The sequence below is a fragment of the Bidens hawaiensis genome, unplaced genomic scaffold (assembly GCF_021521415.1).
Source record: "Bidens hawaiensis isolate Kalapana, Puna unplaced genomic scaffold, B.hawaiensis_p1.1 tig00015763_1, whole genome shotgun sequence".
NCBI classification, from domain to species: Eukaryota; Viridiplantae; Streptophyta; class Magnoliopsida; order Asterales; family Asteraceae; genus Bidens; species Bidens hawaiensis.
In genome coordinates this window covers 89,313-161,401 of record NW_027492405.1, presented here as the reverse complement: position 1 = coordinate 161,401, position 72,089 = coordinate 89,313, and the positions used below count along the sequence as shown (strand labels likewise).

General features: G+C 34.8%; 2 protein-coding genes and 1 pseudogene across 2 annotated transcripts; 2 read left to right on the top strand and 1 right to left on the bottom strand.

Moving 5' to 3' along the window:
- The first annotated feature begins 30,669 nt into the window (after positions 1–30,669).
- On the top strand, positions 30,670–47,792 carry LOC143549688 (dammarenediol II synthase-like; annotated as a pseudogene).
- A 1,676-nt stretch (positions 47,793–49,468) lies between these two features.
- LOC143549699 (uncharacterized) lies at positions 49,469–51,367 on the bottom strand. Its single transcript, XM_077040548.1, has 4 exons — positions 51,290–51,367; positions 51,027–51,214; positions 50,780–50,942; positions 49,469–50,094 (listed from the first exon to the last, which is right to left on the bottom strand). Exons 1-4 carry the CDS (start codon positions 51,365–51,367, stop codon positions 49,876–49,878), a joined length of 648 nt encoding a protein of 215 aa, XP_076896663.1. The 3' UTR covers positions 49,469–49,875.
- Positions 51,368–53,450: 2,083 nt separating this feature from the next.
- Positions 53,451–58,592, top strand: LOC143549709 (cullin-4-like). The gene is made up of 17 exons (XM_077040553.1): positions 53,451–53,836; positions 54,973–55,088; positions 55,168–55,514; positions 55,609–55,789; positions 55,883–56,005; positions 56,094–56,381; positions 56,472–56,597; positions 56,692–56,793; positions 56,889–56,942; positions 57,040–57,146; positions 57,236–57,296; positions 57,378–57,509; positions 57,600–57,737; positions 57,847–57,927; positions 58,008–58,088; positions 58,184–58,264; positions 58,339–58,592. The coding sequence occupies exons 1-17, from the start codon at positions 53,518–53,520 to the stop codon at positions 58,450–58,452; spliced, it is 2,451 nt and encodes an 816-aa protein (XP_076896668.1). The 5' UTR covers positions 53,451–53,517; the 3' UTR covers positions 58,453–58,592.
- The last annotated feature ends 13,497 nt before the right edge of the window (positions 58,593–72,089 follow it).

Sequence of the window (72,089 nt, the reverse complement as noted above, 5' to 3'; positions counted from 1 at the left end):
AAGAGTATAAACAACTTGTAAAATAGAGATGACCTTAGCATAAATAAAAAGATCAAGGTCCCCATTAATTATTAACTTCTTATGTTGTATTGGCATCTCACATGTTCCTATATAGTATATATAGAATGAGCCATCATCATTTAAAACCAAGAGAAAACTTCTTTACATTTATGGTCGAAAACCTTAACATAAGCATCAAGGTCTCCATCCAGTCATTAACTATTATTTAGAAAAAAACACCTATGGGTAGCTATGCAAGATAATAATTATTATGAATTTGAATATCAAATTATCACACGTTCATTAGTCTTATTTATTATGAGTTAGGAGAACCTTGGGATGTTAACAGGTAAGGTGATTATTAGGCAGTAAGTGATAGTAAGTTGTTATTTAATTATAATCTGATAACAAGGTCTTCGTGGGATCTGCCACCTTACCAAATCGAGCATCAGATCGAGAATCAGTATATGCTTCTGCCATCGTCTTCTTCGTTTCATCATCACCATATTCGTACAATTTCTGCACAACCATCCCCTCATTTTAACCAACAATAATAACCACAAACCAAATGTGCCATAATGAAAGGTCAAGCATAAGTTGGATTGACCCGAAAGACTACTCTTAAATAAAAAATTTTAGTGTATTAAACAGGTTAAAAACCTATATGAAATCAATCAAAATTTTAATTTTTAATCGTTTCCTTAAAACCTATTTAAAAAAAAAATCTTTTATAGATAAAACACAACCAAAATCGACTCACTCATACCTTCATTAAGCCCATAAGCTCTGCCATGGGGTCACCTTCGATGTCAAGATTCGGCTTAGTCTGGTAATTATATAAATAAAAACGCTCGCATTAAAAAACCATTACTTGTGAAAAAAGAAAAGTAATTACTGACTGGAAATTGCCGTGTTACCTTATCCTCCTTGAAATAAAGATGAAGTAACCCTTTGAAGCCTTAACCAATGTGATGATAACCTTCGTGGGTTTAACCAACACTTTACATTTCTCAGGCAATATCTCCTTCTTTAGTTTTGGTACCGCACAACGATAATTTTTACCTTCAACGCCATGAAATTACCCATCAACAGACACGGGATTAAACTCGTCCTGAACCTTTTCCTTATCAACTCCCTTTAAGAAAAACATAAATCTGAAGCAGAAATGGAATCAAGCATATTAAATATTATAACAAACAAATTGGTAAATTTAACGATTTACAAACTCGCCTTGACTTTGTCATTATCTTGATCCCAGCTGAAAGATCCAAGTGTAGTATATTGTAATGCAGGTTCAGTAGCCACCTTTAGATTTGTTGAAACTGAAGCAGCATTATTAATTGCTTGCTGCAGGAACAGTTTATAAATGAAACTGGATGAGGTTTCAACGTAAGGGTGGCCGGGTGCATTGGCGAAGCTTCCTCCCCGGCCCCCCCCGGTTTTTTCCCGTAGTGGTGTAAATTTACCTGCTTTCGCCCAAAATTTTTTATGTATAGTGTAAATTTAGGCGTTTTCGGCCGAAAATTTGAGTTCGCTCCCCATCGTTTGTGAATATTTGTATACATTTTGAGTCCGCCCCCCGGTGTCTTAGTCCAAGTTTCGCCACTGTCCGGAGGGGGGCAACAAAACTGAATAACCAAAATAACCGAATAAATCAAACCAATTGATTGAGAAACCGATGGTTTGTTATGTTTTTTTTTTTTTGATAACCGGTTATTATGGTTTTGTTTTGATTATATGTGTATAAATAACCAAATTTGTTGAATTGCACCACTCTTAAGGCCAACCTATATTATTTTTTAATTTATACAGCATATATTAATTAGGTGAACTTTTTTTTTAACATATACTAGTTGTACCTCACCCTCCTCTACAAATGAACATGTTTGGTGATTATTTGACATATATAGCATACAACTGATAATCGTTAACTTAAATAAACTTTGAGTAGATTATGTACTCCAAAGCCTACCTTGACGGTTAACCGAACCATCTTTTCCAATAGTTGAATTAGCTGAATCGTTTATAAACAAGATGTGCTATAATGCGGTATATCCCTAAAATACGTTAAACTAAGTTAGATCCCGTGTTACACACAGGTGGAAATATATAAAACTTCACACACATATATACACACACACACACAAACACCTGTGTGTGTTATATATATATTTTAATTAATTGTAAACGACATACAATGAAACATTATTAATATAAGGTATCATAGTTTTGTTTTAATTAAAAAAATCCAACATACAAAGAAAAACAGAGATAAATAACAATTTAAAACATATTTTTAACTTATACCATGAAATAAAAAAAGACATATTAATTAAAACTTCATCATGTGCTGAAATCATATGTTGTAAGCTATGAATCGTAAATATGTAGATGTTGTAATATAAGTTGTGTGCTATAAAAATTATTTTTATTAAAATTATAAAACATATAAGTACACAACATAAAGAATGCTAGAAATTTGAATATAACAATAAGATATAACAATTATAATTTTGATTAAACCGTTTAATAAAGTAACGATAAAATTCAAACTTCGTGACTTAAACCACCGTTTCAATCCAAACATTCATACATCCGGTCCAAAGTTCATAAATAATTTCCCAAAATCTAAAGAAAATAAAATAACAAAGTCTTATATGGGAGATATGAGGGATGATCCTGGCTTGCCAGGGTTCGAGTCCTGATCTCACCCGGTTTTATCGGCTCCTCGTAGTCGTGCCGTTTGACGGGCGTAGGGGTCGGGTTTTATCCGGGGAATCCCTCAATAGATGGACCTCTAGGGGCTCCGTCCGTCCGGACTTGTGGCCGGCTCGGGCTACCTTTAGCCAATGAGGGCCGCGCACGGAGTACCCGACGTTACTTAGTTGATCGTTCCAAAAAAAAAAACAAAGTCTCAAAATTTTAGAAAATAACATTGAAGACAATTAATTGCCTTTGTTACTCAATAAATGGTGATTATAACCATTTATTTTGAAAAATTCTCCAACTTAGAAGTTAATGTGTAAAATTAAATTTTTTATTAGATGGATAATTTATTTAAAAAAAATTGTATAGTTGACATCCTATCTGAATAACCTAGTTAAATGACATGTAAAAAAAGATATGTTGTTTTAATAGTATAGTAACATTCCTCACACTGTGTGCTTTTTCTTTTTTTTCTTTTTCTTTTTGAATGGCAAACTTACTCGACTTCTATAAACCATCTATACTTGCACCTTGCAGATTTTAACCCTCAACACGACACCATGTCCCTTAGGGACCACACTACATGTTTCTAAATCTCTTATTTGTTATTTACATTCGTCAACAAGGTCAACCGGCAATCACATTATGGTTATGAATTACAAAAACTACAAAAACGTAAAAATCAAACAAGAATAATAAAGACGTATAGTTATTGCAAGAGCAAGTTCACCTTTTTGAGGCTTTGAATCTCGGAAGTAATGAGCGAAACAATGCGTGGCCTCTTCGCAATGTTTTGAAGGTGTCTAAGTTCCTCCAAATCAAGACACAAATAATCCGCCATGTTAATAAAAACAACACTAGTGGGAAAACGATGGAAGTGTATATGAGGGGGACGTTAGTTTTAGAAATAATGACCATCCATGTGCTTTTAGAAACGTAAATATTTAATTTTCAGTGTACCAAGTTTTAGCTTAACGTTAAATATGCACACATACGGTGATTGAATCATGTGTTTTGCTCTTTTAATTAAATATAAAATTCTATATGAAAAATGATATAAAATTTCACAAGTCACAACTCACGGCTGATTAGTAGCTCAATTTTATTTCTTAATTAAAATGCTCGTCTCATTTTACTTGTTAAATGAGTTATATGGTTTACTAGGTTTAACTCGCACAATGTGACGGGCTGGAAGAAAAGATCATACATAAAACACCATTGACTATAATAATATACATATTAAGATATATTATGGATGCAAAACATTTAAATGAATATACAGCTTTAAATAATAATAAAAATTATAAATCTCAAAATATTTCTATGCATGATGTTTGTGGCTAAATATCGGATATCGGTCAAGGACCGATATCTGAGATATCGGTTTTCACAGTGATATATCGGTAATTTATATATATGTATATAATGTTATTTTTATATTTTTTATGTAAAAATTTTTAAGTTTAAGAAGAAAATGTAAACTAGTGAAGATAAAGGGAATTAACTGTTAAAATATATACATTGATTTTTACACTTTTTTGTCAAAAATTTATAGATTTTAGGCATTAAATTAAACTAGTGAAAAGGAGAGGGTTAAATGATAAAATACCAAAACTTTATTTAACCTAAAAACTCAAAAACGCATGTTGTCTTCTTCCTTACTTCCAATGCCGCCGCTATCTTCTTTCTTTTTGGTTTCCGGCATAAATTTCCCCGGAATTTACAGTCGGAGTACTCAATTAGATCGATAGGTGGTTTCCAAGTACGTTTGAGGCAACCAAGTAATTGGATTTTGAAAGTTTTTTCAAGTTCTGTATATAAAAATTGCCAAATCGAGAAAATCGGTATAATAACCGATACTACTGAAGCAAAATATCAGCGATATATCGGTCATTATCGCCGATAATACCGGGACCGATATTATGACCGATATTTTGGACCGATATTTTTTAGGGCTCCGATATCGACGATATATCACCGATATTAACTGCATAGGTTTGTGGTAGTATTTATGACTTTGCATTCTTTATGAAAGATGAAAGTTTTAAACCACTTTTTACTGACCATATATCTACGCGTAACTATTCATGACTCCTTTTTGTAAACTTTGAAATGGTACCGACTCTTGATAGCGAATAGCTATAGATCCTGCTTACAGTAAATGCAAAATATATTCTTCACAACATTTGTAATATAAACTTTTAATTGCATGTTCGGCAAGTCATTCGTATATATACATTTTCACTAAATAATTACAATATATTTTAATACAAAAGATAATGAAAACTATTTTAATCATTGCTCACTAAATTGTAGAAATTACATATATAGTTTTAGAGTTTTATTATTATAAATATAAAATTACATAAGATAATTATTTTGTTCTTTCCCAATATATTTTTAAAAATAAATTAACATACTTAATTTTAGGTATGATGTTGGCAATTTTTTGTGTTTTGTTAATTGTTAATAATATTTTAAATTTAGCTTTTGTTAAAAATATATTTACATCTATCCATCTTATTTTAAAGGGATATTCGTTTTTATTACTCACAAGTTTCACTCATTGGTAGATAACTCCCCCAACAAACAATTTGTCTCTCACCATTCCCAACTTTTAACTTGTTACTTTTCTTCTGTCACTCTCGAACTTTACGGACCTTAACTTCGTTAGTTTTTCTGTTGCCATGGCATGTTTTTACTGACGTGGCATGCGATGTGGCATTTTTTTAAAAGAGTTGTGGGTCCATGCCTCCACTTCTTCATCTTTTTCATAATACCGTAACATCTAATCCCAACACCACCCAACCAGCCACCTCCATTACCACCACCACCACCTACCTCTATCACCACGACCAATAGTTTCCCCGGTAGCAACCAGGACTTCCATGGTGGCTCGTAGGTTTCCATGGCTACGACCTCGATTTCCACTAGGCTTGTCAATGAGATCAACTCTGAAACCTCTTGCTTTGCAGCTTCTACGACCACGATTCCCATGGTGACTCGTCGATTTCCTCCTACCATAGCCGCTTTCACGCCTAACCTGCTTCAGTTTTTTTTAGGGGGGGGGGGGGGGGGGTTAATCAGCGAGGTATTTATGCATCAACGAGGTCGACGATATCGTCAATCAGCTGTTAGAATTCCGGCAAGCCAGGATGACGCGCCAGGTTTAGCTCTCTATAGTCGAGGTCAATTTGCTTTGTTCCACCTCTCGCGAAATCTTCCTTCAACAGCCTAATCTGTTATAGCTCAAAACTTCTATCATTATTTGCGGTAGTAATAACCTCTAATTCAACCTTTTTTTGTGTGTAATGATAACCTCTAATTCGAAGAAGGATATGTAGGGGATGAAAATTGGGTGGGTGGTGGTGGTGGCCGGTGGAGGAGGTGGGTGGCAATGGTGGTTAGGGTTTTGTGAGTGAAAAATGGATGAAGATGAAGTTGATGGTTTATTGGTAGGGCCTATTTTATTTATCTAGTTGTTTCTTTTCTTTTCTTGTAAATGCCACGTCATGTCAGAAATGCCACATCAGTAAAAACATGCCACGCATTGGCGGACCTACATACATTGGTGTGGGTTCACGGGAACCCACTGACTTTCGAATTTTGTATTAAACGCCTATAAAATATATGAAAGTAAACCCATATATAAACTCTAAGTGAATCCATAGTCAAATTGCAACTTTGGACTAGTGGTAAACAACCTCTTTTCCTATTGGTATTTGTGGGAGGTTTCTTGGGTTTGATTCCCTTTTTACCCGTTTCTTCATAATTTTTTTACCCAGCTTGAGAGACGGATTCAGGTATTTACCCTACCAAGACCTCCCACCACACTTTGACAAAGCAATTCTATGTTTTAACTGGTGTTTTAAAACTTTTATTATATTACTTTCTTTAACAACACAGAAAATTTAAATAGTTACTCTTGGTTTGTCTTTTTATAAATAGTTTGTTTATGGTAGCCTTTCTGTTTGTTTAGGTTAATCTATGTTTATATTAATACGTATAATATGTATTTGTTTAGTCTTTTTTCTATTATATTTAATAACCATGTTTTTAAGTTATAATTAAAGGTTTAATATTATTGATAGTCACATGTTTTTATCCGGCACATATTTTATCAAGCCAATTTTGACCAACTCATATTTTGTCACCGTACTCATATATTTCATATATTTGATGTTTTGATTCGAATATTTTTATTTAGTTGTTGAAATCATAATTGAAAAGAATGAATCAATGATTATGTTGAAACTTGTTAATTGATTTAGACAATTAGTGGTATGTAAATTTGATTTGTAGACATTATCATGTGATAAACCTTAATCAGCCCGAACAATTTGATCCGTATCTTTGTTATTTGAACCTTAACCGACCCAAAACGTCGAAACCAGCCTAACAGTTAAACTGACAGTGAACCCACTGAAAAAAATTTCTAGATCCGCCACTAATGCCACGTCAACAAAAAAAACTAACAAAGTTAAGGTCCATTAAATTCGAGAGTGACAGAAGAAAACAAGTTAAAAGTTGGGAGTGATGAGAAACAAATCCTTAGTTAAGAGTGTTATCGACTAATAAGTGAAATTTGAGAGTATTAAAATCCAATATACATATTTTAAATTATAGTGAATAAATTTTTTATTATTATAATCCTTGGATTTAATTGTTAAATGGGCGGAGACTAATTACTAGTTTTGTTGGGATTAGTCATGACTTATGGACATATAATATTAATATGGACTTAAGGATGAGCCTAGAACAAATAAGTCATGGGATATAAGAGCATTCCCAACCCGTCTCGCATTCTCATCTCTAAAATTATAATAAAAAATAATACATTTATCTATTCTGTTTAATTAAATAATATTTTTAATCTTTATCATTACAGTTTTCTCTTCCCTCTACTCACTGCCAATCCAACAAATATTAAAAAATAGATAGGGGCAAATAAAGTTTCCCCTAATTTGCAAAAAATCACAACATTCTCTCTCTCCACCCTATAATTTGCAAATTCCTTTCACATGATTTTAAGGGAGGGTAGGGAATGCTCTAAACACCCTTAAACCCTAAACCCCACATTCCTATTCTTTCACCTACACCCTTAAAAACACACACTCTATCCTTCCTTCCAACCCCCCCCCCCCCCACCCCCACCATTTTCGGATCATCTAAAAAGGGAAATTTGAAGCTCGTTTAAAGTTGTGGCATCACAGCAACGAGAAATAATCAAGGCTCAAGCTCAAAAACGGTTTACTTCAAGGTATATTGGTAATAAAAAAGTCGTTCATATGATGTTAGATTGAGCTAAAAATTGACAATCTTGTATGTCGGTTATCAAGAGTCATTAAAGTTGTAAACTTTAACTTAAATAAGCCTTAGAATTGAACTCCTAAAAATTCCTATGTCGGTTAGATAAGCTACGTACTTAGCTAGCCAACTAACTAAAGGTGTGAAACACTTAAACCGACCAAAGTGGGAATTGGTTCGAGTTTGGGGTTGATATTAAAAGTTAGGAAATTAGCAAATATGGATATTTGGAAAAATGATTTTAAAACTCATCTAGATATAGTTTTTAAAAGATTGGGTTTTGCGATTCAAAAAGGGGTAGCGGCGCAGCTTGTTGTCCGGTTGCCTTCTGTTTCGATGTAATCCAATAAACAATCATATATTTAAAATTGAATTAAATAAAGTTATAAGATCAAAAAAAAATCTAGATAGAACAGTGGTGGCTAACTGGGTATCAGCATGGCCAGTGGATGACTAAGAGTCCGGCTGCTAGTGGGCCCCAAGCATGCAAGTCCATGGGAGCTGAGCATAGGTATCCGCAAGCAGCAAAAAAATTGCGGATGGGGAAGTGCACTTCAGCACTTACATGGCATCATGCCAACGGGCCAGTTTACCAAGCAGCGAGGGCGCTAGGCCAAGTTTCAATTTCCAAATATTAAGTCAAGCCCACACTAAAAAAACAAAAAGTGGGCTTTAACACCAAGCGTTTAAGTGATATACAACCAGATGTAATAGCTGGGTTAAGGGCTTAAGGCCCATACGTTGTAAAATTTACATGGACCTAGTTGGCCCATGCGGATGGGGCCTGGGTATATGCGAATGCACTTGAACCCAATTGCAATAGCGAATGGGTTTAGCCCATTTTGCGATTGTGAGAAGGCTTAGCCCGTTTTGCGAATGCGGACGACCCACCATGGGTTTGTGTATAGTTTACGCAGATATGGTACTTGGGATTCATGCCCTTAGGTCATGTTCGTTTCAAGGATTTGAAAGGAATTATAAGGAATGGGATTTTAAATCCCATGAATTGATATGTTCGTTTCATTAAATGAAAGAATGAGAATGGAAACTAAATCCCATCAAATCCCACATTTCATGGGATTTGAAAATCCCACCTATTTTAAAGGATTGTTATGGAAAATAAAAACCCCTCAAAAAAAAATTCAAAAAAATTAATAAAAAAATCATAACTCAAAATATGAATCAAAAACGAAAAATGTAAAAAAACTAAAACATTTCCTTCATTGTCCTCATTCTTCAAAAAAAAAAACCGAGAATAAAGAAGATTCCAATTCCAATACATATTATTAACCAACCAAACACATGAAAGAGATTCTCAAACATTCAATTCCATTCCAATTCCAAATCCTTTAAAAAAAGTCCGTGAAACGAACGGCCCCTTAGAGTATTATCATTCCACCCCCTATCTTCAAACAAAAAATTATACTAAAACTCATTTTATTTTCTCCCTCCATTTCAATTAAATAATATTTTTTATACCTTTTATTATTATCTTTTCTCTTTCCTTCACTCACAACCACTTTCAAAATATATTAAAAAATTATAGGGGATGAATAGTAACTTTTCAAATATACAGAAAAATCACTACTTTTTATAAAATATAAAAACTCTTCACTCACAATACCCTGAATCACTATCTAAATTATAAAAATGCACCTCACATAATATAAGGGGTTGGATGAGAATGCTCTTAGAGCATTCTCAATCCATTCTCCATCTTCATCTCTTTAATTACATTAAAAACATCATTTTTTCTCTATCATTTTTAATTAAATAATACTTTTTTTATACTTTTATCATTAATTTTTCTCTCTTATTCACTCACAACCACTTTTAAAAACATTAAAATATTATAGAGATGAACAGTGTGTTTCTTCAAATTTAACCATGAACAGTATTATTTTCTCTCTCCTTCTCTCACAACAACTTTTAACCATCTCTAAAAAATGAAGAACCCTCTCATATAATTTGGAGAATCCATTGGGGAATGCTCTTATGTTTAAAGCTTTAGAAGTCTAGCTGGTTAGCATCGAAATTGGGCATGAGTTATATTAACCTAAGATATTATCAAGCCCAAGTAAGAATCGATCATAAGACTTACAGTTTAATAGTTATAGTTAACTCAGTTGGTCCTAGTTAACTCGTGTGGTTAACCTAGTTAACACAGTTAACTCTATTAACTAAAATAAGACTAGTTAAATTTTGTGAAATATTTAATTAATAATTAGATGCTTAACAATTGCTTGTGTTCAGTAGAAGAAGGGAATCATAATCAACTGCGTACGTAACAAAATCCATGTGAGTTTCTATCCCCCCCCAACACACACACACACACACGCACTCTTTCCTTTTAATGTTCTGGGTTGTGTGCATACGTATAAAGTAAAGTATTTATATACAGTATTTTATTATACATATATATTGTAAGAATGCTCATATGTGTTTGCTTGTGTAATTGTACGTATGAATGTTAGAATGATAAGAACTAGGGTGACATGCCCTTATAATATATGTGAAAGAATTAGGTGATAGACCCTTATAATATCCGTGAAAGAATTAGGTCAGCAGACCCTTACAATATATGCGGACGAATTAGGGTGGCATGCCCTTATAATATCAGTGCACGAATCGGGGAGCAAGCCCTCGAAATACTTGTGTGAGAATTAGGGTGGCAGACCCTTAAAATATATGTGAATATTAAGGAGCAAGCTCTTCTAATACTTGTAAAGAATGTAAGTGCAGATGATGTGCAGAACCATATCTTCGGATGTGAATGTGTATATATGTGTATGAATAACCTTTGAATTGTTAAATTAGAGCTCACTTAGCGTAGCTGATTTTTTAGTATGCATGCGGACGAATAAGTTGAGACGGCTATCTTGAGAAGCGCACATTGCAAAGAAAGAATAGACTAACATTTGAAGAAAGAATTTGTCATGTTTTGTTGATGTTTGAAGGTTAAGACAAGAAGTTATGTAATGATTATTTTGACTTAAATGTTGTTTCGTGAAGTTTTAATTCACTCTAATTATTAAACTGTGTTTATGAGTAAATCCAGCATTCGGTAAGGTGCTCGGTTTCAGGGCCTTACAAAGGAATCTCTTGTTAATACAATATAACAAGACGCATTGCAAGCGTACATGAAAATCGATACTCAAAGCTTTTGATTGAAGTGAAAACATGGAATAAATTGCTGTGGTGGAAAAAATCACTGTCGTTGAAGTCGTACCGATTATAGACGAAATAGAAGTGGAAGCTCTACTAGGGTTAGGATGTGAAGAATATTCAACACATGTTTTCAAAGGCGAATAGGGTTTCAATTATGCGTTCAGAGTTGAAAGTCTAGGATTTAGGGAAGATATACAGTGCAGGGTTATTAGGTAAACGAGTAATTTTAACCCGTGATATTTTTAACTTGAATGGGTAAATGGGTTTTAAAGTTTTATATAAGGAAGTTATATATGTAGAATTATATGTGGACATGCTAGTATCATGCGATGTGTTCATATAGGTTTGCTTTAATAGGTTAAGTAGATATTTCTTGATCCTATAGTTATACCATTGAAATTTTGATGGCGCCATGTCACACCCTTACTTAGGGCCGGGCCTGGAAGTGTGACTAATAGTTGGCACTTGTTTTGTAAATACATCAGAGTTGCGGGTTTGATTTAGCGGAAGACTTCTTTAAGATAAAATATTAATTTATCTTGAAAACATATTCGGGAATTAAATACCCGAGTATTAGATTACAATTATTGTTTCATTTGATTATAATATTTTAATAAAACATTTGAGTCATTTTCAATTCTTCATATAGCGAGCATCTAACTCCATGAGTGACTCTAATCCTTACTACTTGTGCTAAACTTGATTTCCTAAAATGTGTGGGGAAAATACGTCAGCTATATGCTAGTAAAACATTGACTTTTAAAACGTTTAATAAATCTTTAAATGACAATATAGTTTTCTATAACAAACTCAGTAGGAACGTCTTTTATTCCCGGGATTGTATCACTGCCATACAAACACAATTCAAGGGTTCTCCGAGCCACGTAGCCTGTTGAAGAACTAGCTATGACTAACGTTTAGCTTCCTTGCTTGGTCAGTTTATGTTTGGATCCAGACATATGTGTAATCGTCTGAGGTTCTTTTATTTTCTATCTTATATGTTAGATATCACGTAATCTCATATGTTTTGGCTGATTCTTTAAGACAAATAGACCGTTCATCTTAGAGAGTAAAAATCTGTCTAACTGTTTGTAAAGGTTTGACGTATTTACCTGAGATTGCTCGTTCAACATGATGTGGTGATCTCGTTTGAAAACATTTGTGAATGAATGATGTTTAACCTATAATAAAATAGGTTTATATAAATATTCGGATCGTCTTTTGATCCGGCTACAGACTTAGTCTAGTTTTTAATAGCTTTATACCTTGCTAGATCATTTGTTTGAATAAAATATTTATACCTACAGTCTTTCTGTTTATTTACCAATTGTGTGCTACGTTTCTTCTTCGTGAAGGATCATATATGTTAGGTTTCTTTAATTTTCAAGAAAAAAAGTCAATTTGCCTATTTATGTTTCTTAATTATGAAGAAACATTATTTTGACTATACCATTGTCTTTAAAACTTTATGTTTCTTAGTTATATAGAAACATTATTTTGACTATAACCTTTGTATATGAAAAACTAGGTTGCACTTAATTTGATCAAGGTCTAGGCTATACCCCCGACTAGGGTCTAGGCCATAATAATAAAATATTTAAGCGAAACCCCTACTTCAACGGGTACTTGGAGTTGGACTAGCACTTCTACTCTATGTCGCGTACCGGGGCGTAAACCGTCAGAACTTTGGGTCTCGGGCTTGATGGAACACTTTACGATGTAAAGTGTGTCTGTGTGTGGAATGTGTGTTTGGTGTGATGAGAGGAGAGCTATGCACCCCTCTTTTATAGACTAAAATTGGGAATCATCGTGTATCACGATGGGTCCTTGGGATGGTCGTCGCGATACGCGACGCCTCCCTAATGCTCATCTTCTGTCATGTGGCGACACATGGCCTACTTCATTATGTCACGTGTTGGAACGTGGTTTGACACATGTCACTGGTTGCTCAATGGGTCATTGCGTATCGATGGCCCAATGAACTTGACCGTCGCATAGTGCGACACCGCCCAAATCTTAGAGTTTTGCAAGACTTCATCGCGTATTGCGATGGGCTTATCCTTTGCCTATGGTGTATCGCGATGGGTTCCGAAACTTAGATTTTTACTTTTGGTCCTTCAATTTTTACAAGTTATCAAAATTGGTCTGAAAATTTCAGGTTGTTACACCTTACACGGTGAAAACTATTTCTCGCACATTCAAATATAGAAACTTGTGACAGTGGTTAAGATAATTGTCTGGTGTATGCCACTACAAATCTAGTAAGTTCTGTTTTGGTTGTTCCAAATTGATTAAAAATTGGTTTATTCAATTGAAAGGTAAAATAATTTGATCGACAAGCAATTAAATAACTAAAAATAGCATTTATTTGGCCACGCACTATGTTGTAAGGACCACATAAGAAAGTACAATCACCAATCCCACTCGTGATTTGATTTTGCATGGTAACGTTTAATTGCGTACGTGCTATGTTGTAAAACATATTGTGAAAATGCACTATTGGACTAATTGCTCGCATGATTTGGTTTTATTGCTAGCATGATTTGGTTTTGTATGGTATCTCTTTTGTTTTTAAACAGGGAATTTTCTTTAATCATTGTCGTTTGTAAGACTTGAATGCAAGACCCTCATTTCTAGTATTAATAGCAGGTTGTGTTTTTCTCCATCACATCTGTTCTTAATGAATTTTAATCTTCTTACATAATAAACACATGAAGGGTTGAGTTGGTGTCAAATGGATTTATCGTACAAAGCATGCGAAGTGAATAGAGGAAAAGAGAGAGACATTTTCATAATTACACGAATAGCAAAATTACACTACAAAATTAAAACCAACTAGCATGATAAGGTTCGATTTCAATAAATCAAATTTAAAAGCATGACCCGTAGGATTTTGAAGTTATTTAACGCCATTAGAATGTGATGAGTTAAACATATATGTAATACATGAGTGGAATATTATAGAAAACGTCACTTAAACATGTATGTTTATATATTTGAAGAATTTATATGAACAAATGATTTTACATGTATGTTATGTAATTGTAATTAAAGTTTTGGCCGCCGACCAGCGTGGTGAGGTGTAGAGAGTACCACCGCCACGTTTTGACCACGAGGCAAGCACATCAAGCGCTAGACGCAGCCGTGAGGACCACGGTGTTGATGACAAGCCGGGCGCCAAACGCAGACATGACGACGATGCCGACGCTGTTGACGCTGCCGTTTAGAAAAATTTTTACATTTTGTTTTAATTTTTATGAACTCGTTATAGTGGTTGTGTATGTGCATAGAAATATCGTTTTATTTATAATGTTTTGTTGAAATTTTAAAATTGAGCCGATTGCTGATAAAAAAATGTATACCCGATTGTTTAAACTAAAAACAATAAAAAAATACTTTTAAAAAACCTAATTAGTAATACGAAAACAAAGAAAACATAGATAAAGACAAAAAATAAAAAATAAAAACTTTTGAGGAGACACCGGCAAAAACAAATGCTAACAAAGTACAATTTAAGTAATGGAAAGAACCTAAAAATAATAAAGTTAAAAGGGCCGGTGCTCGGAGAAAACCCCGAAAACAAATGTCAGTAAAGTATAATTAAATGGAAAGAACCTAAAAGTAATAAAGTCAACTTCATCTTTTACTTTCTTCTTCATTTTCTACCTTTCAACGCATTAGTTGCAGAGCTTTGTTGTAGAATGTAGATATTGAACGGGCGGAAAAACTCCAAAAGTTGGGGGGGGGGGGGGGGTGTTGTAGTTGAAATACATTGCTTATATATATTCAAAGATGTTGAAATTTTAAGGTGGATGACCGCCCCTCATCGCCACATAGCCACACAGTGGGTCCGCCTCTTGTTGCATATCCAACTATAAGATTAGTTATTAATTAATGAGAGGTGTAATAAATACCATTTACTCTATCGGCCGGGGTTCATTGTTAAGATGTGGTATAAAGAAGACTACTCATAATGTGGTAGCGCGTCTATCACCTCATCCATTCTTACCTAGCCATGCATAAGATATAGGGGCACTAAGGTGGATTGAGCCTCTTTGGGCATTAACTAGATGACAAGAACGAGGGGTGTGTGATCATAGTCTTTTTTTCGACTAATCACATTCACATGCTCACATTTTAATGTTTAAAAGAAAAATTAGATAATAATTGTGTTGTTACTTGGTTAAACCATTATACTTTTATGGCTAATTTCAAATAACTATTGGAATGAAAAAAACGAAATAAAGGAGCTACAACAAGCGTATACAACGTCAAAGCAAATAACGGCTCGCCATCTTTAGTTATACATATCCTCCAAAAAACAATAAACAAATTGGAAAAAAAAAACCCACGAAGTTAAGAGCGGGCTTAGGGGACAATGATTCACTTACCTGATTAATAGGAAATCACAGAAAGGTATGCAGGTTACAACTCGTGGATCCGTCGAACCATGAAAGAAAGAAAGAAAGAAAGAGAAAGACAAAAAAGCTCAACGATGACGAAGCTTACAAATGATAAGCTAAAAGGCTGGGGCAGACTTATGCTACCCCTCAACTTTCCGTTAGTAGTGCAAAATATTTTTTATTTAGTCGGTTTTCGTATTTCGCTACCCTTGAAAAATATAGCGTTACCCCTGATTGTTTAAAGCCCAACCAAATTAAAAGCTAAAACTAATTAAAGCCAAATTAAAGTTTAAAGCCCACCAAATTAAAACCTAAACCAAATAAAACCATTGTTCATTGTTCCCTTATGCTTAACACTTGGACCAAGCCGGGTATCAATATTCAACAAAACAAAGTTTCATTCAGCCTCTGTCCACCCCATGCTGCCCCGAACCCTTGTGGCCCTCCTCTGGTCACCAGATCTCCACGCTGCAGCCGAGTAGCCGATGGTCAGTGTTCCGTCAGTCCCTCGTCCATGGTTCGACTTCTACTTGTTCAGTTTATGTATTCTTCTACTCTTATCTAAAATTATAATTGTTAATATGTTTATATAAATTGTTAATTCGGATTTGTTTATGGGTAATTGAATATTTGAATGATTGATTATAGTTTACTGGATATTTGGATAATGTAAATTGCAACTAATAAGGGATTTATGCTTAAATTTTGTTTCTTCTAAAATTAAGCAATTTGGAAGATGAAATTACAAAATCTTATTAGCAATCTTTTTAAACGAAAATTCCAATAAAATGATGTATCGGTCCCACAACAAGTTAAAAAAATTATTATATTAAATACGCTAAAAAACTTTTGTTATTATATGAAATACGGAAAAAAAAATTTTGTTATCGTATGAAATACGGTAACAAAATTCGTTTACATTGTATGAAATAAGGTAAAAAAAAATGTACGTTACCCTTAAGATTTCCATCTAGATCCGCCACTACTAAAAGATAATTAAGTGACTAAGTGGATAACAAATGTGTAAATGTAAAGCGGACACACAGACACATGTGGAGACGATTACCATAATGTGCATAGGTAAAGTTTAATCAAATCTAATTTATTCAAATTCTAATGCTTTAAATACAAATCAAATTGAATTTTGAATTAGACATATAATACGATTAAGAATTTGAAACGAATAAGTCAGCTTTTAATCAAATAGTAATGGCATTTGCTATATTCTTTAAAAAAAGTTAGAGTGTTATAGTTTATATTAGTGTCAAGACTCAAGAGGTATTACTTTATGTGATACTAGGTATTGGCCCCCGTGTTAATGGGTTATTTAGGTTTTTGGTTTTAATCATTTTGCTATTTTATTTTTGTCGTGATTTGTTTTATTTCGTTTTAACTTTTAATTTATTACAATTAGTTTGTAATGTTCATTATATTCGAATGTTTGAGTTATTTCAATTGTGATGCGTACATTTTTTTTTTAGATTTTTAACAAACAAACATAAAAGAACACAAATAGCTCATTTCAGTAAGTTTAAGCACGTTTCAACACTTAATCAACTTGTTTATCAGCAGTTTAGTACGTTTCAGTGTGTTAAACAAGAAGTTTCAGTAGCTTTGGCATGCAAAACAACTCGTTTATTAGTAGGTCAGTACGTTTCAGAGTGTTAAACAGCTCGTTTCATCATGTTTTACACCGGTTTTAGCAAGTTTCAGCACTAAAACAAGAGATTTCAGCATACTTACAGTAGTTTAACACTTAAACAACACGTTTAAGTATGTTTAATAACAGATTTCAGTTCGTTTTAGCAAATTCAGCACGTTTTGGCTTATTAAAATAGTAAAAATCAGCAACGGCAGCTTGTAAAAATAGTGAACAGTAGATAGACAATACGTTTTGGCCCATTTGTCAACAAATAAAATCAAACAGCCACTCTCTAAACAAACTCCAAAATATCGCCACTCGAGGGAACGATGTTAATATGATATTCACATCAAACTTCCTAATTCCCCGATCAGGAAACACACCCTCCTTCAACATATCTTCTAAAATGCTATTCGCCTCTTCCAATCTCTTAACTTTACACAACCCGTCTATAACCGTGTCATATATATAGCTCGAACGCCTCATCTATACACCTGCCTCTACATAACCCTCTGATAATCACATTATACGTAACCAAACTCGGCTCACGCCCGTTCTCCGTCATCTTACCAAAAACCGTTTTTGCCTCGACCAACTTCTCGTCTTTAAACAACCCACTAATCACATTCGTATAAACATACGCGTCCGGAATGATTTTCAACTCAAGCATTTTATCATACACCTTGCATACCAACTCCGTTTTCCGACACTTCACCAAACCCATTACCAACGAATTAACGCAACCCAAATCCGGAAACCGCTCCTTAACATTAATTCGTAACACAACACACATAGCTTCATCTAACAACCCTACTCTTATACCCATCAGCCACCATTTCATACATTAAATACCCAAATTTCAAACCGAAACTCTCATTCTCATAAAACCCATCAATCGAATTGATAATAATCGAAACGGACATCCAGGTATCGATCATTTGGCCCAATAAACCCATGGCAAGACTCAGTTGATACAAATTACACAACGCCATGGACAGAATCAAGAATGAATTAGGGTTTTGAGCAATACCCAGTTCGCGAATTGACCAATTGAAGAAGTGCAGAAGACGAATTGGGTGTAAAGCTTGTGGGTTTTGTTGGATGACGGATTGGATAACGTCAGGGTTGAGGTTATTGAGAAGAGTATGGGATCAATTAAGGAGGTGGTAGAAGAGACTTGAAAAACATATGGATGTAATGGCATGAGAGGTTCTAACCCGTTTTTCTAATCTGGGTACTAAGACCCGTGGATAGTATCCATAACCTGTGAATTTTTAAAGGGTGAATAAATGAGAAGCCAATATTCATGAATGGAGCAATCTGGTGGCACAAGTATGTTATAAATTTATTTTAAAATAATTCTTCACAAAAAGTGGGAGTTTCATTGACTAGTTAAATAAAATATTCAAAGTCTAAAATTTTTGTGTAAACCTTTTGGCTGTACATTTTACATAGATGTTCAAACTTTATATAATTATATTTAGCAAAGGTTATCGTCTTATCGACATTGAGTGCACTGATCGGTTGCCGGGAGAAATGTCAACTGGGATACTATCAGACTATGAAATTAGTCATGGGACCGCAGCTTTTGCTCGTCATATCGTCTAGCCAAAGGAGGATCTATGCGCAGTACGACTATGACATCAATTGTGTTACTGAGTTGCTTTATTACTAGTGAAACATATTGCAAACATCCAAATCTCTAATGCTCACAGCTAGTTTTATTTTTATGTAGTCTTGTATTTTTTTTAATTAATGCAATGCCTTTTCTATATATCTTTCTAACACTAGTTTTTATAATTTTAAAAATATTTATTTAAATAAAATTAGTTTTTACATTTTAAAAATGGTTTAAGGATTCAGACCAAAGTGTTTATAGTCTAACGATATCAACATGTCTTATTGAGACGACGACACTCTTCAAATAGTAAGGGTTCAAATCTCATAACGCATAAAGCTGTAACGTACAATCTGTGGCTAAATTTAACTCAAGGGAAGAAAATGATGACTCCTCAAAGGTCGTCATGAATGTAGCAGTTAGGTATGTATCATAGTACCATTTTAGCATTTATTTGGTTTTGTAGTATGTTGTGTAGTAACTTGTAACCGTACCATCGTTATCCGGGCTCCACCCTCACTCCTCCACATGGAGAACAAACAACGCATACGTGCCATCTCCACTTTGGTGGGATGGTAAAGGCTTAGGCCTTTGGGTGAGAGGTCCAGGGCTCGATCCCTGACAATGGCGGTTTATTGTAAATAGTAGGAGGCAAGCTTAAACATTCAAAAAAAAAAAAAAAAAAAACGCATACGTGTCGTCCATCCGCCCGTAAGATTAGTTGTCAATGGGTATATGAAAGGGTCCCAAAATAAATGCCAACTACAATCATCAGCTTTTATGGAAATTAAAATTGTTGTTTAAATTTGCTAAAGACATGTGTCAAGCTTAACGAAACTTGTAATATCAATTTTTAATTTATGCGTAATTTTGTGTTATTAATGTTATTATTTATTATTTAATAGTTTGTTGTATTATAATAACACATTTTTATGTTTTAAGCATCTCCAATTAGAGGTGGGCAAATAAACCGGTTAACCGAACTAAACCGAAACCGAACCGGTGTGAAACCAATTATGTAGAAACCGGTTTGGAACCGATTGAAACCGTAGGTTCGGAACTGGTTTGCATTTTTCTCACCAAAACCGGTTAACCGAACCGAAACCGGGCAAAAACCGGCCAAAACCCGTACCGAAACCGACCAAAACCCGAACCGAAACCGATCATAACATGGTTAGAAACCGGTTTCAACCCAAACCGAAACTGATCATAAACCGGTTTTGACTTTTTGTTGACCAAATCGAACCGGTTTTAACCCAAACCGGTTTTGAGTTTTAAACCGGTTTGTGCACCTCTATCTCCAATGATGATTACGTGGCATTAAGGCAGCTTGCTATGGGCGTTCAGGGGGGGGGGGGGTGTTCACTTTCTTATACACACATACATTATGTGTGTGTGTGTATAATAGGGTGGTAAAGGGGCTTTAAACCACAGATAAACGTTATGAAAAAGGGTTCCGAAAGCCCCGTTTTCTATGTGACGATGACGTGAAGGGGCTTTAAACTCCCTTCATAGGGAACAGCCTGATTGAATTTACACACATGTTACAAACTACTTCCCCCATTTGAGTGGTTGTATTGGAGGTGAGCAAATCGGGTTTTTTAAATACCCGGTGTCGGATATGGAATCGGGTTCGGGTATTACCGGGTAATGGAAAATTAGGTATTGATAATACCCGGGTCAGGTTCGGGTCCGGGTATTGTCTCCAAAAACCATAACCTTTGCATGGGTTCGGGTCAGTATAGAACCGGATATTCTAATACCGGGTATTTTAATACCCTATATTCGGGTATGGAAAATTTTTTTGGGTGTAGATTGGATTTTTTAAGGGGTTACACATTTTAGGGGTATTTTTCGAGCATTTTTCAGGTATTTTTTGGGTAATTTCGGGTCGCATATAACCGGGTATTCTAATAACTGGTATTTAATACCCTATTTTCGGGTATTTTTTTGGGTTTTTTCAGGTATAGATTGGATTTTTTAAGGGCTGCATGTTTTAGGGGTATTTTCGGGTAATTTCAGGTCGGTAGAACCGGGTATTCTAATACAAGGTATTTTAAAACCCTATTTTCGGGTATTGAAAAAACCCAATATTTGGGTTTTTTCGGGTATAGATTAGATTTTTTAAAGGGTTGCATGTTTTAGGGGTATTTTCGGGCATTTTTTTCAGGTATTTTTCGGGTAATTTCAGGTGGGTATAGAATCGGGTATTCTAATAACTGGTATTTAATACCCTATTTTCGGGTATTTTTTGGGTTTTTCGGGTATAGGTTGGATTTTTTTAAGGGGTTGCATGTTTTAGGGGTATTTTTCGGGCATTTTTCAGTTATTTTCAGGTAATTTCGGGTATAGATCGGCTATTGGAAAAACCCGGTTCCAAGTATGGAACCGGTTCTGGTTTTCGGGTATTACCGGTTACAAACCGGAACCGGTTCCGGTTTTCGGGTATTACCAGTTACAAATCGGGTCCGGTTCCGGGTACGGATTTTGGTATTGAAATGCATACCCTATCTGTACCCTACGGGTAGGGTCAGATATGGGTTCAGGTATAAAAAACCCGGTTCCAGGCTTCTAGGTTTTTTTTCGAGTTCGATTTCGGGTTCGGGTTTTTTGTGCACCTCTAGTTTGTATTTCCCCATTAGTTTGTAAGCCAACAACAAACATGTGATAGTGAGCCTATTCAAAGGATTCGTGGCTTTTAGAAAGTAATTTTTTTTGACTTTTTTAAAAAGCTAAAATAAGAAAGATTTTTGTGAATGTAAACACTTTTTTAACTTATTGTTTTTTGAAAAACCAATAAGACAATAAGTTCTTTTAAAACTCAATCCCAAACATGCTTTAATTCTATATTAATTAAAGCAAAATGTAGGTTATGAGGTGACGGTTTAACACAAGAACCAGTAATAATCCCTGGAGCAGAAATAAAGGGTTTTGTAGGTTGGTTTATAATCTGATTTGACAAGTTGAGCTGTTGTTTGAAATAAGAACGAATGTGTTGCACTAGTGATGCTCTTGGTTTTAGTTCCTGTTTAGTTGTAGCTTTAAGCCAGAGAAACGGATAAACATAGATTTTTTTTAAATAATCAAAACTATATAAAGACAGATTACCAAAAAAATGAGTTTACATCATCTTTGGTTTGGTATTTCAGTTTTTATAACATGTATTTTAAATATTTGACACTAAAAGAAATCTAATGATACAGTTGAAGCATATTCCAGCGGATCGGGTATTCGGGTCTCGTCTCACTGGCTTGGGTTGACTATAGCTTCATTTAGCTTGGACTAGAGTTGTAACACAGAAAGTGTGAATCGAATTTGTTATCTATTATAATAAATATTATTTGATTTATCATTCATCTTTGAGCTTATTTTCTTCGGTTTTAATATTATGAGAGATATTAACGTTTTTATTATCATTACTTGATTAGCTACATTGTTCTTTTCGGCATCTTTTTAGTAATTCAGACCTTTCTGAATTCATACCAAAAGAAATGAAACATCCCAGAGGACCCACACAGCCAAGACAAGTCACGTATGATACGTATATGTAACATCACTCGATTTCAACTTAACTCTAAAAGATACAGGACTTAAATATTTGTAGACTTTTTGAAATGTGTAGGGCCCGATTATGTGATAAAGACTTTTTTATTATTTTGTTTTGTTATCGGTTATATTTTATGCTTTTGTTTCTTTATCCATATCTGTTTGGGTCAGAGGCCTTTGTAAAGCAAAGCCAATTGAGCCGATAATAATAGAAAGATACATGGTATGCTCTCACCTATAAAGATGAAGCATGTCCATGCATACACAACCTCTTTTGAAAAACTACTCCTACCAACGCTCTCTCTCTCTCTACCTTTCCACATTTGGAAATAAACCAAACACATACAAGATCCAAGATCTTGGTTAAGTTGTAAACGATTTCCGCTAGGTTCAACCGAGATTGATTCAAGAAGAAGTTGGTGAGATCCATTCTAGGGACCTACAATTGGTATTAGAGCTTTCGGCTCTACCAGTTAAGGTTCTTGCTCGCTAAGTTTACAACCGAGATTGATTCAAGAACACGTTGTGAGATCCATTCTAGGTACCTACAATTAGTATTAGAGCTTTCGGCTCTACTAGTTGGATTTTGGTCTTGTTTTGGTGTTTGAAGAGTGTGTTTAAGAGTATCATAGGTTATTTGGGTTGTTTAAAGCTTATCTACTACCAAAAGAAAGTGTTTGTGTAAAATACGAGTTTTACAGCGTCGGGTGCGATTTCATCAGGTATCCAATCACATTGTCAATTGAAATACAAATCGCAATCACATTTATGTGACAATCGTAATCGCATTTGTGTCCCAATTCGCATTCGCATAACTGAACAAATCGCACTCGCATCCTGTTATCCAATCGCACTCGCATACGTCACCCCAATCGCGTCGCATTATTGTTCACTCATAATCGTATTCTCATCCAAAATCGCATCTTTACCCATAATCGCATTCCGCCTACAATCGCATTCACATACCTTGAACAAATCACATCCGCATTACTGTTCACGTGCGATTGCGATTGCCAGTACTTAGATTTTTTCAGAGGTTGTTGCTAATTTTAAGAATGTTTTAGCCTGGTGTTTTACTCGTTTATAAAGATGTATTATGATCCAGAATTGTTAAAGAGCTTCTTGATACTTGAAAATGAGGCTGGAGCCGTCAACAAACCACCTAGACTCTTGAACTTTGAAAGCAACTTTGATCATTCGAAATGGAGGTTCAAGGACTTCATATATAAGAGCAAATGGCTTTGCAATGATAAGATCTATAGAAAATGGACCTCATAGATTTGTAACGACAACTGCTGATGGTCCTGTTGATGTTCCCGCTGAAAGTCTCTCTGATGCTGATAAACAACTGATGCTTATAGATGAAAAAGGCATATGGCTATCTCAGTATGTGCCTATCTACGGAAATCACTAAAGCATAAGAGAATGGCGCTACTGCAAAGGCACTTTGGGATGCCTTGGTGGAGAAATTTAAAGGAAACTTGGATATGAGGGAAAGCCGAAAGGAAATGTTGAAAGGCGAATTCAATATATTCAACCATGTTCAAGGGGAAGCGGTTTCATCACTCCTTAACATATTTGAAGCCCTGAACGCAAAATGAGAAGTGTTGGTATCTTTTGGGACATGTCTGAAATCAATAAAAAGTTGTTGAACTCATTACCGTACACGTGGAGCAGTAATGTAACTCCCATCAAAAGAAGCACGAATCTGAACACAACAACTCTTATGCAATTAAGCTCCACCATCAGATCATTGGAGAAGGATGATAAGCTCCGAATGAACAACCACGCCAGTTCTCTAAATCATGTAGATGTTTCTACAGGTTCAGGGGTTGGATAATCTTTTCTGAGTCAGTCACATCCTACCGTTCATGCTGTAAATATGGTGAATGGGGATAAATCTACAGTTTTAGCTGATCAGAACAAAGCTTTCATATCATCTGTGAGTGCATCAGAACCGTTAACATCAAACTCTGTTAAGGAATTGGTAAACCATGCTGTTAATCAAGCTCTAAAGGCTCATGGCATCAATCAGTCTTCAAACATCAACTCAGGTAGTTCATGCCACTCCACCAAGCAAGTTGATGACTCCAACGTTTCGCTGTTCCATGCCTTTAGGGCCTATCATGAAGAATTGTTGAATGGAAAGCTACTACCTTCATCCTTCAATCAAGGGGATCTTCTAGAAATCAATGAACAAGACCTTGAGAAGATGGATATAAAGTATCAGATGGCCATGGCTGTACACAAGGCCACAAACTTCATGAAGAAATATAGAAAGAACAGTTTCCGTGATGCAGGTAGCAACAGCATTGGGTTTGACAAGGATAACTTGGTGTTACAACTGTAATGAAATGGGGCACTTTGCAAAAGAAGTCCACAAACCAAAGGAAGCCTGCCAAGGATGTGAGGATTGTGGATGTGTCTGATGATGGGAAGGGAAATGGTTCTAGTGCTGGGAAAAGAACATCTGGTCAGAGTAGCTCATCGGGTCAAAGGGTTCAAAGGATTGATCAAGGGACCACAAATCCAAAGGCATTGCTCACTCAATAGAGGAATCATCTAATCCTGACTGGAAGAATCAAATGGGAGAGCTGATACTCCCAATGAACTTTGTTGGGATGGCTTTTATGAATGGGAATGAGGCTTCAATGAGTGCTGCAAGTGGAAGCAGTCAAGCAAGACCTGTCACTCCTGAGGTACACACACTTATGCTCACAATTATGCATTCATAAAGTTGAAAACTATAGAACCCATAATGCTAGTTTTTTAAGAGAAAACATTGGCATTAAGTACTTAAATGATAGGTATAAAAAAGCTGAAAAGATATTTACCACTAGAATTAAGACTCATCATGATGACTTGGCAAACTTACATTGAAAGTTATTTGAAGCAAATTTGCAAGTTGATTATCACAAAAAAACAAATAACTGTTTTAAACACTAAAATTGAGGAAGTTGAGCTTGATCTTTCTAAATGAAAGATAACGGTCGATAAGTTTGAAATGGCCTCTGATAAGTAAAATGGTACTAATGGTTCACAAATAAGGGTGAAACAAAAGACAGGTATTGGTATTGGATATGACTTTTCTGCAGTTCCACCACCTTTTAATAATAACTATGCATCACTACCCCACTTTAGTTTCAACACCCCTCTAGAGGACGAAATGGTCTATGGAATTGATCATGTACCAAAGCCTAAGATATTCGTCCCTGCAGTTCCTAAGACTGTTGATCCAATTTTTGAACCAGTTATCGCTAATGGTAGCTCATCTTGTTCAACAGGTGGTGTAGAAGAAAAGGAATCGTTGGTAAATGACATGAATTTTGATAAAAATGACATTTTAAATTCACTTTTGAGTGCGATGTGAATTCAAAATCTAATGCCAACTCTATATGTGCTGATAATAATTCTATTTCCATGCAAAATACATTAAACTAATGCATGGAGGTTAATGTTGACTGTGACGATTTTGATGTTGGCATCATTCATTATATTTTGGATAAAAATGTTGATATTATTTCAGATGATTGTGCTAATGTGTCAAATGATTCTTGCATTGAGAACTGTGAAAATTTGAATGAAAATGTTGAGCCAAGTTGTTTACAGTCAAGTTTTGAGAATGAGGTTAAAATACCTAAAAACAAAGTATTTGAGAATGTTAATCAGGCTAGTACATCTAATAAATATGTTCCACCTGGCAAAAGATCATTTTCTCAAACAATAATCATATGTGAAATCCTCAATCTTATAACTTCACTGATAACAACTAATATGGTTATACACAACAAAATAATGTTGAGTCTTTTTACGCAAATGAATTTGATGATCCTATTCATAAATCAGGAAGCAAACACAGTCATGATCCATTCTTCCGAGGATCACTTTTCCATATACTCACCAGACTTATAGTTTTGATGAATATTATGGGTTTTATAGTAGAAAATGTTGTTTTGTGTGTTGCAATCCATCTCACCTTGTAAGACATTGCAAAAATGATCATAGACAACAAAAGGATATGCAAAAGCAGCTTAATCAATCTCGATCATCAGCCACTAGCAGTTCGGGGTCAAGGACCGATTAAATTGAAAGTGAAGCTAGAGAAATGGATGTGAGATCCATGAAAAATGTTAACAAGAAAAAGAAAAGGCCTTTTTGGATAACCAAGAAGGAGATAGCAAAAAGGGATTCAAAGGCTATAGAGTCTAAGAACCCTTCAAAACCAGGTTTAAAACAAAAGAAAAGAAATCAAAAAGTTGGTGTCACACCCAACTTAAGGCTTAGGTGTAACACCCGATAGTTTGTATATGTTTTGTAAATATATCAAAGTTGCGGGTTTGTTTTAGCGGAAGTCTTTAAAATAATATTCTTTCATAGAAATATTAGGTTCAAATACCCATTTAATGTTATAAATCAAGCTTGACAAAATATGAGCTGAAGTCTTTGAATTAAATATTATTATAGTGAAAACTTGGGATTTGAATACCCGTTTTGATAATTCAAATATCTGTCTTTTGAAAATATGATTATTTATAATATTCTGAATAAAATATCTGAGCCATCAGATAACAGGATCAACTAGAGACACGACGTATGTAAACGACAGATGAAAACTTGTAAAATCACGGGTGGTAATGGGTCCGAGGTGTTACTTGATAACGAGTGTATATCATGTAGTGGGGAACACTAACTAGTTAGGCGAAATAATTATACCTTAATTGTATCTAATGGCTGCTTTGGTAGACTTTGATGCTTAAATTTAGGTGGATAAGCAATATCCTTGATCGTCTTAACTATGCATATACAAAAAACCCACGAGCCACACGACTTGCTTTAACCTCCCTGGTCGTGCGGCGTGGCATGCCCTAAAGTGGGGGCTGGCTGGTCCAGTCCGGATCAATCTTGGTTCGTTCCCGGTTCATTCATGATCCTTCCTGCTTTCCATTTTAGCTCATTTAACTTGTTTTTCACCCTTTTTTATCACGATCAACTTCCGGAACCTACATTACACAATTATGTTAGTAGTATACAAATTCTAAACAAAAACGAACAAAAACTAATAAAATATTATATAAAATATACAAGAAAAATATATATATTTAGCGTTATATCATATATGTCTGACATGAAAATGTGTTTGAAGAAGTTATTTGGAAGCTGGAAAGATTCTGATAACGATGAGGGAAAGAAGAAGAAAGGATAATTTGTTATGGCTGATTCTATTGTTGGTGCTGATGATGGTGGGTCCGGTGTTGGTACAGTTGGAGATTATGGTGTGGTTGTTGGTACTGTTGTTAGTACTGGTGGTGACTCTGGTGTTGGTGTTGTTTCTAATGTTGTTGGTGATAATGATGAAGAGAGTGATGACGAGAAGGATGAGATGGAGGAAAGTGAAATAAATGAAGATGATGATGATTCGGATAATGACAATAATGATGGTGATGACGGTGGTAATGGCGGTGAGGTGTTGGTGGTGGAGCAGGAAATCAGCCTGCTCCATAATGAGGTAGCTCATGATGATCTTTCTGCTGGAAACGCTGCTAAAGATATAAGGGATCGAGATGCTGCGGTTGAAGACGAATTTAATGCTATTTTTGGTCCTAATGTCATTGCAGGTACCAAATCACAAGTGAAAGAAATAGGAATGGATTCATATTTTGAGGTTGACTACCTTAAGTATTCTCCTGATAAGGAAGTTAGTGATCATGTTACTACTGCTGATGATCCAGTCTCATCTGCTGCTATTCTTGTTGTTGTTCCTGTTGCTGCTGCTACTGCTGATGTTTCCCAAGTTCGTAAGCCAAGAAAGGGAAAGTGGAATTGCATTCACAAGCTGGGTAGTGTTCGATGCATGATGAATCTCTCATCTTATACTACAAGTGGCACGCCGATAGCGAATCTTGGGCTATTCAACGTCAGAATGAAGACCTCACTATATGCATTACACTAAAATGCATATGTTGTCTCATCTTGACATGAACTACTTTGTCGGGGTAGTAGGTGTGGCGTAGGAGAAAAGGTTGAAGGATGGTTCAAGAGGCTTCTCAACAAGGAACAAAAGAATGACTACCTCAATTTCAAGCTTAACATAGGGAAGACTTCCAGGCATCCTACTGAAATTGATCCGATAACAAGGAAGCGAAGAAAGATTTGGAAGTACAAGATGTCAGGGGGGAGATCTATCATGGAGTACCTTTTGCACCCGATACACTTTCAGACTTCAGCTCATGGCACTTTGCAAATGAGACTAGGGAAGCAGTATAGTTTATTGCAAACAAATGAGATCTTACCGCTTCTTGGGGAGCACGAGTTAATGCGGTTCAGCTAGGTAGATATCATGAAGCTGTACAAGTCACCACTGCATACACTTAAAGATCTGGGTCGGCCAAACACCTATCGAATAGTTGAGAAGTTCAACAAGTTTGTTTGCTACGTTGTTGAAAATCAACTAATCGATCATCCTAACAGTTTTGAGCACGAAACTGATTAGAGACGGAAGCTTCAAATAATACTAAACACTAGAGGGAGATTGTAGGGCCCGATTATGTGATAAAGTCTTTTGTATTATTTTGTTTTTTATCAGTTGTATTTTATGCTTTCATTTATTTATCTATATATGTTTGGGCCAGAGACCATTATAAACAAAAGCCCATTGAGCCGATAATAATATAAAGATGCATGGCATGCTGTCACCTATAAAAGATGGAGCATGCCCATGCATACACAACATTTTTGAAAAACTACTCCTACCAACTCTCTTTTTCTCTCTGCCTTTCCACATTTGGAAATAGACAAAACACATGCAAGATCCGAGATTTTGGTTAAGTTGTAAACGATTTCCGCTAAACTTATAACCGAGATTGATTCAAGAACAAGTTATGAGATCAATTGTTGGGACCTACAAAATGTCATCTATATATGGAGAGATATAAATGGGGTAGGATTCATTATTGAACGTGTGAAATAAGAATATGAGGAAGCCCGACCCATATGAAGGCCCGCCCATTATATATATAGGGTAAGGTTAAAATGAAAATCCACTTGAGTTGTGAAAACCCGCAAAACCCTATGTAACATCGTTTTTTTTTGTTACATGTAATATATGTTGTAACATTTAGTACAAAATATTGAAACATAAAAAAAATGTTTTGCTATTTTTTAACATTTTTTTACTAATTTTTATATATGTTTTCAGGAGAGAGAAAAAATTATATTTATATTTACATTTTTTATTCACTTTAATTGTAGACCACAAGATTTAAACATTAATTTAAAACATGTGGTTGAGAATGGGTTTTTAGAGTTTTCACAACTCAAGTGGGTTTTCATTTTATACTTAGCCTACATATATATATATATATATATATATTATATATTTAAAATAATATAAAAAAGAATCTAAATAAACCTGCGAAACACGCAAGCTAAAAGCTAGTATATATATATATATATATATATATATATATATATATATATATATATATATATATATATATATATATATATATATATATATATATATATATATATATATATATATATATATATATATAGAGAGAGAGAGAGAGAGAGAGAGAGGATCAAGAGAAAACTCACATTTAGAGAGAAAACTAAGAAATTCCTAAAGAATTATTTTTAATTAAAAATAAAAAAATATTTTCAAAATTCTGTTTTAGCCATTATTCTTATATTTCACTCGAAAAATATATAAAAAAAACCGCTGTAATGCACATACGTATTACTGTGCGATACCGTTGTATTACACATGTGTATAACTATGTATTTTTTAGTTTAATAGTGTTTTATTGCATATATTCAATATTTGTGTATTGTATACGTGTAGTAGTGTTGTATTATATGGGAAAAAAATAATAATAAAATAAAAGTGGATGTGGTGTACATGTGCGTTAATGTTGTATTACACATACGTACTAATGTGTATTCGATATGTGTATTAGTCTTATATTGCATATATACAATAGTGTGTATCAAATATGTGCAATAGTGTTGTATTCTATGCAATACAAACACTTTTGCATATATGCAATGCACACTATTACACATGCATACTATGCCGACGAGGTTACCGACAAGGTTTTTTTTTGAATCAATAACAACATATAAGAATAATGGAAAAAAAAACCTTAAAAAAAAAATTAAAAGTAGTTTTTTAGAAGTTTTTAGGAGTTTTTAAGTTTTCTCTTTAAGAGGAGTTTTCACTAGAACCCACCCATATATATATATATATATATATAGACACACACACTAGATATTAGATACCAACACCTCAACCTCTTTTTGAAAGAGTTATGTGGAAGTTAAAGATAGCACAAGGGAACGACCCATACTTATATACCACCAACAATTTTGTTGGTAGGCAAATTTGGGAATTTGATCCGGATGCCGGGACTCCAGATGAACGACAAGAAGTTGAAGATGCCCGTGAACGTTATAGAAACAACAGGAGAGAAGGCTTCCATCCATGCGGTGATTTGTTTATGCGGATGCAGGTTAGTTTGGATCATATGGAAATCGAAAGATTGATAGATATTTTATGATAAACAAGTGTTTGGCACTTTGGTACATTTAGTTTGACAAGTTTCTTAAACAAAAGTACTTTAAGTACACACTAAGGTGGCAAAAAAGAGAAAAAGAGCAGATAACAATCATAACATAAATGAGATAACTATGTTAGGTGATGTATTTTATTTGATATGCAGTTGATCAAGGAAAATGGAGTTGATTTATTGAGCATACCGCCGGTTGGATTAGAAGAGGGTGAGGAAGTGAATTATGAAATTGTGACGATGACGGTGAAAAAAGCAGTTAGATTAAACCGTGCGATTCAGGCTAAAGATGGTCATTGGCCAGCAGAAAATTCCGGCCCTATGTTTTTCACTCCTCCCCTAGTAAGTTCAATCTTTTGTAGTTAAGTAGCAAGAATATAAAAACCTGATTGGATTAAATATAGGTTTGGACCCAAGGTGGTATACGTTTGTGAAACCGTATGATATACGTGACAGCATATATGGACCCAAACAATTATATATAGGTTATTTTGTTCTTTAATATAGTATATGTGGTCAAATCGGGTTTCATGTATTTTTCTAGCTCATACTAGGTTTTAAAAAATAAAGTATAATTAAAGAAAGGGATAGAACTCAAGATTGAAGAATCAATGATTGAGTTTGATTAATGATAACCAAGAAGCAAAAAAATGGAATTAGAAGTCTAAAGGTAACTATTTTTATTTCTGTTCTAATCTATTACAGCCCATTAATCATCTATTTATACAAAAGTTTACTACTAGTACTAACAACTTGGCTAACTAACTTCTGTTAAATATGTTAGACTTCTCTCTGTATTTGACTGACTCTCTATTAGCACATATCCCATCGTCACCCTCCGTTGGGGCTGTAACCACCTTCCGGTCGTTGTTGTCACCAAAACTGTCGTTGCTACTTACTCATCCACAACCATCGTCACCACCTACAGTCACCATTGGGAACCACCACCTCCATCATCATCACTAGTAAGAATAAAAACAAAAATAGTAGATGAACCCCTAACCTAAAGTCGTTTCAACCTCTTACACAATGCCACAGGGCACAGGCGTACACATGTTTTCGCAGCTCATAGTAAATATGTATAATAATTAATAACATATGTGAATACCGGATAGGAGAGAATTTGGACGAGAGAAAGGGAGTTGATGACTTATAGTTATAGTAAGAGTGTAAACGAGTCAAATTCAAGTTTGGATCACGAGTAATTTTAAAAGTTCAAGATTGACTCATTTATTATCATTTATAGTATTTTTTTTAAATATATATATATAACTATATGTCTATAATTTAATTTTTTTCTTTAATATCATTTAGTGACATAATATAGAAACACTTTATACCTTAGTTATTTTTATAATCATTGTTCAAAGAAAAAGAAAGTTATTTTGTATAATATTACTAATGTAATAGCAAATAATGCTTTTGTTACGTCTATGAGCATAATAAAGCTCGAAATTATAAAACTCATGCTTGAACTTATTTATAACTTAACTTCAATTTAGACTTTTAAGTTCAAGCTATTTAAACTCGCAACGATTCAAGCCTTTAAGAAACTTATTTAATACAACTTGTGATTGGCCGTTTACACACTCGGGTAGTGTTTGATATGAAGTAATGATTGTCAGAATTGAATGAATCATTTCAAAGGAATAAAATAAAACAAGTTTGGTTGTCATCCATCAATGGAATGAATCATTCATAAGGAATGCAATTCCTTCCATATATAACATTTTTGATTACTAAGTAAAAGTTGTTTTTTCTTTCATTCCTTCAAGGAATGAAATGGAAAATGACCAACAATTATTATTATTATCATTGTGATTATTATTATTATTATTATATCATCATCATTATTATTTTATTATGGTATAACTTTTATTAAACTATAATAATTATATTATTATTATATCGTATTATGTTATTACCGTTCCATTAATTGATAAATATATTATGTGTGTATAGTTTACTTTTTAATAAAAAATAATAATAAAGTGATGACTGATTTCATTTATAGGTAATCAAACAAGACAATGAACTGGTAATAATTCATTTCATTCCCTTATTCATTCATTACCCCATGTCAAACAAATACTTAGATTCAAATGCGGAAGAGAGATGTGTGTTTTTTTGTTTTTTTTTTTCACAAGACCGGTTTTCCTCTTTAACTAAATTCGTCTTAATCAACAGATCAAAACTGGTTTGGGTTTTAACTAGTTTGCAAAGTGGAAAATCCTAACCTATTTGAACTAGTGTGGGTAAAAAACAGTTATTTATATAAAAAGAATATTAGTTTTTCTTTTGACTGAAAAAGCTAATAAATGTTGGATTTGACATTCCTCGAGCTACCTTTTGTAATTTAATGCAAAAATTTAAAGTTAATAATAAAGATTAAACATGTTAAGTTAATGCAAAAATTTAAAACTTAATTAATCTTGTCTTTATTTATTTTTGTAATTTTAAGAACCAAAAAGAAAAAAGGTACAACACATTCTATAATAAATGTTAATTTTTATTTGTTGCGGTCGTCTTCGTTGCTAAGCGTTTACTCCTCACGAGGTTGTTTTGTATTTTTGCTTTGTGAGTTATATATTGGTATGTGGGATCGACATTCCTTGAGCTACCTTTTGCTCATATGTTTCTGTATCTATACTATTTTTGCCTTCAAGTGTATAAACATACTGCATTCGTTCTGCCGCGCCAAAATAATCTTTCATCCAAATAATCTTTCACCCAAATTGATAGTTTCACTATAAACCGAGTGAGATTTGTTTTATTAGACTATAAAGCATAGAGGTGTTCAAAGTCAGATATCCGATTGGATAGTGAAGTGGTTATCCGAAATATCTGAAACAAATAATAATTATAAAAAAATCTAAATAACTACTTTTAAACGTATTTCAGATATCCGAGATATCCGAAAAATTGTCCGAAGTATCCAAAAATTTTCCCGAAGTATCCAAAATATTATCAGAGATATCCGAAAATTATGCGAAATATTATCAGAAATATCCAAAAATTATCCAAAATTTCCTAAATAACTAAAAATTATCCAAAAGTTATAAATAATATAAATTATTAAATAATTAAAAAATATTTCGATAGCTCGAATGTCGAACTATCTGAAAATTTTTAAAATAACCACCTGAATCCGAATTTGATTTCGGATATCTGAATTTTCGGATAATTCGGATTCGATTTTTTTTAACACCCATACTATGGGCATCACATAACCGCTCAAGGTGATGAGGTGGAGGACGGCATATATAGCGGGACATCCTCCCCCCCCCCCCCCGGCTCAAGGTGATGAGGCGGAGGACGGCATATATGGCGGGACATCCTCCTCCCCCCCCCCCCCCCCCCCCGGTGAAGAGTGTAGACACCCATGCAGCTCCCCTCTGCCTGTTTAAATAGAATTTTTTTTTAATCGATTCATTTTACAATAGCTAAAAACATTAAAGAAAACAAAACTTTAAGTCATTATAAATACCACTCTCCTTTATACACATTCTACAAATAATTTACACTTATTTCACACACATTTGTCTATACAAACACAAGAGCATGAACCCATGCCCAAATCGAGTAGTGAGAGTAGGGCGTGAGCGTGGAACTAAAAAGAAAAGGTAGCGTTGACAAAGGCATGGGTTCATGTTTACGTATACTTGGACAACAGAAACCAACAAAGAGTAGCTGGTTTTCGGAAACGGAGTTTTTGAATATTTTGTGCAATTAAAGTGGAGCAAAAGACATATTGTCCACCAAGTGCATTCGAAATGGAGGAACATGTTGACAGAAATTAGAATTACCAAATACCAATCGTAGTGAGGGGGATATGCTAAATTGAAGGTTGAAATCGCAATGGGTTGGAATTAGCAACTTTCACTATTTTTTGAATGTTTGGGTAGCTTTTTAAAAATTTAAACTTAAATTTGAATTATGTAATTTTTCTAGTTATTAATGTGTGTTTTAATTATTTTTAGTTTATAATTTTATCTTTAAAAATCATAGAATTATTTTTATTTGAAGGAATAGGGGAAGAGAGGAGGGGGGGGGGGGGGGGTTTCCTATACGTGTTTTTTAAACCGGTTCCTAGAGGGGAAAAAACAGGTTCCTACAAGAGGAGGAAGAGGGGGGGGGGGGTTGATGTATAAACCGGTTCCTAGACGTGTTTTTTAAACCGGTTTAAATGTGCATAACTCTTGTAAGGGATGAACCAAACCAAACCAAACCAAACCAAACCAAACTGAATAGTGGGCAGGTCAAGACCAAAATTCCAGGCCCATGAGGGATTACTACTATCTACACTATGTTTTATTCAAGATATGAGTCCATGATCATCAGCATTAGTTGTTGTATAACTTGCGTACCTGGGTGATGAATTCAAATCAATGATGCAAACCCGTAATCTTGATTTCCATCTTGGTTTCATGAACAGTTGCCTGGATTAATCTCTGAATCATGAATCATTTTCAGATAAACCTATTTGCGGGTTACATGCAATGATTTATTGGATAAGACAGAGATATTTGTTGATGGAATTGAAGTTTGATTGTTCTTGATGAAGATCCAGAGAGAACCAGTAACCGTTGTCCTCTCTTCTTTATATTCGATTGAGATAAAAAATATGGCTATGAAAATCATCGGTTTATTAAAATTAATTCATGAGCCCAAGTAATAATCCATTACAAGCCCATTTAACTTTACATTTAAGTCCAAGTAAATAATTACTTAAGCCCAAATAACATTAGTATTAAATTGAGCCCGCACTCCCGCGTCACCTAACTCGTTTAACCTCTAATGTTATTTCTTCAATCGACAAGTTAATCCAATAGCACTAAAATAACCAACAATCCTCCCCCATTTTAGCGATATCCATGATTAACTTAACTGTCATCACAGAAATGCAAACGTATGCATAAATGAAAATGTCATACGGATTGAATTTTCATCTTAGTAAATTACACGATCCAAATATTCATATATCGGGGTGTCCTATGGATTGAAACCTTGCTATTCATTTGAATACTTGAAGGTAAAATCCACATACGTTTATAAATCCAAATTCCACTTGACACAATATTTTACTAGCCTGCGTCCTAATCCTTCAAAGAATATATCAAAGCTCAAGTCCAAAGCTTCTTGAAGCGACTAAACTTCATATTCTTATAGGTAGTTCATTATTCTCGCATCCACATTGCAATTTATCAATGAACTATTAAGATGCTATACTTCAACTTACTTTATCTCGCGGTCCGAACACAAACTTTGGGATGTTTATGATATTGTGTTCCAATATCTATATGACAAGCATTCCGCATTGAATTCAGCATCTAACGTTCTATTTGATGGGAATTGGGTGTCTTGACATATGATATTAACGTTGGACTTTAAACCCATCCCCATGACTGATATGTTCACGAGATCTCTTCCTAACTCTTTAGTTAGATCATCAGCCAAATTATACTTATATATTACAAACTCAACTGATATCACACCTTGCATGATTTCATACGTATAATATATAACCGTCTATACTTTTCATTATACATCTGACTATAACCCATAGTCAGCACTATCCCACCTGATAGATTTTGGTGATATCGGTTTGACTACAATGAAATTTCATAATAACAGTTTCTTAGCCATTCAACCACTTTTATCAGTTGTTGCAAATGCTAGAAGCTCGCATTCCATTGTCAAATGATGCAAATTCATTCCTTAATTACCCAAGAAACGAGACCTCTGTCACACCCCAAAACTGGCCCTAGGAGGGTGACCAACAGTTGGTACATGTTTTGTAAATATATCAGAGTTTTGGGTAAATTTTAGCGGAAGACTTAAAGGTTAATATAATATTAATTTACATTGGAAAATTTACTTGGGAATTAAATACCCAAGTTGATGTTTACAAAATATTGTTTTTATTTTACAAGGATTAAATTAATCAAAACTAAGCCATCTAGCATGCGAGCTTCTATCTCCTCGACGACTCTAATCCTTGCATACATTATCAATACTTAGTTACCTGCAAGTGGGAATAAAATACGTCAGCTATGTGCTGGTGAATCGTTATGACTCTAAAAGCATTTAAATAACAATCATAATACAAATATAGTTTTCTTGACAAGCTTAGCAGATATACTACTATACCCGGTATTTGTGACACTGCCTTACACACACACAAGTCTCCGATCCACGTAGCCCATTCCGGAGAACTTAAATATGACCGTTAGCCCGCGGCCACGTAGATTTTGACTTTATAGACTTAACAGTTATGTTTGGATCCAGACACATGTGTATTCGGTCTGAGTTGTTTTATTCTCTAATTTGTATTACAACGTTTTAGAGATCACGTAATCTCATGTAAACGTTTGACTGACTCTATAGGACAAACAGCCCGTCTATCTTATAGAGTATAAATATGTTTGACTGTTTGTAAAGGTTTAACGTATTCACCTGTACTGTCGGTGTGATTGAATGATAAACCTTCTTGATTGTGAATGATTGTTAACCTATAACAAATAGGTTTGAATGATCACCTTGATGGTGTTTCTTGATTAGACTGCAGACCTTAAGTTTGGTTTTTAACCTTGATTAAGTTTTTGAATGTTTGAAATCATATTTATGTTTGGGTGACATTTGATATAGCATGCTTTGGCCTAATAGAGTCTATCACATTAGCAAACTTCTCCAGGTAAGTAAATGGGTCCCGCGGTTGATTGGGATGTGTACGAATTACTTACCTTACGCAAGAAGAGTCTACTAATGATATCCCCCTTCCAATTACTACATATCCGCAAAATATAATTTTGTATAGCATTACCCTTATAGAAGTAATGTTTATTGAAAACTGTTTGTGAATGCTTTGAAAATATTTTCAAGGTTAAAGGCCATAGCCTTGGCTGAGTCTAAGCTATCTCTAATATGATTGAAATAACTTAAACTTATATCCTACCTTAGTAAATGCTCGGGATACAAATACTAAGGCAGAGTGATTGTTAGATTGACGGAACTTTGCTTATAATCTCGCTTTTCTTGATAAACGGATCGTCAGAACTCCAATTCTCGCACATTTCTCGAGAAATCAGGACCTCAGAACTTCACGGCAACCGGGAACGCTCTCCAATGTTAAGTGTGTGAAAGTGAAGGTGAATGTGGGATGAATGAGCTTCAAACCCGTAGTTCCCCTTTTATAGGCAAAGTTTTGGACACCATCACATAGCGCGATAGGCCTCCCATTAGGCCATCGCGTAGCGGGATGCCACAATTGATGAGATGCGGCACGTGTTGACACGTGATTGGACACGCGTATCCGGTTACTTAACATGGTCATCGCGTAGCACGATGCCCACCTGATATTGGACCATCGCGTAGCACGACGCCCCTTTTTCTGATTTCTGGGGACCTGCATCGCCTAATGCAATGAATGATACTGTCTACCCATCGCGTAGCGCGATGGGTCTAGAAAATCAAAATTTTCATTTTACACCCCTTAAGTTCCAATGTTGTCATTTTAACCCAAACTTGAATAGGGTATTCCCGAGATGTTACACCCTCCCCATAAGAGAGAATACACATCCACTTAGTTATAGAACTTGCAACATAATACAATTCTAAAACTGAAGGAAAACCTGAATAACACAAACCATAGTTCATGTTTTCTTTCAGGTACTTAAGCAGTCTGTTTACTGCTTGTCAGTATTGAGCACGACTAATTACTAGCATATCTGCTCAACTTACCCACAACATAAACTATGTCAGTTATTGTGCTAATTATAACACACATTAAGCATCCATAAGCATGGCAATTGGATCTATGGGACTACTTAAAAGAGAACAATTGAAATAATTAAATTTCTTCAATACTATGTAATGAAACCGTGTCATAGTTCTACTGTTACTCCCTTTTATTATTATACCCATGATAATATAAACCTCCCCCGGATCCTTTATATAAAAACTAGAAAATAATAATTTTTTTGTCTTATTAATCACTCAAATCCGAGTAAGATAACAAGGAATTGACCATTTCCTTTAAGATCTATTTTTCTTTCATTATAAAATAAAACACATGAACCAACCTAGCATGTCACAATATGAACACACAATCTTCCCAGAATCCAACTAAGGTTCCATGTCGAGATAAAATAAATTCATCTGCATCTGTTTAAAACAAAAAATTTGTCACACCCCGACCAAAGGCGGCGGAACATGCCGAGGTGTAACGATTGTTCATAAGCACATGACACTAATTAAAGTGACAGTATTTAATAAACTCATTTCATTTCACAACATCGAAAATGTCACATAACAATTATCCATAAAATAACCATAAACAAGATATCACAAAATATGGCAAATTTGATATTGTTCATTTTTACTAATATCCTAAGGTCTTTGATGTCGTTTTCTTCACAATCATAAATCAACCAAGATGCAAACCTGCAACATTTCATAAAATAAAGTTTGTCAACACAAAAGTTGGTGAGCAATTCATAAGTTTAATCATATTAGTATATAATAAAGATAGCCACAAAACTTGCATACGAAACGATAAATAAAAGTGGTAATTTAAATAAATAGATATTTCTAAACACATTAGCGACACCTAGCTATAAGGGGATGCCAAATAGTCTAGGATTTTATAGTTATCGTTAATTGCATTACGTTAACGACACCTTGCTATAAGGGGATGCCAAATAGTCTAGGATTTTATAGTTCCACCAACCAAAAGCGATAAACACATAGGCATATAAGCATAGAACACCAAATCGAGCAATTATTTAGGTAAAGTATACAACTACGTTTGTGATTTAAGATTCAAATATAAAGCATTTTGTTGAATAAGTATGAAATGTCACCCCCAAAATAAAAGATGGAAAATGGGGTATGAAGTACTCACCTTCAAGTAGTAAACTTGAAAGATGATAATTTGGAGATTTGTCGGAACGACGAGTTTAACGCACAATGCCTAAAAAGAAAAGAAGTCTTGAATTTAGAAAGGTTGTCTTGAAGGTCTTTAAACAAAATAAATGTTAAGAAATATAAATAATTAAAGTTCAAGGTTTAAAATGTAACTATTTAAGAATTTATAATAATAACCCTTTAAAAATGTAAGTTTGCTCGAAACCGGGTTAAAGTATCTAACCTTAATATTTACTCAACCTATGTTAAGTAATAAGGTGGGTAAAATGCAAGAATGCAAATCCCTTTGGAATAAAGATACTAAAACGGTTTTTTTTTATCGAGTGTTCAGGTTGTTGGTTCGGGTCTTGATAATTGGTCAAACCCAAAGTCAACTTTCCAAAATATTGAATGTTATGAGATAACTCAATAAAATTTAATAAGACTTAACCAAGTATGTAGTTCCATTTTTTTAGAACTAACAACGCACGTTAAGCGAATGTTCGGTTTTGTCGGTCCAAACTTTGTTATGAGATCAAGTTGGATCCAACATTTCCAAGTACTTAAGAAAATATTTAAAAATCAATTTATAACTATTTTTAAAGAAATATACAAGTCTTGATGGCTAAAAAAACACACTTGTGTGTTTTAAGCGAGTAAAGAATCGGTTTGGTTCGGTTTCCATCTCACAACAAGTTCATAGATGGTTTCCACATGTCCAAACACTAAAGAACTTGTATAATAATGTACAAATAAAAAAAATACTTTAAGTTTTACAACCAAAAGTTAACAATAAAGTCTTTAAACAAAAGTTCGGTTTTCGGTTCGGATCGTGTTTCGGGTTAAGACCAAGGTAAGATTCTACAAACCCATAACCATAGAATTTGTAAAAATGATTTTAGAAACTTAGATCTAACAATAAGTATGTTTAAACAATTATTTAACAAAACTAGTAACAAAGTTCGGTTTACGGTTTAGAGCTATTTACGGTTAAACCGAAGCATAGACTCTTAAAAACCCATAACCATGGAACTTGTAAACATGACCAACAAACTAAAATAAGCAAGATTAATATGTATGAACAAGTTATATAGATGTATATATATCAAGGACACGAAGTCTTCCATGAAGCCTTGCCTTATGAGGTCCGAAACCTCACCGACCGGAATCGGAGAAGTAACTACCAAAGGTAAACAAGGGGTGTATATTATATATATGTTGCACAACCATAAACAAGTATTAATAAGGCTACATAAACTAATTAAGATGAAAGACTAAAAACCTTCAAGAACACTTAAGAAGATAACTTTAAATCTTTGATGTTTGAGGGAGTTTTTTTTTTTTGGAGTTGTAGCAAGGGAAAATGAAGAGGAAATGTGGTGTATATATAGGGTAATGTTGGTGGTCAAATATGGGTGTGAGACACAAGAGTTTTCATGCAAAATGGATCAAGACAAAAACACAAAAACAACACAAAAATAATAATAATAAAAATAATAAATAAATAAATAAAAATAAAAATAAAGGTAGGATGTTTTCAAGACCTAACAAGTGTGAAACAATATTGTAACATAAATTCATCATTTTGATTATAACATAAGCTTCGGTTTACAAATCGGATCGGTTTACATAATAAACAAATACAAAAACGAATACAAACAAGACTCGAAATTGACGAATGTCACAAAATTATTTAGAATAAACCCATAAAAGAGGTTCTTTTAATCCCTAAAGCGTACAACACATAATCCAAAACAAATGTTTTTCACAAGTAAATACAAGTCTTCTACCGGTTCAAATTCTTCAAACCATTTCAGATCCTTGCATATATGCCTCGTATCAACCAGAGTCTACCTATCATGCAAGCATATCATCTTGTACATAATAGGAATAAGAAATAAACCACAAATAATTCTTCACCGAATTATTTTTAAAACAATTAGACATTTCGAGTCCAATAACAAACCCGAAAATCGAGTTTCATTTATTTCACACCCCAAAGGGTTTTCCAACTTGTATACTTCTAGTTTTTGATTATTACCCTGCTGTGGGCCATCAACGCCATGTGTGTACTGTCTGGACAAATATTTTAATAATATATATTTTTTATTTCATTCAAATTATAAAACAAATTTTGTTTTTTTGAATCAAATCCATTTATGTGTTTTACAAAATTTAACATGTCCCGAATGACATATTGAATCAACAAAACTTAAAGGTTTTGTCAAATTTAAAGTATTTAGTAAACGTACCTTGTAAAGCATTCAGGTCTTATGGCCCATTTAGACCAATCACATTAGACTTGTTTTCATTTGTCATCTTTGCTGAAAAATCTTTATTGAAACTTATTTTGGAAGCAATTCCAAAATAGCATGTGATCACTTTTCAATCACACACATATATATATATATATATATATATATATATATAGGGGATGGATCTTTTGAGAACCATGTTGAGTTGTAAGAACTTAAGAACTCCATTCTAGGCCACACATTTAATTAGATGGATTGGAATATGTGGTTAAGATTAAATCTGACAAAAAAGTCAAAGTAGGAGAGAGAATAAAGATGTAAGTGGTTACACTAACTTTTACGTCCGTTACACATGTGTAAAAAGTCGACTCGGTGCGTAAAAAATTCTGTAATTTTTTTACGTGTATGTAACTTACATATATTACGCATGTGTAAAAAAAATTCGAAAAAAAATCGTTACACTAAGTTCTTTCGAGTTCTTAAAACTCAAAGGGGTTCTCATTTGAAATCTCCCATATATATATATATATACACACACATACTTTCAAATACAAAACGTCACTAATCTTGTGATGATCATAATTACTTTTGTTAACTATACTGAAGCATAAATTCAAGAATCTCTCTCACACACACATATTTTAGTATGGGGCAAAGATAATTTCGTATCCAATCCAAAAAAAAAAACAATTTTCTTTTATGTGAACTAAAAACAATTGAAAAGAAGATACGCCACATTAACTGTTTCCCCCCATTTTGTGTAGTAAGCCATCACAGATCAAAATTGATTTTCCAAAATGTGAGGGCGCATGAGTATTATAAATATAAATATATTTGCCTTTCAAATTCATTGAATAAAATGAATCAACATGATGTGTACCCAAATACGTCAAAGAATAGGATAAGTTTATCTTATCTTAACATAAAATCACATGAAAACAATTTACCAATTTCAGAGGTTAAATAAGATTATCCAAATTGCAGGAATCACATAGCAATCCGGAATGCATAACAATTTTGCAAGTTTGGGTCACTAATTCCTTATATAATTCCAAATGAAATTAATGCATAAAAGGAAATAACTTATCTGTAATTTGAGGATCACAGACAAGAAGACCATTTTCCTTTCTTTCAGCGATCATTTGTTTCATGTATTGCAATTCGCAAGAAAGAAACCAAAAGTTGATGCAAACATCCATTTATAGAATATATTGTTGTGCTCTTAGAATCAAGGGAGTGTGGCTTGTTGAATTCAAATAATCATCCATCAAATTTTCATTGTAACTTCTAAAAACATTTTTCTTTTTCAATAACCTTTTCTATGCATGATAATAACCTTTTCAAACAATAAAAATGCTCCAAATGTTTTGATCGATCTTTTCTTGAACATATCCATTCTTGATCGATTTCTCAAAACAATTTCATAAACAAATTAAGGTTAACCGTCAAAACCTAGTTTTTGTAAAATCCTTTTCGAAGCACATCCCCAGGTAATAATTTGCTATAATCAATTATAAAACAGTGAACAACAAATAGAATGAAAATTATGATAGTCATATAATTTAAATAATATGAATGATGAGTTTCAATTCTCAAATACAAACAAAATTAATTTGTTTGATTTATATATTCGATAAGTCAATTTGTTGTTTGATTAATAGTATATATGCAATCCATTTAATTCGACCACTTTCACACACACACACGTATGTATATATATATATATCCTAATTTAAAATCACTATATGCAACATTAGGATTTCTACCAGTCGAACCACATGCCATATTACCATAATCGAATTGTTCATTAATAATCAAACCCTAATAGGTTTATCTTTGTTGTATAACTTGTGTACTTGGATGATGAATTCAAATCAATGATGCAAACTTGTAATCTTGATTTCAATCTTGGTTTCTTGAACAATTGCCCGGATTAATCTCTGAATCGTGAATCACTTTCAGATAAACCTATTTGCGGGTTACACGCAATGATTTATCGGATAAGAGAGAGATTTTTGTTGATGGAATTGGATTTTGATTGTTTTTGATGAAGATCCGAACCAGTAACCGTCGTCCTCTCTTCTGTATATTCGATTGAGATAAAAAATATGGCTATGAAAATCTTAGGTTTATTAAAACCAATTCATGAGCCCAAGTAATAATCCATTACAAGCCCATTTAACTTTACATTTAAGTCCAAGTAAATAATTACTTAAGCCCAAATAACATTAGTATTAAATTGAGCTCGCACTCTCGCGTCACCTAACTCGTTTAATCTCTAATGTTATTTCTTCAATCAACAAATTAATCCAATAGCACTAAAATAACCAACATTAGTAACGTGACTTCTTAACACTATCTAAAAGAAAGGAACTTAAATAATCTCAATAGCTAATTATTTTTTTGCCTTAAATAGTTAGCAAATTAGAAGGTAGGATCAATTTTTCAAAAACTACATAACGGTGTTTAAAACCATAAAAACCAAGCACTACCCAATTTCAAGTAACTTGGCCAGTTTGAAATTTTACCGCTAAATCGGCCTACCCGCCCAACCCATTTTGGCCCAGAATACTCATCAAAGCTAACCGAACCAAGACGGTGAATACACGTACACAGCTAATCATCCCATGATGTGAAGGGTTATAGAACATAGATTTGAGGTAAATTCACATCCAAGGTATTAAATTTGCAGCTTATTGCAATGTATATCAGTGGAGCTATCAACACACATTTGACCAAACATCATAAGACCGAAATGATACGCTATATCTACAACCATCAAGTAAGAGTCATCTCCCTAGACAAATACAAGTTAAAACATTTTACTTAATACTCAAACAAATATCTTAAACCTTTTTTTGTTAAATTTCATTATTGCCAGAATGATGATGGAGGGTGGGGATTTTATATCGAAGGACATAGCACCATGTTCGGGTCTGCATTAAGCTACATAGCCCTAAGGTTGCTAGGAGAAGGACCAAATGATGGAAATGGAGAGGTGGACCGAGGCAGGAAGTGGATACTTGACCATGGTGGTGCAGCCACAATTCCCTCTTGGGGCAAAACTTATCTCTCAGTAAACATTTTATAAATTTTTTTTTATCACAGTAAGCGGTACGAGTCTTTAAACTAATTTTACTACCTTTGTGTGCAGGTGCTTGGTGTATATGAATGGGATGGGTGCAATCCACTTCCACCAGAATTTTGGCTATTCCCTGAAGCTTTACCATATCATCCAGGTACATAAATCACAGTATTCGTTTATTTATAATCTGAAAAATACACATACATAAGTGGGTGTACGATAAAATTTATCTATAACATCTTGAATATCAAATGAATGTTTGATCTCACTATTTTCCTTGCCTGTGACATAGCAAAAATGTGGTGCTGTTGCCGGACCACTTATATGCCTATGTCATACTTATACGGGAGAAAAATTCATGGTCCGATCACTGATCTTGTTTTGCAACTGCGCCAAGAAATCCATCATATCCCGTATCATGAGATAAATTGGAATAAGCAGCGCCATAGCTGTTGCAAGGTTGTTAATTAGAATCACATACGTTTTAATCGTATATATAAATGGTTTTTACATTTTATTATAAAACTCCAGTAGTTGTGAGAAAATTAATAAACTTCATGCAAAAATATGTGTGCTTTTAACTTCGTGCAGGAAGATCTCTTTTATCCTCATTCAAAATTCCAAGATTTGTTATGGGATAGTCTTTATTACTTGAGTGAGCCAATCCTTAAGTATTGGCCGTTTACCAAGCTAAGAAAAAGAGCACTTAAAAGAGCAGCTGAGCTAATGAGATATAGTGCCCAACAGAGTAGTTATATTACCACTTCAGCCGCAGAAAAGGTACTAAAAGATGATCCATTTTGACTTTCGACCCATTAACCTACTGGCTTGACCCGTTTATGTTGCCACCCACCCACCTCGGCAAACTTGTTTTTGTTGTTTATTTCAGTGCTTGCAAATGATGTGTTGGTGGGCTGAAAACCCAAATGGGAACGAATTCAAGCACCACCTTGCTAGAGTGCCTGATTATTTATGGCTAGCAGAAGATGGGATGAAAATGCAGGGTCTGGGGAGTCAACTATGGGATTGCGCATTTGCAACTCAAGCGATAATAGCAAGTAATATGATTGAAGAATATGGTGACTCATTAAAGAAAGCACATTACTATATCAAAGAATCTCAAATCAAACAAAATCCTTCTGGAGACTTTAGTAAAATGTGTCGGCATTTTACTAAAGGCGCTTGGACTTTCTGTGATCAAGATCAAGGTTGGGCTGTCTCGGATTGCACAGCTGAAGCGTTAAAGGTGATAATATAACAATAACCACAATCTTAATGGTTTTTTTCTTTAAATAATGAGAAATTATCGTTTCTTATCATTTAGTAACTATTCTCCTGCAGTGTCTTCTATTACTATCGAAAATGCCAGTGAAAATTTCAGGAGAAAAAGCAAATAATGAGCGGTTATACGAGGCTGTTAATGTCCTTCTTTACTTGCAGAGTCCTATAACCGGAGGGTTTGGTGTTTGGGAGCCACCTGCCTCTCAATCATATTTACAGGTATATAAAATATTAGCCGTCTGAGAAATATTATTTTTCTTTTGGTATTTCTTTAGGGATCAAAAGTTGCTTTTATCTCTTATGGCTTTTTTTTTCTGCAGATGTTAAATCCTTCAGAAATTTTTGCAGACATTGTTGTTGAGAAAGAGTAAGTCAGTAATGAAACTTTTTCTCCTGTCAATTAGATGCTAATATTTTCTATTTTTGGGTGATTTAATTAGGCATGTTGAGTGCACAGCATCAGTTATCCAAGCCCTTGTAGTCTTCAACGACTTACATCCAAATCACCGGGAAGAAGAAATACAAGTTTCAGTGGCAAAAGCAGTTTGTTTTTTGGAGGGAAAACAATTGCACGATGGTTCATGGTAAGCTAACTAATTGCCTCTATGAGAAAAATAGAATACACAAATAATATTCTAAAGTACATGAAATTGACAGGTATGGTTATTGGGGAATATGCTTTCTCTATGGCACATATTTCGCATTAGCAGGCTTAATTTCTGCTGGAAAGACATATAACAGCAGTAACGCAGTTCGTAAAGCAGTTGAGTTTTTACTTTCAAAACAAAATGCAGAAGGTGGATGGGGAGAGGGTTACAAGTCTTGTCCTAGTGAGGTATATACACCGTTGGCTGCAAATTGAACGAACCTAGTTCAAACATCATGGGCTATGCTTGGGCTCATGTTAGGTGGACAGTTTCGTTTTTCACCAGGTAGTCATCATTGATTTTTGAGGGCTACACACATTTATAAACATTCTTTCATTCTTATACTAGGCCGAAAGAGATCCAACACCCTTGCATAAAGCAGCAAAAATATTAGTCAACGCACAGATGGATGACGGAGATTTTCCTCAACAGGTAACAAAAATCAAAGCCCTTGCCTTTTTCCCAATCATGGGCACAACTTCTTCCACCATCTAACTTTCAGCCAAACATTTCTATTTACATCTTGCAGGAGAATACTGGAGTTTTCATGAAGAATTGTATGTCACACTATGCAGAATACAGGAACATCTTCCCGCTTTGGGCATTTGGGGAGTATCGCAAACGAGTTTGGGGCCAAACTAATAGACTCAAGTAATCCAAATATAGAAAATGTGTGCAGATAATAAGCCGCTAGTCATGCATATTAAACTCTGGTGTCTGTGTGTTGTTTTCTCTTTTATGCTAGTGTAAGGGTTGTACTGTTTGTTACATAAATTGACTAAAATACATGACGATTCACCAGCTTAAATAGCTATCTGTTTCTCATCCCAACAATAGCATCAATAACAAATGCCAACAGTATCACTAGCTTAATATTCCTTATAAGAACAGGTGTGGAATAATATCCACAGCAGGAAAGACTGAAAGAGCAGGGCTGAAACTACAGGTGGACATTTTGATTCGTTATTTATGAATGGGTTGATTTAGGTAATGTCATATCTCTAACAAACAAAATGACGAACAGGTTAAAGGTTGCCAAAAACGTATTTTAAATGCTTGAAAAGAAGAAAAAAGAATTTATCAGAACCAGATAATTTATAGAAAAAATAGATTATTATTAAAATAATATCTTTTGTAATCATATTCAATTCACTTCACTTATTGAAAACATTTTTTTTGACGAAATGTGCTTTAAGTCAACCTGAAGGCTTTGACCCGTAAAAAACTAATCAAATTGACCCAAACGTGTTTTGACACGTTTAGTAAACCCATTCCCTGTCGCCTCTAGCTCAAAAGTAATTTGCTATATATACCATACTTTCATCTTTGCCTTGTTTTCCATGTTAAAATTACCAATCTGTAGTTATGTAATCATGCATAGTTTTCTACGTTACCAAGATTACCTTAAATTTAAGTTCATAAATTTCCTACATTTTGAATCTACACAGCTCGCATGCCATATGAGAAATTTCATACAAAAATGTCAGACCAATTTCCTTCACACATGAAGTTATTATCCATGTAATGTGAAAAAACATGAACCAGTTGGAAATTTATCAAAAAATATGAAACTTGACAAAACAGAATTAGAGTTGAATATACATACAATAGGTGTGCACATAGGACTTGTCATCTTCCCAGCAGTGTGCTTGGTGTAAAAAGCAAAGGCGGCATCAAATCCAAGTTCATCACCAAAACTAAATCCTTGGGGTGACAGCTGCAGCAAGATAATAAACTTGGGATGAATAGCAACTCCAGGATGAACGTATGGAACATCAAGCTAAGAGCAATCAGAAGCAACATTTGCTAGTAATTTTGTAGGCATACCTGAATTTATTAACATCTTTTTGGTTAATAAGTATACCGTAGTATCATTAACAATTAGAAAATACAGCATTCAAAACAGCTTAGATCTTATGTACAAGGTTTTAGCACTACTCAAAGATCCACCAAGATTCTTCATTATGCCGTAGACTCGGGTTCTGATCAAACACAAACGCCCTTACAACAATTTTAATCAATAATCAAGCTCGTCCCATGGTCAATACACTGAAAAGGAAAATTTTAATAGAAATAATAACATAAAGAACTAGCTCTTTTTTGTGCTAAAAAACTATTATTTGCATTAATAAAAGCCTTTTTGAAACAATATGTAACAGCCTAGCTACCGCCGCATCATAATATTGTCCACTTTGGCCGGGAAGTAACTGTGAAATTCTCCTCTCATCCACTACCATTAAGTGCCCAAAACGCATTATGATGGGGAAGGTATCCACCTCCTTATAAAGAAGGCTTGGTTCTCCTTTCCAACCGATGTGGGATCTCACACAATACATTTGCAAGTAAGGAACAACTTTACTGAAACCTGTTACATTTGCTAATCACATTTAAGCCATGAGGGATGCTATATATCTGTTGTTTAATCCCTTACAAAAATCATGTAAATTTGTTGTTCGAAACCCAGCAAGTCATGTAACTTTTAAGAAATTGTGTAATTTTGAGCATACAACTTAAAATCTACACATGCATCCACACTAATTGATGATGAAAAGGAAGGGCATCCAAACATAGGTTACCTGATAAAGAAGAATCATATCTATCATATCTGAATTACTGGATTATAAAGCACTAATCAACAGAAAGAGCCATAAGAGCAAGTGATCAACCGTCATACTTGTGCACAAATGTTTGTTTGCTTTGCAATTTGTCTGTACAAGGTCTTTTGTTTAAAAAAATATGCTATCTTTCAAACCACATTAGATGGTTTCCTCCATTCTTTTTGTGAAATCAGCATACTCTTAAGCTGTTTTTGCAATTGTGCCCTTGTCTCATAATTAGAAGCCAGTCTTCTATCTAAATCCTCTTTCATAGCTTGAAGTTCAGATTTTCTCATTTCAGCTGCAGCCAAGTCAGAATTGTTTGAATAGCGAGCACTGTGTTGAAGTTGGATGAAACTCGAGTTAAGCTGCCGAAATCACAAATAGAAGTATGAACAAGCATACAGTGCAAGTTTTGATCCTGAAATAAGGCTTTTGAAGTGCAACCATCAAACATTATGAACTGGTATGAAGAGCTTACTTCATTCACGCAATTCCTCCAACTCCTTCACACGCCTTTGGCGGGAAGTTCGTTTATGTTCATTCATTAGATAAAGGAACGAACATGAACAAGAAATTTTGTTCGATTAACTAAATGAACAAACAAGAACAGAGACCATGTTCGTTTACATCAATTACGTTCGTTAATGTTTGTTCATTAAAGGATTTTAATACTTATTGATGGTTTTTCTACTCTTATCATATAGACTTAAGCAAAATTATTAACTATAAAACAAAAATATATATGAGCATTATGTGATTTATTTATATGTAAAATTAACATATAAGTATAATGTTAAAAAAAAAACACCAACACAAACTTAGTAGCCAGACCAATACGTCAGCACTAAACATTTTTGGTTAGCCAAATCAAATAAAATATCATTTGTGTTCATTTGTGCTCGCTCGTTCGTTTGTTTCATGAACCATTCACGCAAGAGTTCATTTCCTTAGCAAACAAACACAAACAAGAAATTCCGTTCGTTTAGATGTCCGTAAACCGTTCACTTATCCGCTAAAACTTAACGAACGAATACGAACAAGGCCTTTTACCTCATTCACACAATTCCTCGACTCCTCAACACGCCTTTGACATTCGGTAGCAAATATCTCCGATTGAACCCTAAACTCATCAATCTCACGCGCTTTCAAACCAAAATACTTATCCTTCTCCTTCTCCAACTCCTCCAGATCCTCCACTTCACTTTTCAAAACCCTAATTTCAAACCAAAACCATCAGCATTAATGTCAGCTTCACCTAACACAATAAAAACTCGTCAATTAATTCAACATTACGCACCTAAACTGTTGAATCTCATCAGCATAAACCGAATCGAACTGATCGAGTCGATACTTAATTGAAGAAATAATGAATTGCTGTGATGCGATTTTGTGTTCGAGCTTCAAACACCTCTGTTCGATGTGTCTGATACCAGAAAACTTGGAAGCTAGGGCTTGAGATTTGGTGAGCTGGAGGTCTTTCTCGGCCTGTGAATGAATTACAATCAATGAACGTATGTATGTGTGTGTAACGAATGTGATGTGTGTGTGAAGGAATGGTACCTGAAGAAGAGACAGGCGTTGGTTTCTGGTGTCTTCCATCTGTTCGAGTCTCTCTTTGAATGTAGACGAAAGCGCCATTGTTGAGTGACGTAATCACACACAACAGAATATGGAGGGAGAGTAATATTGGGGTTTTATAACCAACCACCGGGAGAATGTATTATTATGTACCTTTTGAACATTTACCAATTTCACGCGTCGTCGGTTGTTTAGTCGACTTAATTTTGGTTGTAGATAAAAATGTTTAATGGTTGATCGTGTTTGATCCGTTACTTACCGTGTTGTTTGACCATAGGGCGATCTATGCATAACATAACTATAGCATTGGTCAAACGAGACATTGTTGCAAGCCTTTTTAAGGTTAAGGAACAACATATACAAACTGTGCTTCTTTTTCATATGCTTTTTCATCGGTCTCCTTAGAATTTGTGTCGCCTCTACAGTCTACAATAGACCTCTCGTTCATAATCCAATTTGGTTTATTGTTCATTCCATATTTAGCCTTGATTACCCTTTCCCACAATTATATAGGATGGGAAGGTAGGTTAATCCTTATAGTTGCCGCGACATTTGTTGTGTTCTTTGTTATTGTAGACAAGAACCAATGAACAGTCCATTGATCTGACATCTTTTTCGGTTTTGAAAATCATGTTAAACAAATTTGTTAATCAATTACTTTTTTATCACAGATGTTTCCACTCCTTAACGAGTACTTTGCCATGTCCATCTACCTTGGCTTTTCCCATATTTATAAGGGTTCTTTTCACATTTTTTTTTGTGCTGTATTACGAAAATAACTATTATTTTGTTCACCATTGGGTACTAGGGGTTTCGCTTTCTTCTTACTTTTGTTTTGTGGCACGTGTTATGTTATCTGCTTATTTGGATACTATACATATGAAGAAATGTTTGTCTTCATTCTACACTTCATAGGTCCTATCAATTGCTTGCTGCGAGTGATGTTATTACTGGTCATGTTTCTCCGTTTTTTATATTAAAAAAGTATAATCTATGAAAAAAGCATTGCACTTTAAAGGTACACTAACAATACAAAAGAAAACTATATAACATTTGTTCGCCTTGTGCGTGATATCTGTAAGCAACATTTTATGGCATGCATTATACAATTTCGCATACATACAAACTTTTCTCCTTATGCCTCTTTATGGCCAATAACTTGCCATGTAACATTCTTCTTTGTCGGATCTCTCTATACCTCAAACAAGTTGACGACTATGTTGATCACATATAACCATTTACAAAATCGTATAGCAAATAATTTTATCTTAATTCTTTAGTGACGATAACATAACAAAGACAACATGCCATGCTTTTAACAAGGTAACATTTACCCTACGATTCAGATCTTAGAGCATTCCCAGCCCGCCCCCGTCCATATATTTATAATTACTCTAAAGTTTACTATAATTCCCTCTCCTGTTTAATTGAATAGTATTTTTTTACACCTTTATCATTCAAGTTTTCTCTCATATACTCACAACCAATTCAACAAATGTTAAAAAATAAATAATGGTAAACAAAGTCTCACAAAATTTACAAAAGTTAACTAACTTTTCTATCTCCTCTACTCACAGCCACTAAAAGCATTCTCAACCTATTTCCTAAATATATGTGGGAAAAATTTGTAAATTATATGGTATGATTATGAGTGGTTGTGAGTTTAAGAGATAGAAAATGTTATATGGGAAAGTTAAATTTAGGGTTTCACTGTTCATAATGTATAATTTTTTAATATTTTCTGAAAGTGTTTGTGAGTGGAGGAGAGAAAAATATAATGATAAATGTATAGAAAACATTATTTAATTGAAAATGTACGAAAAAATATAATAATTTTTATTGTAATTATATGATATATATATATATAGACATATGATAGAAAACAGAATATGAATGCTCTAAAACCTCTATCCTATAATTTGCAAAACTCTCTCACAAAAGTTTAATAAATGAGTGGGAATGCTCTTACAAACCCAAGAAAATATAACAAAAAGCCCATTCTATCATGCTAAATACAATTTGAGACTCAAAAGTTCATTATTCAACCCTTGTAACACAAAACAAATGAATGGTTCAAGTAGCCACAAAATACACAAAATTCATAATAACACAACTCATTCTCATATGTCTAAATCTCTCTATTCTATTTTCTATTCCACTCTCAAGACCACCACCAACACAATGACCTTTTAATCCAATCCCACACTCATATGTCTCAACCCTCCAACAACCACCACCGCAAACGCTCATCAACAGCCTCCTACACATCCCCACCACCACCAACCACCACCGCCGGCGGCGGCGCACACTTTCCGCCCATGAAGAAGGCGAAATCACAGGCCGTGTCCATGGACAACAAGCCCGGGTTCCAATCGCACCAGTTTGACGGCAATTCGGGTGTACCCGACCCGATGATCGTAGATCAGACTGATAACGAGGCTGGACGCCCCGGATTCACAGCCAATTTGGCTCGGAAAAAGGCCACGCCGCCTCAGCCGGCTAAGAAGCTTGTGATTAAGCTTGTTAAAGGTTGTTGATTTATCTTTATTTGGATTGAATCTTTGGGGTTTGTTGATTTGGGTGTAGGGTTTGTGATGTGTGAACTGATTTGGGAATAGGGTATATTAAGACACTGTTATGTATCAATTCATTTATGTTTAGTTGTACTTGTATAGCGTATTAGTCGTATTAATTGGACAGAATTTTATTGAATCTAAAACCCTAAAGGCTATAGTTGTTGAAGGTTCGAAGGGTGGGTCGTGGGTCTAGGTGCAAGGGGTTTATTAAGTGAGGGGTCAAGATAGGCGAGGCGCGTAGCGTAATGATAGGGAATTTAGTTGTTGAAGGTGTAAGGTGAACTCAAGGTGTAAAGGGTGAGCTTAGGAGGCTAGGAGCAAGGCGTTTAGTAAGTGAGGGCCCGAGATAGGTAAGGTGCGCAGCGTAAGATATGATTTTTTGGGGTTTTAGAAATGTTTTAGGCTTGTTTAAGGGTAGTTTTAAGATGGTTCCATGCTGTTTTTGGATGATTTAGACTAGTTTGCTTAGAATTTACAGAATTTTGCTAAAACTTTTGGCATTTGGCCAGAATCTCACTGAAATCTAACCAACATGTGGCTGGATTCTTTTTCGAAGATTGTCGTATTGCCTGTAAGCATACAAGGCATAGTTGTTGAAGGTACAAGGTGAACTCAAGGTGTAAAGGGTGAGCTTTGGGCCTAGGAGGCTAGGAGCAAGGCGTTTAGTAAGTGAGGGTTCGAGATAGGTAAGATGCAACGTAAGATACGATTTTTTGGGGTTTTAGAAATGCTTTAGGCTTGTTTAAGGATAGTTTTAAGATGGTTCCATGCTATTTTTGGATGCTTTAGACTAGTTTGCTTAGAATTTGCAGAATTTTGCTAAAACTTTCGGCATTTGGCCAGAATCTCACTGAAATCTAACCAAAATGTGGCTGGATACTCGTTCAAAGGTTGTCGTATTGCCTGGATGGCAGCAAGGCGTTTTTCCTGCGCCTTGCGTCACTTGCGGGCTTTTGACAGCATAGGCTAAAACAATATTGAATATTTGATGCAGTTGTACATTTACTTGCAAATGTTTTTTTGTATATTTATTTATATGTTCATTATGATTGTTAAAAGTGTTTTCTTTTTCTATTTTTCTTCTTAAAGCTAAACCAACTTTGCCAACAAACTTTGAGGAGAATACGTGGGCGGTCTTGCAGTCAGCAATTAGTGCGATATTTTTGAAGCAGCCTGATCCTTGTGACTTGGAGAAGCTTTATCAAGTGAGTTATACACTTATACTTCATGCTTCTTTATTACTGTGAATTATCCTTTGACCATGTATTGGCCAAATTGTTACAGGCGGTTAATGATCTTTGCCTTCACAAAATGGGAGGCAATCTTTATCAAAGGATTGAAAGAGAATGCGAATCTCACATATCTACTGCTTTACAATCACTAGTTGGTCAAAGTGAAGACCTTGTGGTTTTCTTATCACTCGTGCACAAAACCTGGCAGGATTTCTGTGACCAAATGTTAATGATTCGTGGTATCGCGTTGTATCTTGACCGTACGTATGTCAAACAGAGTCCATCTGTTAAGTCATTGTGGGACATGGGCCTTCAACTCTTTCGGAAGCATTTGAAACTAGCTTCAGAAGTTGAACACAAAACAGTCTTTGGCCTTTTGAAAATGATTGAAAGCGAGAGGTATACTATTATCACCATATCTTTTAACAGAATATACTTGATATGTATATGTTATGACTAACAATCTAATATGTTTTTGTTTTACAATTTTTAGATTAGGTGAAGCGGTTGATAGAACACTTCTTAACCATCTGCTGAAGATGTTTACTGCTTTGGGCATTTATGCTGAGAGTTTTGAGAAACCATTCCTTGAATGTACATCAGAGTTTTATGCTGCTGAAGGAGTTAAATATATGCAACACTCTGATGTTCCAGATTATCTGAAACATGTGGAGGTGTGCATCTTTCGTCGTATTTTCTTTCAAAAAAGTTATTTCTTGTTTTATCTTTTCAGTGGTATTTAATGGTGTTTGTGATTGCGATTGCAGGTAAGGTTGCATGAAGAACATGAGAGATGTCTACTGTATCTTGATGCTAGTACAAGAAAACCGCTGGTAGCAACTGCTGAAAGACAACTTCTTGAGCTTCATATATCTGCAATACTTGATAAGGTATGGTCTTTTTCTTTTAGCTTTTATTGCTCTCTGTATGATAAGTTTCAGTCAATCGCTGACCTTTTTTTTAAAAAACTTGGTATAGGGGTTCATGATGTTGATGGATGGAAGCCGAACTGAAGATCTTAAAAGGATGTATACACTTTTCTCTAGGGTTAACGCTCTTGAATCGTTACGACACGCCTTAAGTTTATACATCAGAAAAACAGGACAGGGGATTGTGACAGATGAAGAAAAGGACAAAGATATGGTGTCTGCTCTCTTAGAGTTTAAGGCTTCTCTTGATAAAATATGGGAAGAAAGCTTCTCGAAGAATGATGTTTTTAGTAACACGATTAAAGAAGCATTTGAGTTTCTAATTAATCTGCGTCAGGTACTGTTTTTGCTATGATTTATAACCAAAATCCACAATTTCAATTAAATCTGTTGTGAAAGTAACAGAGTATTAATGCGTCATGTTCAGAACCGTCCTGCTGAATTGATTGCAAAGTTTTTGGATGAGAAGCTTCGTGCTGGGAATAAGGGTACATCTGAGGAAGAATTGGAGGGCACTCTTGATAAAGTTTTGGTTCTGTTTAGATTTATACAGGTATCTAAAAAGTTGCAGCAATTTTTTTTAAGACAAAAGCCCTTTTAATTTCACTTAATACTTTCATCTATTTTTGTTTGATATTATGATGTAGGGTAAAGATGTGTTTGAAGCATTCTATAAGAAGGATCTTGCAAAAAGGCTTCTTCTGGGGAAGAGTGCATCTATTGATGCTGAAAAGTCAATGATCTCCAAGGTTTATACTTTAGAGTCTTTTATGTTTTTTACCTGTTGTGTTAGACAAGTTTATCTTCTGAATTCTGATTGTTAACTATATGATCATTGTTTTAGTTGAAAACTGAATGCGGTAGCCAGTTTACCAACAAGCTTGAAGGAATGTTTAAGGTAAGTTTACTTGGAGTTTTGTCTTTATTATGGGACATTTTGAGCATTCGATAAATAGGGCTGATAACTATTTTATTTTATTTTTAAATTTTTCTAGGATATAGAGTTGTCAAAGGAGATTAATGAATCTTTCAAGCAATCATCTCAAGCTAGGACGAAACTGCCTTCTGGAATTGAGATGAGTGTTCATGTTTTGACAACCGGGTATGTTTTATTGTTCTGGTTTTCTTTGGGAAAATAAAAAAAAATTTGATTTTTGTTGACATTTAAATTAACATGGTAATTGAATACAGGTACTGGCCAACATACCCACCTATGGATGTCCGCCTTCCCCATGAATTGAATGTTTATCAGGTATGACACAATCATATAAATAAACCATAATTCTATTATATTTTTCATTTTTTTTTTAAATTACTTGTATAATTTTTGCAGGACATATTTAAAGAGTTCTACTTGAGCAAATACAGTGGTAGGCGATTAATGTGGCAAAATTCATTAGGTCACTGTGTTTTGAAAGCAGAATTTGCTAAGGGAAAGAAAGAATTGGCAGTTTCATTATTTCAGGTTGGTTTATTTTTGTTTTATTATTATTATTATTATTACTTTTTATTTGTGTAGTGTTTTATTTAGTAAATGTTTTATATATGTTTTCAGACTGTTGTTCTGATGCTGTTCAACGATGCACAAAAGCTAAGTTTTGAAGATATTAAAGATGCTACTGGCATTGAGGACAAGGAATTAAGGAGAACCCTGCAGTCTCTCGCTTGTGGAAAAGTTCGTGTTCTTCAAAAGGTGTGTTTTTTTAATATTATTATTATTACTATTACTTTAATTCTAAGTTGATTCGTTTTCCATATCTTGTTACCTTTAGAAACATTAAACAATCTTGATGTTTACTCAGATACCGAAAGGTAGGGAAGTGGACGATCATGATACTTTCATGTTCAATGATGCATTTACCGCTCCTCTTTATCGTATTAAGGTAAATAATCCACTTAAGTGTCATGTACATGGTTTAAGTTTGTGACAGGTTAATGATGAATTTTAACTGTGTCTATACAGGTTAATGCCATCCAGTTGAAGGAAACTGTGGAAGAAAATGCAAGCACTACCGAAAGAGTATTCCAAGATCGTCAATATCAGGCAAATTAATATTTTTCTTTTCTTATGCAATCGTATTAGCTTTACTTTTCTATAATTAGATCCCTTGTTACAATAATTTTTGGAATATATTGCAGGTTGATGCTGCTATTGTTCGGATTATGAAGACTAGGAAAATGCTGTCTCACACGCTTCTGATAACCGAACTCTTTCAGCAGGTAACTGCCATTCGTGATAAAGAAAATGATGTTTTTTTAATGCACAAACATAACATTTAGTTTTGTTGGAACAGTTAAAGTTTCCTATAAAACCAGTTGACTTGAAGAAGAGGATAGAGAGCTTAATTGACAGGGAATACTTGGAGAGAGATAAGAATAATCCTCAGATATACAACTATTTAGCTTGAAACATGAATGAAGTTGGAATTTGGATATTTATAATTTCCTTGTCAGTTTATTATGTAAAGAAAGTGATGTCATAGCTTTTGTTTTTCGTTGTAAAAAAGCCTAAAGTCTTGCTTTGCTTTCTTGCTTCTGTTGTAGTATTCTTAAAACACCGTAACTCTTTTAACACTACACTAGAGACTTGCAAGCATGCTTTCTTTTCAAACATGTGGTTTACAAGACTCTATTTGGTATGAACGATTGACATCTCGTCTTAGAATGGCTCACTCGAGTATTGAGGGTAGTTTCAAACGTTTTTAAAAATAGTACATAACATACACAGGGGGTCTTGATAAAAGAACACCCATCCTTAATCACTGAATCTATACCCATTTAGTATACAAGCCATTCTATCTGATGTACTTACTAGCGTCTGGGTCTGGTATACTAATAATACTAATACAGGCGTATACTCTTCGACTCCTTGCCAAACAAGGAGCATAGTTTTCAATGGCGGCTGAGATTTCAAGTCATTATATATATAAATGAATTGATTTGAGTTTTATTTTATAAGAAATAAGACATATGAAGCAGGTTGAATAAATAAAACAGATAAAGTTGAAGTGCTTATATTTAGTTGTGTATCATCGTGTCGTGCCATTCGTGTTATTAAACTAGTTATCCTTAATCGTGTTAAATGTATTGTGGTGTGTAACCACTTATTAAACATGTATGTGGGAGCGTTTAAGAAAATTAACATTTAATCAAACATGTCGTGTTCGACCTATTCAACATAACACGACACATTTTGCCAGCTTTATTCCTACTCCTCAATGAACATGAATCCTTCTTGGATGAAAGTTTTGATCATGCATTTTGAAAAAAAGATTAGAGAAACTGCAAAAAGATGTAGACGTTGAGAAGATGATTAATCAGTTTAAAGTGTAGGATGAGACCCCTAATAGCTAGAATGATTTCACTAAAAAACAATTTTTCAGGGGTTCACACCATATTTAATGTGGTTCACCTTGAGAGAACCATGACTTCGCTTAGCCATGGGTCACAAACTCTGGCCCAAGGTCAGACATCAAGGACCTTGGAATATTTAACATTAATGCTAGTAACGCGAACCTTTAATTGAGGTTCCATCTTCAACTTTCATTTTCACTCTATACACAAATAATAATAATAATAATAATAATAATAATAATAATAATAATAGATATACTGTATACACTATACGGTGTAGTGTCATGCATTGGCTTTACGGAATTATTGGAATATCCTACATTCCCACGAAATAAGTGATGTGTTCTATCAAATTTTTCTCTAGGTTTATTACATCGAATAAAATGGTTATTTTCATTATCTTTTGTAACTATAATTATTTGCATCACAGGTTTTGATAAAATAAAAACTCATTTGAGTTGAGAAACCTCTAGAAACACATTATCAACCACGTGTTTTTAATTTTACTTTGAATCTTATGATCCATATTTAAAGTTAATATGTAAAAATAAACTTACATTTTCTCTCTTTGAAAAAAATGTTAAAATTAACAAAAAAATGTAAAAAAAAAATACGAAACAATTTATTTTTTTATATTTTTTAATGTTTGTATTAAATGTAACAACATATATTACATATGCAAAAAGAAAAAACAAAAAAAAATGATATTATAGAGTTTTCATAGATTTTCTTAACTCAAATGAGTCTTCATTCTACACACGCTCTGTATACTAAGGGCATGTGTATGTATAACTAAAAGGAGTGAGGCTCTTACTAATGCTAAGTAGTAACAGTGTTTAAAAGGCAATTTAAAAATTGTTTTAGATATCAGTAGGTTCTTTATCCCACCATATCCAAAGAAACCATCGCAAGCAAGCATATATTCTTATCTTTGCAACGGCATTTGGAATCCAAATCTTGTTTCAATGATTTCATTTACAGTTTTATGAACTTGCAGCAAATCCCACCTGTTAGTTTCAACTACAATTTGTGTTATGTAACTCGAGTTTCTAAATCTTTATCCAAATGGACTTCAGATCATCTCCTCATTCTATTCTATAAAATCAAATAAGCAAATAATCAAACAAAATTTCATCATTTTCATCCTTAAGATATCTAGACAAAATATAATGATTTGATTTATTGTAAAGTGAACCGAACGACCACGAATGGGGGCATGTTCGTGTTCGTGTTTGTTTATTTAACTCTAGCTGAACACGAACATGGATACGAACATATAATCAAACAAATAATTTGTTCATGTTCGTTCATTAAGAAAACAACCATGTTCATGTGCGTTCATGTTCATGTTTGTTTATTTCAAACCTAGACGAACAATGCACGAACGTAAACGAACATAACTAAAAATAATACAAGATTCAAAACTTAAATATAAAATTCTAATTAAAATCATGCCAAATTACCGTTTATAACATGCAGAATTAAACAAGTCTCAACACAATGACAATAATAATAATAATCAAAGAAAGACAAAATGAATGAATCAAACAACTTTGGACGTGGAATCAACCGGAACGATGGGATCGGAAGGGGTAGGATTGGGATTGAGAGGTAGACGAGGATCATCGTCGTCAGGATCATAATCAGGATTGAGATGACGATCAATGGCTTCACGGCCTCTCTCGAGGCAAGGCTGGCAGGCGATTTCGATGGTGATCCAGCCTAAGGCCAAAGCTGCCATTGCTATCAGTGATGCTGTTAACGCCCCCATCGATGATGATGTTATTGATGATTATGAATCTTTCTTCTTCTCTAGTGTCAGTGCAAAAACTATGATTGATTTGTACGTGAAGAGAGGAGTTTTTACGTAGGAAATGAATTAAGAATCGGACAGATTTTGTCTAAGTAAGAACCGGTCGGTCCGTAGAACTAAATATATATAACGTTGTTTAAATGAATAATTTAAGGATTATTGTTTTGGGTTCAAGTTATTCTAAAAATCGGATAAAATGAGAAGGATAAAAAAGATTCGTAGTCACGTAAAAAAAACCTTTTAAAAAGTAAAAAAAATTAATAAAAAAATCATAACTCAAAATTTAATAAAAAAACAAAAAAAAGTAAGAAACACAAAAAGTGTTTCCACCCTCTTACTCATTCTAAAAAAAAAACCACAATATTAAGGGAAAAAAATCATCGTGTTTTATGTTTATTTTCGTCATTGATTGTGTATTTTTTCCTTGACATTGTGTCTTTTTTTCTTGATATTATGTTATATTACCTAGCATTGTGCTATATTTTGTTCGGTATTATGTTATATTTTGCGATCTATTGTGTATTTTTATAGTTATAATCGTGTGTCTTTTGTTCATTTTCGTCATTGTGTCTTTTCGGCGTTTTTTTTAACGGGAATGACACGGGAAACATTTTAGTTTTTTTTTTTATTTTTTTGTTTTCTATATATATTTTGAGTTATGATTTTTTTATTATTTTTTGAATTTTTCTGAGATGTTTTTTTGTGTGGTCACAAATAATTCTCACACTTTTTATTTTTATATCCTTTTGTATTTTAATTTTTCCGTTTGGTTTGCTTATAGTTTTGGACAAAATGTAGAAGGGCATATGTACGGACTTATGGTATGTGTACTTTGTTACTTATGTTAATCCTAAGAAAATTTTAAAGCTAAGTTGCCAAACTAGGATATATCTGAATGTGAATTATAGTTATTCTTTAATGTTTAGTGATTTTTGTTAATTTGTTTAAACTTTAAACTAAATGATTATTAAACTTGGTTGTTACGTGGTTTGATTAAAACTAACACTTTATTCTTTTTTTCTTTTTTCTTTTTTGCCAGCGAGGCATTGTACTGTCAAAAATAACAGATTTGAATAAGTCAGGTCAATGAAAGGAATTAGGGGGGGGGGGGGGGATATTCGTTCCATATATGAAGGGATGCAAATCACTAATTTATTATGTAAATCGTTTATTAAATTATTTCTTGTATCCTCCCCTATTAAAAGGGATATTGTTAATCAATTGAAGGTATGACAGTGAATTATTTTTACCAAATTAGACATGGTAATGTTTCTGAGCCTGTCGTCTTCTTTCTACCACATCCTGTGATTCTTTCAAACCCAAAAAAAAAAAAGGATAAAACCCTATAGAAAAACATGACAGATGCAGGAGATTTAATCAATCAAACCAACAATGTCAATGATGAATTGACACTCAAAATCGCTGCCCTTTTGAGGAATAGCCTTGGAGTTCAAACAAATTCAATGAACTCTGAAAACTTTGTTCTTGGAATCAAATTCTCAAGGGTGTGGCACAGAATAACGACTCATCTACAGAAATCAGTGGACGAAAAGAACAAAACTAAGTATGACTCACGAGTTAAAGAAGACAAATCGAAGCTGTACTACACTTATTGTAAGATGAAAAAACATACAAAGGAGACTTGTTTCAGAATAACCACAAGGATAAAGGCAAAAGCTCTGTAGCGATTGGGAATCAAAACAGGGATGAAGATGGGGCACCGGTGCCTTTGGTGGAGCTGCCATAGGAGTCAACGACAGAGTTAAAGGGTTTGGAGGTTATACTTCAAGCCCTTCGATTTCCTTTAATTCCTTGATTAACCCTAAGTTTTTTAAACCAGGATGTTTTGATTAAGTAAAAGGAAATAATTCTTTAGAACAAAAGAATGACAATCACAAAATTAAGGCTCTACATACACCATCTGACCCGATTATAAATTCAAAATCAGAAAAATGTGGGGCCACAGATACTATGACATATGACCCAAAAGATTTTACTAACTTGTCATCACCAAATAAATCAAGAATTGAGACTGCAAGTGGTGAATTCATTAAAGTTAAAGGAGGAGGTTCTATCAAGTTTTCTGACAAAATTGAGATAAAAAACTACTTATATATTCCAGCACTAACTTCAAAGTTGCTATCAGTTAGTCAAGTTTCAAAGCAACTTAACTGTGTTGTGCTGATGTATCCGAATTTCTGCATTTTACATGACATTCTTATGAAGGAGATAATTGGGCGTGGTACTGAGCAAGGCGGTCTTTACTATGTGGATGAGGTGATTCACCAGGGACATGCCATGCTTGCTCACGGAACAGCTAATAGACAGCGTTGGTTGTGGCACCGACGTTTAGGTCATCCATCTTTTGGTTATCTCAAGTTTTTATTTCCAAGTCTTTTCTTAAATAATTCCACTCACATGAAGTGTGAAACATGTATGCAAGCAAAAAACATAGAGTTTCTTTCGGTCATAATAACACAAGAGTTGATTATGCTTTCTCATTAATTCATAGTGATGTATGGGGTCCAGCTCCAACATTTACTAATAGCCGATTTCGGTATTTTGTGTTGTCTGTTGATGATTTCTCTCGTATGACTTGGATATATTTCTTGAAACATAAGTCGGAAGTCCCAGAAAATTTTTTTATGTTTTATAAAATGATTCAGACTCAGTTCAAAAGGAAAATGCAAATTCTTCGTTCAGATAATGGTGGTGAATTTGTAAATAAATCTATGGAAGAGTTCTTTAAAAAAAACGGTCTTATCCATCAAACCACTTGTTCTAACACCCCTCAACAAAATGGTGTGACTGAATGAAAAAATGGCATCCTTCTTGAAAAAGCTCGTGCTATGATGATTGGGTCGTGTGTTCCTAAATCTTTTTGGCCCGAAGCAATAGCTACTTCCGTTTATTTACACAATAGGCTCCCAATTCAAATTCTAAATTATAAAACACCACTGCACATGCTTTCCACTCAAGTCACAATTCCTTCCATCCTAACATTACCACCAAATGTCTTTGGTTCAGTTTTCATCCATATTCCTAAAGCTATAGAGATAAACTCGATCCATGTGCAGAAAAATGTGTCTTCGTTGGGTATGGCACACATCAAAAAGGATATCGTTGCTATAATCCTTTTACCCGGCGAATTCATATAACGATGGACTGTGATTTCTTAGAATCTGAATTTTTCTTTAACCAACATAGTGTTCAGGGGGAAACGTCAAGTGACCCACTAAGTTGGTTGTCTAATCTAAGTTGTTCTCAAGCTGTTCACACAGAGCAAGTAGATGGAGCCACAGAATCTGCATCTCCCATTGAAAAGACTGATGAGCAAGGTCACATACCCGGTAACTCTCCTTTTGAAAATGTCGATAGTGATGAGAACGAGGTAAATAATGAGGAATCTCTTGTTATAATTTTTGATTCTAATGATGCGTCTGATGATGTATCCTCTCCTGAAAATGTGAATACCAATGTTGATAGTCTAACAGATGATTATCAGTCACATAGCAGAATTCTTCCCCCATGAAAAAACATGGGGATTCCTCATAATCGATACAGCCCAGAACATGTCTCACGTAACTCAAAGTATCCAGTAAACCTTGACAGGGGGAATGTTGCTGATACTGCAAAAGCATTCTGTGTTCGTCTACATTTAGAAGACATTCCAACGATAGCTCAAAAAGCCAGCAAACGAAAAGAATGGCTAGATGCTATGAAAATAGAAATGGAAGCCCTTGTTAAGAATAATACATGGGCTAAATGTGAGCTACCAATGGGGAAGAAGCCAGTGGGTTGTATATGGGTCTTTACTATCAAGTACAATGCTGATGGAACGATTGATCGTTACAAGGAAGACTTATAGCCAAAGGGTATACACAAACTTATGGCATTGATTATTCAGAAACTTTCTCCCCAGTTGCTAAAATTGACACTATCAGGGTTTTGTTCTCTATAGCGGCAAATAAAGATTGGCCTCTACATCAGTTTGATGTAAAAAATGCATTTCTCCATGGTGATCTGAGAGAAGATGTATACATGGAAGCTCCACCAGGTTTCTCATATGAGTTCAAAGAAAATGAAGTTTGCAAATTGAAGAAGGCGTTATATGGGCTAAAACAATCTCCACATGCCTGGTTTGGAAGATTTACGGTTGCCATGAAGAAGTATGGGTACAAACAAAGCAATGCTGACCACACCTTATTTTATAAGAAAAGAGGAGATCTAGTCTGTCTTATAATCTATGTAGATGATATGATTATAACTGGAAATGTTGAAGAGGAAATTGGTCAACTTCAAAAAAATCTTTTTAAATTTGAGATGAAAGACCTTGGAGGCTTGAAATATTTCCTTGGAATTGAAGTCCTTCGATCGAAAAAGGGAATATATATTTCTCAAAGAAAATACATCCTTGATTTATTAGCTGAGACAGGCTTAGTAGATTGCAAGCCAGTTGATACTCCAATGGTCGTAAATCACAATCTTAAATTAAATAGTGACGCTGAACTGGTGGAGATACCAAAGATTGGTAGGGAAGTTAATCTACTTAGCCCACACTAGGCCTGATATTGCATATGCTGTTGGGGTAGTGAGCCAGTTCATGCATTCACCTCGAACAGATCATATGGAGGCAGTCATGAGGATTCTTCATTGTCTTAAGGGAACTCTTGGAAGGGGAATTGTTTTTAAAAAAAAATGGGCATCTAAATATTGAGGCATTTACTGATGCTGACTGGGCGTGCAATCCAAATGACAGAAGATCTACTGCAGGATATTTTGTCCTAGTTGGAGGAACTTAGTTACTTGGAGAAGTAAAAAACAGAAGGTTGTTTCATTGTCAAGTGCTGAATCCGAGTTTAGAGGGATCGTCAAAGGAATCGCGGAAGTTTTATGGTTAAAGAAACTAATGAATGAGATTGGGTTTCCACACAAACGTCCAGCACAGTTAATGTGTGATAACAAGGCAGCCATAAAAATTTCAGAAAATTCTGTGCAACACGATAGAACCAAGCATGTAGAGGTGGATCGGCATTTTATAATGGAAAAGCTTGAAGATGGTATTATTGAACTTCCGTTTGTGAGATCTGAAGAACAATTGGCTGATATTCTCACAAAGGCAGTAACAGGGAAATTTTTTCAATCCGTGTTGTGCAAGTTGAGCATTGGAGATCCAACTGCACAACTTGAGGGGGAATGTCAAAAATAATGGATTTAAATAAGTCAAGTCAATGAAAGGAATTAGGGGGGGGGGGGTATTCGTTCCATATGTGAAGGGATGCAAATCACTAATTTATTTTGTAAATCGTTTCTTAAATTATTTCTTGTATCCTCCCCTATTAAAAGGGATATTGTTAATCAATTGAAGGTATGACAGTGAATTATTTTTACCAAATTAGACATGTACCTTTTAATTTTATTTTTTTTTCCATTTTAATCCAACTCACTAACAAATTATTGTGTTGTGGTTACAAATCGAATTTAGATGCAAATCGGATTTAGATAACTAAAACGGGGATCGAAGATGGCCATAAGAATATCTAACTATTATATTAAAGTAACACATAGTTTTTATATGGCTTTTAATTAAGCTATCTACTTAAGATTCCACCTTAACAATTTTCAAAATTATAATTTACACCTAATAAGCTATTTAATTTCAATCTACCTATTTATACTATTAAAACAAAATCATTTTTTCATAAGGTATGTTGTTATGAATCTATAAGATAAAAATATGTTGTATTAAAAACATATTTTTAGACATATAAATATATTTTAATATGCTTTTGAGACGACAAAATATGTTTTTACGGTTATTATTAAATTTATCTTTTTTATTATATTTTTTTAACCACCCGTGTAGTGCACGAGCTATATCCTAGTTGGAGAAATATTAGACCATTTCCATTCATAATGAAAACCAAAGCTACCTAGCTATAAATAGCCTTAAATTCTACTACCAACTACTTGCTAACCTTAAAGAAACTACCCTACAAACATTATATGCAACCGAGACAAACAAAAGTAAACACAAACAAAGGAACACATGAAAGTTGCATGGCATTGAGTTGAGGGTGTGCATTGGAACGTGGGTGTGGTGCAATGTTAAGATCGTGGCACGTAACATACTGAACCGATGGTATTACGACAAGTGGTAGAAACTTGGTTGGCCAAAAATCTTGACGAATTAAAGATTACAACTCAAAGGGTTGACGGGTTTTAGCATTGAAATTTTTAAAAGATCCCATTCAAGTCAATATTTCATTGATTTTGACCGTCAAATAGACATTTTAGTCATTTCTTTTTTTTTCCCCTTTTAATTGATCCACATCAATTATTTGGTTTCTCATAGGCAGAACTGAACTGGGCTGTAGAACCAAAACGGGCTGTAGAACAGAAGTGGGTTGGACTTTGGAGAACTCAAATGGGCCGCTTATAAAAAATGAATTTTAAAAAACAAGTTCATCAATTTTAATATCCTTTTCTTTTAATTAAAAGTACTTACTTTATAGCTAAAAAAAGAAGAAAAAAGAAGACGTGTTGAAGCTTTGGGTGAAGCTTCAATGAGAACGTAGAAAAGTCGTTAAACGATGCATGATTTTTTGATATGTACGCCAAGGGTCTAGTTTAAACTTTGAAACATAAGAGAAAAGCATCTTCTATTTCTGTGAAATGTCTTTTTATATATATTTAAAAGTTTCATGTCATCACATGTTACACTTTATTGCCTTATTATATATTCCTCCCAACATATTATTTTATTTTAATTTTCACCATTTCATAATTATCAAAGTGCATATAATAACAACAACAACTAACAGTTATAACCAGGTTTTATCGTACTAGGCTTTTGGGCGATATGTTTTCCTAGGAACTGGAGATGGTGGGCTTGGGTTACCCAGCGCTATGTGCAATCGCAGACGTATGAAGTCGCCTTTTGCCATTGAGTTACCCCCGGTTATCGGTCTTTATCATTGGTCATTTAAACAAAAATCTAATATATATGTTTAAACATATATAAGGTAGGGTTGTGTATTTTCTAGCGTTTATTGGAAACTAATGCATAAAAATATTAACAAAATGATAGTTATATCTATGCAAGACCATTCTTTATATGCTTATCACTTATCAGTAACGATTTCTTTCTTTTAAAGCGATTTTACTTCCTTACGTTCTTGAGTCACCATTATCATTCAAGCATATACTTTTTTAGTTATTCTATCATTAATGTTACAAACCATTGTGAGATATTTCTATGATCAACTTATAAGTATGGCATGATTCACGTGTGAACGAAATGTATCCACAAAATAGATTGAATTGCGCCGGTCAAAAAAAAAAAGGTATTGAATTCTATTCACACACCCACCGACTAAAGTCAACGCTTACACATCAATTTGGTTTTTAAGTTGGGTCTATAATTGGCTTTTAAGTTGTTCAAATGACATGGGAAAATAGTTAAAACTCGAGATTTTATGGTCTTAATTTCGAAACCTGGCTTAAAAAGGTTTTCATATGGTGGTGAATTTCCGTTTTGATGGTGTTCCTGAGTGAGTCAGACGTCGAACGCCATCAGTATAGACGGTTGACATTCTGTCTTAGAAAGACTTATTCAGGTATTAGGGATAATTTCAAAGTTGTTAAAAAATGTTGGATCTATAATCTCTTAGCTAGCCGAATTTGATCATTTAAGACTTCAACTGATAAACATTAATTTGTTAAATTTGAGGATTTAATATAAACTAGAATTTACTGAAGAGATAGGTCCCTGATATCTGATATCTGATATCTTATCTATTATCATCATATTATACCTGATATCTGCTCTAGCAATCTCTTATTATTCTTTTATATTTAAAGAGCAATCTAGTCTGATTCTCACGCCGGAGGGTGGTCACAAGGAGGAACCCCCCCCCCTTCTCAGTGACAAGCTCACGGTGTCTGTTTCGCAGGTTATCAGAAGAACCATCTTCTCAGGGTCTAACCCCTCGTGGGAAACATCTATCTAACCCCCAGGTTACCAGTAATCTGTCCGGGGTCTGGTTAGTGTTTCTTCATTGGCGCCATCCGTGCATAAAGCTAGAACTTTATTTTTCTCCAGTTTTTTCAAACTTCTAAGATGGTTAGAGAAATTCCGGTAACCACAACCCCAGTTACTGGGGGGAATACCGGCAACACAGTTTTTACAAACACTACCCCGGTTACCCAAGCCGGGGCAAGTGAAGTAAATTTTACAAACACTACCCCAGTTACTCAAGCTGGGGCAAGTGCAGTAAATGATCGCCTACTGGGATCCACTGATACCCAGTTTGAGAAACGAAGACTCCCCCGCCAAACTCTCGATGAAGTTAAGGCATGGGCGGAGGCACGACAAAAGGAATTCCAGGCTGAGTTGGACGAACGCTTGCGTTCCGTACAACAGGCCGACGAATTCGAATACTGGGAGGATGACTCGGAGGAATCCGACTCCGACGCGAACCCTCGCCATAGGGCAAAAGGGAAGCGTAAGGAAATGGAATCCCAACCGATAAGGCATTTTGGACAAGCCTTCAAACCAAAAAGCACAGGTGGAAGTCCACGAGACTTCTCCAAAACGTTCAGACCAAACGTTGCAAATGCGGGAACGTCCAAATTTGCAAGGGACATTGCGGAAGCAATCGCCCCAAAGAGTGCCAAACAAATGCCTAACATAGGCACATATGACGGTATATCTGCTCCAGACGATCATTTGAACAAGTTCATAGCGGGGGCAACCGTCAGCAATTGGACAGAACCCACGTGGTGTTACATGTTCCAAATGACGCTTGTTGGGGCTGCTAGAGCTTGGTTTGATCGTCTACCGGTCAACCACATCTACGACTGGGCAGACTTCCAGCAGAAGTTTAGCCAACACTTCAGCAGCAACGGAAGTATACCGAGGAGCAATGGACAATCCTCAAATGCATACGAGAAGAAGATGAATCTCTGCCAAACTTCATCACTCGTTTCAACTCAAAGAAGCTAAGTTTGGGCAATATCAGCGAAGATCTTGTTCGCGCTGCCTTCATCCAGGGCGCGCATGACCCAGAGCTCATCCGCACCCTAACGGGTAAAGATGGCATGCCGTCCACATGGGATGCCATCATGACAGCAGCAAAACGCTATGCGGAAACAGAGAAGCAACTGGGTAGAGATCTCCCACAGAGCACAAACCTCTACACTCAGAAGACGAGAGAAGACAACGTCCTCACCGCCCGACTAAATAAAAAGCGGAAGCTAGGCATTTGGCAGTCAAGGGTAAACTTTGACACCTCATCCGGCTTGCAACATCGATTGGGCGGAAGGGATAATGTACAGCCGCACCGGAACTCCAGATGGACGCCACTCACCAAAAGCGTCACTGAGATATTCGCCACTGAAGAGCTCCCGTGGCCAAAGCCTCCAATAATCCGACATCGTCACGATGCTGATCGGAGCAAATACTGTGACTTTCACAAGACAAAAGGCCACAACACTGAAGAATGCATAGACGTAAAAGACATGGTCGAAGCATTTGTCAGAGATGGGACGCTCGCGCACCTCGTGGCGCAATAAAGGCTGAGCAGGCGGGTGCGTGTAGAACCCCAGCTGGGGAAAACACGAATAAAAATTCCAGCTTCAATGTCGAGACTACATGCTGCGTAAAGAACGAGATCCCGAACCAGGTGCGTATCGGCTCGATGGCACTCCCATCCCAACATGGAAGGGAGCTCATTTACACAGTTTGCATATAAATCAATTCCAATTTGTAAAGAAAAGGCCAAGAGCCACTTCTAATGGAAATGATTCTCTTTAGAACATCGAAGCTGATGATTTTACTTTTCTGAACACTAATATGCCGGCTTTCACCGCATAATTAAGTGAAGTCGTTGCGTGGGAAAGCGGTCCTACCCGCACAAACCCAATAACAGGACAAAACCTTCACGCAGGTCAATTGAAGGGGAAAAGTTCAGCACCCAAAAATGAAAGTGCCGGTCTATCCGCACGAATCATAATGAGGAAACTGAATAATAACCTATCAATAACCGCGCGTCGAACGGTTAAACTATGCAACACTGGTGACGGCATTCACATTACGTGAAGTCGTTGCGTGGGAAGGCGGTCCTACCCGCACAAACCCAATAACGTGACAAACCTTCACGCAGGTCTGATAAGGGTAAAGTTTTGCCATCCTACTAAGTGCAAGTGACGGTTCTACCCGCACAATCACGAAAGAGGAAGCAAAACTTCACACCTATTATCAACCACGTTCAAAGGTTAACTTATCCTCAAAAGATGAGGAAAACCTACACGCAGGTCAGATGAAGGTTAAAGTTTAGCCATCCTACTAAGTGCAAGTGACGGTTCTACCCGCACAATCACGAAAGAGGAAGCAAAACTTTAACCCATTATCAACCACGTTCAACAGGTTAACTTATTCTAAACACTTGGAAAATTGCTAATTTAAACTAAGTATGCAAGTCATAAGTTTATAAAGCAAGAAACCCAAAGAAGGAAATAACAATCTTATACGCAAAAAGATTTATATTTCACAAACGAATTATTACAAGAATGGCCGGGTAACTACCCGCCTACGAAAAGAAAAAATAAATACATCTGTACAAGACTATCCTAGCAATGGGAAGGGATCTTCAGGATCAAGCTTCAGGGCCGCTTCCACTTGGACCCGCTCCATCAGAAGAACGGGGCGGTTCGAGGAAAGCTTTAAGGATAGCTAACCCATCATCAGCAGCAGCTACTTGGTTCACCTTCTCCACCACTGGATGCGGGAAGGCGGCGTATTGATTTACTGCTTGGTCATATATGGCTTCAGTATCAACATTGTACAAAGGGAAGTTGGAAGGCGGGAAGCCTTTC

Coding starts and splice junctions, on each gene's coding strand:
- LOC143549709 (XM_077040553.1), top strand. CDS start 53,518: ATGTCTCAACCCTCCAACAACCACCACCGCAAACGCTCATCAACAGCC. Junction 55,790..55,882: donor ATTATCTGAAACATGTGGAG/GTGTGCATCTTT, acceptor TTGCGATTGCAG/GTAAGGTTGCATGAAGAACA. Junction 57,297..57,377: donor ATGAATTGAATGTTTATCAG/GTATGACACAAT, acceptor TAATTTTTGCAG/GACATATTTAAAGAGTTCTA.
- LOC143549699 (XM_077040548.1), bottom strand. CDS start 51,367: ATGGCGCTTTCGTCTACATTCAAAGAGAGACTCGAACAGATGGAAGAC. Junction 50,943..51,026: donor GATGAGATTCAACAGTTTAG/GTGCGTAATGTT, acceptor GTTTGAAATTAG/GGTTTTGAAAAGTGAAGTGG. Junction 50,095..50,779: donor CGAGGAATTGTGTGAATGAG/GTAAAAGGCCTT, acceptor TGATTTCGGCAG/CTTAACTCGAGTTTCATCCA.